Here is a 60948-nt window from a genome sequence, read left to right as displayed (position 1 = left end):
TTTGTATTATTTTGGTAAAATAATTTACATTTTGCAGATTCTGCAAGGTGTATGTAAACTTTTGACCTCAACTGTAAGTTGAGCCAGCTGTTAATTTGAACTGGAATAGATAAGATGAATTGGTTCCAGGGCCAAGATTTTTTTTTTTTTGAGTGATCAACTTAAAATTAAAGTCCCTATAATTTAGCATACTTCCAGTTGTCGTAACTCACAAAAATGTGTTGCAAATTTAATAATTATTTTAAAACAATTAACTTACTATTCCTGACATTTCAATTGTATTAAAAACTTGAGTTGTCAGTACTAGACAATTTGTTATAAGACAAATTTGAATGTTTAATTTAGAATTTTCAACATTTAACATGTTGGTGACAACCATGAAAACATCAGTTTGATACAGCAGCTTGCTCAATCACTGAGCTGATGAGAATAGCAATACAATCTCTCCCTGTATAAAACAACTGACAAATGTTGCACAACTGTAGAGAGCAGCGACTAGAAGTGATAGGAAAGACTGGAACTCGGACAAAAGCAAAATCTCTTGCATATCTTTGCAATAGTGCAATTATTGAAAACCCCAGGAACTGTCAAATTGCTGCACCAGCTTTACATCTCTTGCCTGTTTACGAAAGATATATTTGGATACAGGAATAGACATGTCATCGTTTCTATATTCATCAGCACATCAAGATTATCAAACATAGTATTCAAATAAGGCCATGAAGAGATGAAATATACAAAGGTTTAACTTTAGTTGAAACCTAAACAAACCAAAGTAACTTTAGATAAGCTACATACGGTCAAGCAGTTCAGTGCAGCTTTTAATACATAAAACAAGATCACATAACTAAAGACATCAAAACTACCTAGATTTATTACAAAACAGACATTTGGGAAAAATCTTCTTCACATTTGTTGTTGCTGTCTGTTTATAACAGCACAGCTGGCCAGTATTACTTATAATAGGTTGAAAATCAAATGTAATCATTTTTACATTAGCTAAAACATAATTACTGTGAGCTGATGAGATGATGGTGACAGATGGAGGCCAAAGTCAAGGTAATATATTTTCTTTTGATTAATTTCTGTCCAATTGAATGGAGGGGTTTCTGCAGTAGCATTACAGTAGACAACTTGAGAATACAACAGTTTGTTAAACTCCCATGTCTCTGTAAATGCTGTCACACATAGTTCTCTGGGTGAAAGGCCAAGGTCAGTGTAACTGGTACAAAAATACAGAAAACGCACACGAAAGTCTCTAGAGACCTTCGAAAACAGACGCACACTCTCTGAACAGTTTTTTTCAGATCATAATCACGATTGAGGTGGTCAGGTATGGCTTTTAGTTCAGCGTTGACCTTCAGGTCATTTCCGTTGATGGCAGAAGTGAAGACCAGAAGCGGTCCTTTGCAAAAAATTGCCAGTCACACTCACGTTGGATCTTGTCCCATTTCCTTCCTGTCATTTGCTCTTCAGTTTGCTCAGTAGAAGCGTTTGCGGCGGTTCTCTTTATAGTGATTAAATAGAAAGAGAATAACTATAATCACTACAACCAGCACAACGACGGAAACGATGAAGACAAAGAAGGTGGTGAGAATGCTCCTTCCTTCATCCTCCACATGAACTGTAAAAGAAAGAAAACATTTGTAAGATACAAAGAGTTATACTTCTCTGAAAATAACTTAAGGAAGTTGCAATCATCTTTTTATTAATACCATTAGAGTCCATTCGGTAGTCTACACTAGGCAATGTGATCTCCTGCTGGTTCTCTTCCTCTTCAGGACTCCGTTCCACTGTAAGCTCGTACAGCTTGAAGGAGATCAGGTCATGGTTATCTAGAAACGAATCATGCAAAAAAATATTTAAAACAATAATAATAAATACTAAATAATAAATTACACAAAATGCCGGTAAATCCTATTATAAAATACACCTAAATAATGCAAGCCAATATGCAATCACTTCCAGGAAATATAAAAAAATATTTTACTTTTATTTTATTTAGCGCTAAATATTAGTGCTGTCAAACAATTAATCGCATCCAAAACAAAAGTTTTTGTTCACATAATATGTATGTGTGTATACTGTGTATATTTGTTATATTTAAATATGTACATGTACATATTTTAGGGCAGCAAAATGATTAATCGCGATTACTCTCATTCAAAATAAAAGTTTATGTTTACATACTATATGTGTGTGTACTTTGTATATTTATTATGTATATATAAATACACACATACATATACATATACACACACACACACATATATATATATATATATATATATATATATATATATGTTTTTTTAAATTTATTTGTATGTACATATTTATATACTAGGGTTGTCACGATACCATAAAAATGACTAACGATACTATACCAGGTGAAGTATCATGATACCAAGTAGTATCACGATACCATGCAGTATTCTGTTAATTTAAAATTAAATTCTACAAAATTAATTAAAATTTCATAAATAAAAAGATGTAAATGAAAACAGAAAGGATTTTTCTCTGAATACTTCATTAATGTGAATCAAAGACTCGCTATTGTTATCCATGAAATTATGTCAAAAATCTTAGCACTGCACAGAGGCTGCATGAAGCGACATTTTAATGTGGTTTTTATACATTTAGACTGTATTTATAATTGCATAAATAATGTTATGAGATTAATGTTTTAAATAAAAAACTCTGAATATAGAAGTATGTTAGAAAAGAATGTAATATGATAGGAAACTTAAAACCGCCAGCAGGTGGCAGCAAGTGTTCATGATTAAATCACTGAGTCATTCAAACGATTCTTTCAAAACAGCTGAATCCTTCAGGAGCGAATCAAATGACTGTTTTTATGAATGGCTACGCCTTAGGGTATCAGTGATTTGCCCAAGCCAATGCGGATTTGTATTCGAACACAGAAACGGAACAAAAACAGCACTCTTAACTCTTGCTTGTGTCATATTGCTCAACTGTCAGGAGCATTTTTTCCATAGAATTAATGCTCATTAAACATTAACTAATTTATAAAATCTGTTTGTATATTGAATATGATTTTAATAATAATAATAATAATAATAATAATAATAATATATATATATATATATATATATATATATATATATATATTTTTTTTTTTTTTTTTTTTTTTATTTTTTTAAACATTTACCAGTTTAAGGGCTCCACAGATTCTCAATTGTTGAAAATTACAGATGGAAATAATTAAAACAAAGACTATTAAACCTATAACTGCTTAGTATATGTAGTGCTGTCAAATGATTTATCCAAAATAAAACGTTTTTGTTTACATAATATATGTGTGTACTGTGTATATTTATTATGTATATATGAATATACACATATGCATGTATATATTTAAGAAAAAGTGTTATTTATTAAAAATATTTCTATATAAGAAATGGATATATTATATGGATATAAATATATTAGGGCTGCAAAACGATTAATCACGATTAATCCCTTAAACTGGTAAATGTTTTAAAAAAATATATATTATTATTATTATTAAAATCATGTTCAATATACAAATAGATTTTATAAATTAGTTCATGTTTTTTAGTTAGTGTAGCATTAATTCTATGGAAATGTTAGGATTTGCCCAAAATGTGTATGACGCATGATGCAGTTTGCATAGGATCTGAGTATCTGCTGGCCTTAAATAGAGTGAGTGAAATGCTTCACTGGTCCAAACCTGATAAATCACCAGTAGCTGATGAGACACCAAAGTAGTAACCTTGCGGCAACCTCACTCCAGGTACATCCAGACAGTCCTTCCACTCTTGTTTCCCCTCGACATCTGTCATCACCTGAAAGACAGAACAGCAAATAAAGGTGCATACATAACTAAATGCTGCTTACCAACAACCGTCATCACAAGATCAAGTGAATTTAACCTCTCGCTTGTCTTGAGCATCAGCATAACAGTATGAAAGACTGAACTGATGCATCTGTGTATGTATGTACGCGTGTATATTTATCTTTGGCCAAACAAAGAAACACAGAATGTTAAGAATGTGTCTTACTGTGAGTCTGTTCTTCATGTATCTGATCAAAAGGAACGTGTCGTATTCAACGTTGCGAATGTTAGCAGTACAGCCACCGAGATCAGTAGACCTTCCGTCACGGTCATGATCATATGCAACACTCCCATTCCCGACCATTGCAGAGACAAAGGGAAATGTTCTCTGAAAGAGACAAAAATTAAACCGGTTAGATAATTATGATGTTTTTTAAAGGAGAAGTTCACATCCAGAATAAAAATTTCCTGATAATTCACCCATTACATCCAAGATGTTGAAGTCTTTCTTCAGCTGCAAAAAATGTAAGGTTTTTGAGGAAAACATTCCAGGATTTTTCTCCATATAATGGACTTCAATAAGCTGAAGGTCCAAATTAGGACGCATTGCATAATCACGCTGGAAAAGTCATGCGTGGTTAAGGTAGGTAAGGTAGGGCAAAAACTCCATCTCATTTTCTCCTCCAACATTGTTGTTTTACCTTTTTTTTGTAAAGGCACATTCGCTTTGTAAAGACTGGGTCGGTACTTCCGCCTACGTCACACATGCATGACTGTAATGTGTAAGGTTGAGCTAGTGCAAGATGAGCATTTGTGGTTAAAAAGTATACAAATTTGTATTTTTTCTTAGAAAATGACTGAACATTTCAACCCGTTGGCCACCACTGAAGTCCACTATATGGACCTGGAATGTTTCCTCTAAAACCTTAATTTCTTTTCGACTGAAGAAAGTAAGACATGAACGTCTTGGATGACATGTGGGTGAGTGAATTATCAGGAAATTTTATTCTGGAAGAGAACTTCTCCTTTAACGGGTGAAAAAAATATATAAATAAGAGCGGTGATATACCTCATGCTGTTTATCATCATTAGGATAAGTGTCTACAAAAACACCCAGACCTGTAAAAAAGTTTGTGTTTCCAAACACTTGACCTAGAGGAAAACACACACAAAAAAACACATTCATAGTCTTAACATGGATAATCAATATTTTGAAGATTTGCAATATTGATGATCTCTTACCATTTTGCATTCGCTCTTTGGTAAGCCATATTGCAAGGCCGTCCCCATTCAGGTTTTTCTTGCCCTCACCATGGATCTTAAATTGTACTCGGAGCTCCCAGTCCCTGAGGTAACAGGGCTATATACACAAACAAACTGATGAGCAAGCCTGACTATTACACATTTTCTCAAGAACCTCTTTGTTTAATAGCTTTGTTTAATAAGTGGTGTTTCAGGTTTTCTTGTCATTCAAACTCACAATTCGACTCCATACAGCTCCTTGTCGGCTCTGCAAGTCTGGTGTCAGCCGTATGTGTTCAGGCATGATCATGGTGTTGCCCATAAACTCCCAGTGTGAGGAGCTGGAGGAGCCCAGTCCTGTGTTCATACATAAAGTTTTTACAGTAAATGTAAATGCATGTTTATTATGAGAGGCTGTTTGAGACATATTTCAAGCTTTATTCTCACACATACAACAAAGCATTCACACACACTATCAACCACTACTATACTGCTGCTCACACACTAGCAAAAAATTCACACGCGCTATCAAACTCATTCACACACGTGCTACCAAACTCTCTCGCACACTATCAAACTCATTTACACATGCGCTATCATTATTACCATTATTTGTTTTAGATTTTTAGCATTATTCATTATCTAGCTATTTATCAATATTTTACTTAAGGGTCTAGGCTGTGTACATGTATAACTTAAATCCTGGCCAAATTAAACATTCCCGTGTCTATGATATACAGTAAAAATTTAATTGTCCATCCTCGGTATACCATCAGCCGGTTTGTATTACAGTATTTGCACTTACCATCACTTGTCCAAAACTGAGTATAATGTCTAAAAGAAAAGTTATGACTGCTGCGTATTTACACTTGACTGAAAACTGGTGTCTAGTGGGTAGCACAGGTTCACTATTCAAGATTTAAATCCATACAGCAAAATAAAACAGGCTTGGTGCAGATTAACATTTCTGAAATAAATATTTCCGTGAAACACGTTAGGTTACCAAAAAAGAAAAAGAAGAAAGACAAAAAAAATCAGAAAATGGAACCGAAATCTCCTTTTTCTGAACAAACGGGAAAAAACGAATAAAGGAGCCGATTTCTCATTTCTTCTTATTTCATTTCAAATGGAAAAACAACTTATCAAAACATACTGTGCGAGAGAGAGTTTGATAGCACGTACGTGAATGAGTTTGTTAGTGTGGGGAAGAGTGTGAATAATTTTGGTAGTTTGCGAAAGAGTTTGATAGTGCATGTGAAAGCTTTGCTGGTGTGTGAGAGACCGTATAGTAGTGTATGGGAGAGAGTTTAATAGTGTGCTTGAAAGCTTTGACAGTGTGTGAGAGACGTTATAGTAGTGTATGAGAGAAAGTTTGACTGATAGTGTGTGTGAATAAAATTTGAAATATGTCTTAAAAGGCCTCTCATATTTTATATTTGTCTGTCTATCTATATACATACATACATATGTAACATATATATATATAGATATAGATAGATATAGATAGATATATAGAAAGATATATATAGATATACGAAGAGTTCAGATGCAAAAGCCTTCTTTAAACTTAGCATTTCTTTCTGGCTACTTTTTATAGGTTTCTATGTAAGTAAGTACTAGTACTTCTGATTGGGCTGAGGCTGGAATTTAGTGAGTTTAAAGGAAAAGTATTCGATGGATGTATAATATGTGTCACTCAGTATCATTATCTAATTTTTGACCGAGATGGCTTTTAGCCGGTTTTGCATCTGAATTCTTTATCTATATATATATATATTTGTGTGTGGGTGTAAACACATAGCAAACATGTCCATTTATTTATCTCCCTCAAGCTGTATTAGTAAACGCAATGAATAGTTCATGATAAAAGTTGCTATAAATACCGTCTTCATGTTGCTTTAAAAAAGCATATGAACCGGAATACCTATAACTGTCCTGTACTTCCGCCCTGTGTGCTTGTGACTAAATCAGTGCAGTTGCGAAATAAAACTACCACTCTTACGAGAGCAAAAGAAGGGCAACAAACAATACGAAAACAAATAATGGACACAGGTGTCGTCCTAACAATAAACCTGTGGTCTGACTTAAGTATTTTCTTCCTAACTAGTTGACTTGAAAACAGGTGTCACTTTTGGCAGGGCACCGGTTTAACGTCACTGAGGGAACAGGAATGGACGCTTACCTTGGTATGGCTTACTCAGCGAATACTCTCGCTTGAGAAATTCATAAGTGTTATCTTCATATGAGTTTTCTCCAGAACTCCTACTCACAAAAGCGAGTATTAAAACTAATAACGCAGATAGTTTAATTTTGTTTGCCAGACTGCACGATAAATTCATTACTGTTGTGTAAATAGTACCGTTCAACTTCATCACGCTGGTCGCCATTTTTCCTCGCTCACTTCAAAATGCCCGCCCCTTATCGCTATTCGTCCATTTTCATTCGTGCGCTGCAGTAAGTGGCTTACAATATTGCCAATCATCTTTTCGACCAATCACTGTCTTACATGCGTTACGTTTGGTAAGTATGTGTGCCAATAAAGTAAGTGCATCCAGAGGAAAAAAATGAATAAATAAGCTAAAGGGTTATTAAAAATATTATGTTAAATCAGAGTTCTGAATCTAAGCTTAAATCCAAAGGTTTATATTTAATTTACCTATCTATACTACTATGCAAATCGTCATACCCAAAGGCTCTGTCATTATAGGCCAAGTTGTTTGTTCAGCAGATAAGCAAATATTTGTCATTCAAATAAGCTGAATTTTTAAGCTCACACTTTGTACTTCAAAAAGTGCTTCACACTAATGTTGATTTTTTATAGATATTACATAAGGTGATGATAATATGATCAATTATGATACAATTTTTTACATTTTTAACCTAGTTTTTAAATCAAATGTCAAAATAATCAGCATTTTAAACATGAACCCATAATTTAATTTCTTTACATAAGATTTGTTGAGCAGAAACAACAATATGAATGTATTCACTGCTTTCAGCAGATAGTCTGATTAAGGTTGATGAATGAATATTAATATTTGTTAAATACATCACCAATCCATGAAAGACGTAGAAATATAATGTTCTTGTGGAGGAATTTCGGTTGTGAACAGGCCATGTCTGTTTATATTAGTTAATAAATTACTCAATAAGCAATTGATTAAATGTGCTGTTCTTGCTAAGGAAGTAAACTAGCACACTCACTGCTACAGTCAGATACAGTTATCCTGATGTTCGATATAGTTGAAGTCAAAAGTTTACATACACCTTGCAGAAATTATTTAGTCAGGGGTGTAAACTTTTGAACAGAATGAGGATGTGTACATTTTTCTTGTCCTTCTTATTTTTTGCCTACTTACATGTTTCCCAGGAGAAAGAAAAACTAAAATTAAAAGTTAAATTTACCCTGATCTTCAAATTCAAAAATCGTTTTTTCATTCTGAAGCATCAGTGAGCATTTGAACCTTCTGTAATAGTTGCATATGAGACCCTCAGTTGTCCTCAGTGTGAAAAGATGCATCTTCTCAAAATCATACAGTCATTGTTGGAAAGGGTTCAAATACACAAAAATGCTGAAAAAAGAAAGAAAAATTATGTGGGATTTGACAAACAAGGGACTCATGAACAACTATCACTAAACAACAAAACACAGCTGTGGATTATTCAGGAAACAACACAGTATTAAGAATTAAGTGTATGTAAAGTTTTGAACAGGGTCATTTTTAATAAATAATATTTTATTTGATTTTCTCTTGTGGACTATATGTAAATGTATTTTATGTGAAATGTCTTATTCAGGTCTTCTTCTTCAGGTCCCTCTTATTTTGGTAAAATAATTAACATTTTGCAGATTCTGCAAGGTGTATGTAAACTTTTGACCTCAACTGTAATGTTTGATTATTATGAAATAGTTACAATCTATCTTGTAGAGAGGCGTTTGACATTTCCAAATTGTCTGTAGTTTAATTTACTCTCCACTAGAGACCACTAGAGGACTGGAATTGTTTTCACCTCTCGTATTTTGAGTTACTGAGTGTTATTTAACTCAGCTTTAATTTTTTGTTACATACTCTGCACACAAATCCTCGCTACTTAAGTGGATTTCTTATACGCAAATCCTTCCGGTGTCGCAGATTTAAAACAGCAGTGCGTAACTAAAAGGAGGGATGCTGATTTAAAGTACTGGTGGCAGCAGCATGTGAGGTGGTACAGGCAAATTTAATACAACTGCATTTACCCTAGAAATTTCTCTGACCTTCAGCTGTTTCAGAATATGGTGTCTGGCCCATTATGGTGGGTGTTCATGAAGTTATTAGGTTTCCTTGTTGAGTCCAACCAGTAACTGTATACAGTGGCAGGTCGCACTGTGCTAGCAGACAGCATGCTGGACTAAAGTGTGGCTTTGAGTTTGATGGGCTCTTTAGACTATAATCAGAGTGAAACATGTTCACGCCTAAGCTGTCACACCTAATCAGGCAAGACAGAAAATACCATTTATACCAGCTCAGGTTACTGCAATGAGTCGCCCTCTCTGCATTTCCCACACACTCTGTTTTCCTCTATCAGGTTTATGAAGGCTTGATTACCAACACTGTAATGAGTACAACCCAGTTATGCATGTAAAAATAGTCTTGGGAAAGCTTGTTACTAAAGATCTGATTCAGTCATCAGCAGTCAGTAAAAATGAAATAAAATAATAAAATGAAAACTAAGAAACTATGAAAATACAGTGAATTATTTAAGTTTTGTTTATATGTAAGTTCTGCTTTTCATGTAGCTTGATTGCATTTATTCCTGGCATGTTTTCCTCTCAAATCATTTTGTGAAGAAAACCAATGTTCTGATATATGTACAGTTGAAGTCAAAAGTTTACATACAGCTTGCAGAATCTGCAAAATGTTAATTATTTTACCAAAATTCATCATACGAAATGCATGGAATTTTTGTATTTAGTACTGACCTGAATAAGATTTTTCACATTAAAGACATTTACATATAGTCCATGAGAGAAAATAATAGTTGAATTTATAAAAATAACCCTGTTCAAAAGTTTATATATGCTTGATTCTTAATACTGTGTTGTTACCTGAATGATTCACAGCTGTGATAGCTGTTCATGAGTCCCTTGTTTGTTCTGAACAGTTAAACTGCCTGCTGTTCTTCAGAAACATCCTACAGGTCCCACAAATTCTTTGGTTTTTCAGCATTTTTGTGTATTTGAACCCTTTCCAACAATGACTGTATGAGTTTGAGGTCCATCTTTTCACACTGAGGACAACTGAGGCACTCATATGCAACTATTACAGAAGGGTCAAATGCTTACTAATGCTCCAGAAGGAAACACGATGCATTAAGAGCAAAGGGTGTAAACGTTTGAACAGAATAAAGATGTGTGTATGTTTGTTATTTTGTCTAAATATCTTTTTTTTTTCATTTAGTACTGCCCTTCAAAAGCTACAGAAGATACTTACGTGTTTCCCAGAAGACAAAGTAAGTAAAATTTACCCTCATTTTCATATTCAAAAAGTTTTTACCCCCTAGCTCTTAATGCATGAAAAAAAAAAATCTGGATAATTCAGGTAACAACACAGTATTAAGTATCAAGTTTATGTAAACATTTTTACAGGTCATTTTTATAAATTCAACTATTATTTTCTTTTGTGGACTATATGTAAATGTCTTGTATGTGAAATATCTTGTTCAGGTCAGTACTAAATAAAAAATAACATGCATTTTGTATGATCCCATTTATTTTGGTAAACAATGAACATTTTGCAGATTCTGCAAGGTGCATGTAAACTTTTGACTTCAACTGTACATTAGGACCAAAAATTCCCTGAAGTCAAAATGAGCATTTTGGCATCTCAATTCAGAGTATGTTCACATTCTCTCTTACACTACCACTGGATGGACATCTGCAACAAAGACACAAAATGCCTTTGGAATCAACAAATTCAGTCAGTCTATTTCTACAAACAGTTATATTGATTTTGACACATTCATGTGATGTTTTCCTAGAAGAGAAGTAAAACAATTGTTTGTAAGTAATGCAGATAGGGGTAGTAAAGGCAACTTAATTCACCAGTAAATAAATGTTCATACACATAAATTTCACCCTTAAAAACTTTTTGTTGTTGCTCGGTAAGTACACCATTGCCTGCAGCTGCTGCACTGGCCCTCATTCAGTGTAATCTATATTTGTGAGGTCAATATCACCTGCTGTTTTTATACTCCATCACCAATTACTCAGAATCCGTAATCCTGAATTTGAAACAGATCATTTCACATCAGGCTGCACCTGTTCATTCAGCACTGGGTTCGTTGAACACGTTATAACAGCGCGGAGTGTTTTAATACTTAACAAGGACATCTACGTTTTATAAATGGTAAGTCTTTTGGATATATTTTTCTATACCTATGCTGACATTTAGTTCACCTGTGAATAATTTGATCTTATACAAGCCTTAATTCTCTTTCTAGCGTGTGTCACAGCAATATCTGCCGTTTTTATATCTCAGTGCAGACATTAAAAACACCTTCAGACATAAATGTTGACGCTGTTTGAATCAGAAGACGTAATTAGAGGCAGGAAAGAAATCTGCTTGAGAAATGATGGGCCTCTTTGTGCTGAATTGTCCTCAGTGCGTCTTCCATAGATGTGTTTGTGCTGACAAAAGAAAACGGAAGGAAGGAGTACATTTCCTTAATTAAATAGCAGCGCTCCAAACCCATCCTCATCAGAACGTCTCTCTCAATCAATAATTCACACCAATGGCGATTCCTTAAGTGTCTATTAGACTGTGAAAATGCATGTTTTATTTATTTCATTTTGGCATTTTAACAGTACATAAATAATTCATTGTTATAGCTCTTGTTTTATTCTATGTAAATAATATAAAATAGTATTTTAAATAATATTTTGTTCTAATGAATAGTATATATATATATATATATATATATATTTTAATTTAATTATAAATTAAATTATAAATATGATTATATTATATATTATAATTCTGTAGTGTATTAAATAATTTTATATTTAAAAAAAAAAAAATCAATAAAACACTTTCTCTGGTTAATTTGTTAACCTAAGGAATATTAGTATAATATCTCAGCACTATAGTTAACACTTATTTCCTGAATCATCAGGCCTTTATTCACTCCAAATCTGATGTCTTCTCCCAGAGGAAGCCTCCACTCGCCCATTATCTGTCTGCCGATTTTTACTGTTGACTTTGATCAATATGCCTCATTAACATTAAAGCAAGCCTGTCGTTTGCTCATTTTATTTATTTATTCCATCATACCGATGAATGTTGTGCTGACTGTCCTTTGGCTGTCTGGCTCTTCGGCTTTTTTCAGGTTAGAAACTTGTTTAAAATAACTTTTTAATGTTTTTTAGAAAGATGTTTCTTATGCTTATCAAATTTGCATTTATTACATAATTAATACAACAATACAGTAAACAAGTATTCTCTCAGTTTTAAAACAAGCATTGTATTTTAATATATTTAAAAATGTAATTTATTTCTGTGATGAACTTGAATTTACAGCAGTTATTACTCTAGTCTTCAGTGTCACATAATCCTTCAGAAATCATTCTAATATGCTGATATGGTGCTCAAGAAAAATGTATTATTATCAGTGTTGAAAAGAGTTGTGCATGATACATAGACAGCTTATTGTCACTTTAGATGTATATTTGACAGTCACGCTTCCAAGAATGCATTTGTTTTTAACACAAAAAACATTTCAGTGATTGTAAAAGTGACACATCAAGTGTGTTCATTTTAGAGCTTTACAAATAGTTTCCACAAATTTCTATGGAGAGCCACTTCAAATAGAAAACTGTTTCACTCTCAGAGTCAACAATGGGTCTAGTGAAGAAAAGCCACTGCTGAGCAGGGACTGAAAGTAGAATAAACAAGATGTTGGGAGACAATTGTAGGTTTGATGACAGATTCACAGGCAGACATGATAAATTCCAAACATTTCTCAAGCTCTTAGATCCTGCTGTGGTCTGAGTCAGACATGAAAACCTTCGTGCATGTGGTTCTGAACACCACAATACAGAAGATACACAAACACACTCAAGCATGCAATGATCATCACAAGACAAAAAGATGTTTTTATCAATAGTCATAGCATTCAGTTAAAAAAGGCTTCTCTGTAGTTTTAAAAATATATTTTTACAATATCATTCAGAACATAAATAATTTGTAAAACAACTACATATACTTAGCAATAGCTGAACAGGTGATTGTTCACTGTACAAATCTGACTTTTTTTTTTTAACATTTTTAAATAAAACAACTGCTGTACTGAAATATGTACGATGGTTTAGCTTCTTCTTTTCTGCCTTTTGATTTCACAATGTACTTTGTCCTGACCCATACACTTTGGCAAATAAACACACCAAAGCCCTTGCAAAGCTTGAATAAACATACTTTTATTGGCTTTATTGCATTGCAAAATCAATCCAGGCATTTTAATATAAAGGGAGTAAATCACTTGCCTGAAGCAAACTGAAACAGAAAAATACAAGAGGCAAAGGAGAAGGGAATCAATTTTCACACATTAGAACTATTATCTTATTAGGAAATGGATGACAGAAGCCTGAAGGTCTTTCCATAGTATGACATGAAGCAATCTCCTTTGATTGCACAAAATGAGTGCTATATATCCATAATCTTAAAACATGTCTTAATGCATTCAGTCTTAACAGTACACTCAACTTGTTGAATTATTGGGTATAACAAAATCTGAAATTATATATTTAAATAAAATATGTGACCCTGGACCACAAAAACAGTCTTAAGCAGCATGGGTATATTTGTAGCAATAGGCAAAAATACATGGGTCAAAATTCATTAGGATATTAAGTGAATTGTTTTGTAAATTCCATACCATAAATATATCAAAACTTAATTTTTGATTAGTAATATGCATTGCTAAGAACTTCATTTGGACAATTTTAAAGGTGATTTTCTCAATATTTTGATTTTATTGCACCCTCAGATTCCAGATTTTCAAATGGTTGGATCTCGGCTAAATATTGTCTTATTCTAATAAACAATACATCAATGGAAAGCTTATTTATGCAGCTTTTCAGATCAAAAAATTGACCCTTATGACTTGGTTTTGTAGTCCAGGGTCACATATATTAAAAACATTTATTTTTAAATATATCCAAATAATATAAACAGATATTTTAAATATATATATTACAATATATTAAAAAATGATCTCACATGTACATTTGCTTAGAAAAAGATTTTCCATGCAGGAAGGATTTTGTAAGTATCTTGCTGAAGGAACAGATGGAAAATATCAGTAATGCCGATTTATATTTAACCTCCCTGACAAAAGAGCCTTTACAAAGAGATTTCCTTCAAGGAAATATCCAATAAAAAAGTAGGAATGTGCTTTCATTCAGATGCAGTGCTAGCACTCTTCTTCAGATTGTCCATCCGAGAACTAGTAAAATCATAAAGTGAAAGCTGACTTAACTTTACCTTTGGTATACTGTTAAAAAAAACAAAAAACAAAACATCATACTGCTTACTGCAACAGTCTTCAGGACTTAATGCTTACTTTTTGAGCTTTTTGAGCACTAGTCTGGTTATTCTTTGTAATCTAGAAACATTCGACTTCTTCAGATCAGGTGCCGAATGACCCCCCCAAAGTAAACAAATGTTTACATCTAATTTAATTTACCGAAAAGCTTCCTTTATTTACCCCTTCCCTCTGTGTTCATTACCCAGATTCATGTTTAATACTCTAAGGACTACTACAGCTTTTAATCACAGGTTTACTGAGCCTGGCAGACCTTTCCTAATCTACCAGAGTAGGTTTTCACTGCTCAAAAACATCAATACTGTCTTTTTGGCACAGGCGTTCATGGGATTAGTTGTGTTTCAGTGAGCCGGATCCCCTGAGCCTCACACAACGGACCCTAAAGAGCAAATTCGAAGCCAGTTTTCCCCAAAGAGAAAGTCCAAAACGTTTACCTTTTTAAATCATACTTCAACAATGATCCCAGATCAGCTACAGAGTATTTAATCTTTTTGATTTCACTTCAGTTTGATTTATAGTCATTGCACACAGTGCCTATTCCTAAAAGCCACCTTGGAACGGGTGGTCAGCAAAGTGCTTAATTTGCATACATCAAATAGATAAACAAAAATATAGATAAAAGATTTCACTGCTATAGCAGTTATATATTCGCACTTAATATGAAGCAGATGATAGTTGCCGTATATCTGAGCAAAGCCGGTATTGGAACGGTTTCAATGGTTCTTGAAGACCAACCTTCATCTGAATTGAAGTACATTCAACCCTGCCAGTTATCATTGACCTCCTGACACCGATCAATGTTTGAAAAGAAAGTTGTATTTGATTCCCAAAGTGCAGATGTGGCAATGAAATTTCTTTCTTTCTTTATCAGGTACAAGCACATAAGATGTTTTTCTCATCGCTTCAAACAATGAGCCAAACAATTGTTCATACAGTATGTTTCTATGAAGCATTTCTCTCAGAAATAACCTTCAGAATTTATTGTTGAGTCTTTTTTTTTTTTTTTTCAAAAATACGGATCATAAAATAATAGTAAAATAAAAAAATAAAATAATAATAATAAAAAAAAAAAAAAAAACGTTTACCTGGGCTCTGCTGGCTCTCATTTATTTTGAATCATTTCTTTTATTCTTTAGAGCGGGAATAAGAACTTGAACCATCAAAGATCGATGTAACAATAATATGTCCAATTGTTTAAGAATATCATGAGATCACAGTATAAAAAATGAAGCAGAAGGACAAACATTTAGCTCTTTCAATCGCAAGTATCCTTTAAGAAGATTAGCAGTTAAACTGAATGTACTGAGAATGATTCTCAAAGGCTCAAACCATTGATCATAATGTTTTATAATGTTTCATTTAGTCATAAATTAGTTATCTTCAAATATGTGTTCTCATAAGACCCTTTCACACAGCAATCGTGGTAAATTCTGGCTTTTTACCAGTAAGAGAACATTCACCCATCAGCACCAAAATGCCAGTAAACTCTGTGATGTCAGTCATCGGAAAAGATCTTTAAAGGCTGCACTGTTGTCTTCATTTGCCCACATGAGAAAGCGCGTTAATTTCATTATCTGTCCAATTTAACACTGACAATCCGCAACACTGACAAATGGAAAAGAAGGCTAGGTCTCACGTTAAAAAAGCTGCCAGACGCAAGAGAAAAAGAGACCAAATGCAGTGGTAAAAGATGTCTGTCTAGTGCATACACTACCAGTCAAAAGTTTTTGAACAGTAAGATTTTTAATGTTTTTAAAGAAGTCTCTTTTGCTCACCAAGTACAACTAAAACATTTTTAAAAAATTACTATTTAAAATAACTGTTTTCTATTTTAATATATTTTAAAATGTAATTTATTCCTGTGATTTCAAAGCTACATTTTTAGTATCATTACTCCAGTCACATGATCCTTCAGAAATCATTCTAATATTCTGATTTTTCAGAATTTTTCTCTTTTGAAAAAAACTTATTTTGTTGAAAACAGCAGAGTAGATTTTTTTTTCAGTTTTCTTTAATGAATAGAAAGTTCAAAAGAACAGCATTTATCTGAAACAGAAAACTTTTGTAACATTATAAATGTCTTTATCATCAATTTTGATTAATTGAAAGCATCTTTGCTAAATAAAAGTATTTAAAAAATGTGTGTATAATGTTACAAGACTTTTTTTTTTTCAAATAAATGCTGATAATTGGATCTTTCTATTCATTAAAGAATCCTAAAAATGTACTCATTTTTTAAATATTGATAACAATACAAAGTGTTTCTTGAACAGCGAATCAGCATATTAGAATGATTTTTGAAGGATCATGTGACACTGAAGACTGGAGTTATGATGCTGAAAATGTAGCTTTGATCACAGGAATAAACTACACTTTAAAAGATATTCAAATAGAAAGCAGATATTTTAAATAGTAAAAATATTTCAAAATATTACTGTTTTTGCTGTATTTTGGATCAAATAAATGCAGACCTGGTGAGCAGAAGAGACTTCTTTAAAAAACATAAAAAATCTCACTGTTCAAAAACTTTTGACTGGTAGTGTATTTACATAGAAAAAAAAAGCAGCTGAGCTTTGTTTACAACTACAATATGTAATCATGTCATTTCCATCAGAACACTATGATTGGCCAATTTGAACCAAAGTTCATTCGTCAGCGCATTCCACATGTTCCCACTGGTAATCAGTCATTCAATCGCCTACTAAATATATATTTTTTTATTTGTTTACTTTTACACTACCGCTCAAAAGTAGTGCTCACTAAGGCTACCTTTGATTACAAAAAAGCTAAACACTAAAAACAATAATATTGTGAAATTAAAGGATAAGTCCACTTTTCAAAAGATTCACATATAATGTACTCACCCCCTTGTCATCCAAGATGTTCATGTCTTTCTTTCTTCAGTCGTAAAGAAATTATTTTTTTTGAGGAAAACATTTTAGCATTTTTCTCCATATAATGTACTAATATGATCCCAGCCAAAAAGAAGGGTCTTATCGCGAAACAATCGGTTATTTTCAAAAATAATATAATTTATATACTTTTTAATGTCAAACACTTGTCTTGTCTTACTCTGCCTGGACTGTTTTTTTCCGGTTCATGACAGTTAGGGTATGTCGAAAAACTCCCATCTCATGTTCTCTCTCAACTTCAAAATCTTCCTATATTGTTGTTTTACCTTTTTTGTTAAGGGTGTTTTTTTTATCTGCATGTTCACTTTTCAAAGACTGTGTCGGTACTTCTGCAGCGATGTAGGACGATTTTGAAATAAGTTGAGGGAGAAAATACAATCAGAGTTTTTCGACATACCCTAACTCTGTTGAGCCAGAATACACAGAGTTCAGGGAGAGCAAGACAAGATGAGCATTTGAGATTAAAAAGTATTTAAATTGTATGTTTTTTAATAAAAAATAACCAATCGTTTCGCTAGATAAGACCCTTCTTCCTTGGCTGGACTCACTCACAACTGCATTTGGGATCGTTTGAAGCCACATTTTTCCTCAAAAAACATAATTTCCTTACGACTGAAGAAAGAAAGCCACAAAAATCTTGGATGACAAGGGGGTGAGTACATTATATGTGAATCTTTGTTTTGGAAGTGGACTCAGCCATTACTCCAGTCTTCAGCGTCAGATTGTCCTTCTATGCTGATTTGCTGTTCAATAAACATTTCTATTGTTTTCATTGTTGAAAATATATATTTCCCCAGCATTTTTAATGAATTAAAAGTTCGAAATAACATTTCTTTTATAATAGTATTTAATATATCTATGATTTCAGGAGGTGTTCTTCATTAGAACATAAACTGAATCACACTAATGACTGCAGACTCACTGGTCAATCAGTCATTTACTTTCAGTCCCCTCAGCGCTCATTCATCTGCTGCTGGATCTGCTCCCAGAAAACCTGTCTGAAGTGATGTGCTGATTTCTACCATTTACTTAATCTTGAACGTAGATCATTAAAAAAAATCCTGCCTGTCCTGTTTTTGTTTCTGAGCAGAACCATTTATTTGATAGCATGACGTGCTCTGAACCTCTGCTCGGTTTCAATGTCTCGCGCTCCTCACACCTTCTCAGTGCCACTGTTTAACTACATTCCTCCCACCTCCACAGTCCAAACATGTCCAGTCACACTAGTCTGTTAGCGGCCGACTATTCATCACAGGCCCTCTAAATAAACAGCTGAGGTGTTTGAGAAATAGCCACATTGAGGCCACTCATTGCTCATTCACTGGAGAAAAATAACCCCAATTACTAACATTAAGTAATTGCTTCTCTTATTAATTGCTTTCCTCTTGGATATATTCACAAATCAGAATCCCTTCACCTTCACGTCTGTAAATTGTTCGCCTTCAAGTTCAAGATAAATTACGCTATACTTCTTTTTACTTTTGTAATGCTTTATTGAAATCCTTCTATCCAAGGTTGCCTCTTCAGCATAGATTTGTGAGCTCCTACAAACATGGAAGAAAATTAAATAGACTGCTCATGCTGTCAAACTTTTTTTTTTTCATTTTAAAAGAAAACAAAACTATAAATGCAACATATAACGTTACATACAAAACATCCTGTGTCAAAATTTAGCATCCAACCAGCCACACCTCAATGGTCAGTACCGGCTGGTAGTGGAGCAGTTTAAAGCAGCTATTTATCCTCGGTGTTAAGTTACACACATTGCCTGTTAGTGTTCTCACAAATATCAGACTGGTATCGGCGCTCTCTCTCCCTCCCATAGCTCTTTGCCCGCTGCCTCTTTGAAGTAGGGATGATTGACAGCCAGGGTTGCTCCTTGTCCAATAAAGATTGGGTCATCAGTAGTGGATGGCTGCAGATGGCATATCTCTCATAATCCGGTGTGTGGATCTTTCTCTGTTCTCTCAGCCACCATGGCAGCGCAGCTGAACACAGGACATAAAGCTGTCATAGAACAGCGTCATCATAAATTCACAGATTTACCCATTACTGGAGCAGGGCGTGAAATACTTTACATGCTTTAGAATGTAGGCAATGTTTGAAATAAAGCTGTATCTGTGAGGGGAGTTTTCACCACCCTTATACTGATATAGATGAAGTGTTTAAATCAAACTCATTAAAAGTGACAGGAAAGATATTGATGTTTAAAAAAATCTGTTTCAAATCAATGCGGTTCTGTCCTTTTAAACTTTAAAATAATAATAATGGTTTCCACAAAAATATTAAGCACCACAACTGTTTTCAATATTGGTAATAAAAAGATTTTTTTTTTTGCAGAAAATCTGCATATTAGAATGATTTCCGAAGGATCATGCAATGAAAATCGAAGTAATAGCTGCTGAAAATACAGCTTTGCCTCACATGAACAAATTACTTTTTAAAATATATAGAAAATGGTTTGTTGTTTTTCCTCTAATAAATGAAGCCTTTGTAAGCATAAAAACAAAAAAATTGATCATGGTTTCCATTAAAATATTAAGCACTGAAAATATTGAAAATATACATTATATATATATTGCCATCACTGAAATAAATTACATTTTAAAATATATTACAATAGAAAATTGTTTTTTTAAATTGTAATAATATTTCAAAATATGTCTATTTATACTATATGTTTCCAGTAATAAATGCAGCCTTGAAAACCATAAAAGATGTTTTCCACAAAAATATTAAGCACTGTTTTCAATTATTTTTAGTGGAATATCTGCATATTACAATGATTTCTGAAGGATCATGCAGTAAAGATTGAAGTAATGGCTGCTGAAAATGCAGATTTGCCATAACATGAATAAATTGCTTATTTTAAATTGTAATAATATTTCACAATATATCAATTTTTACTGCATGTTTCCTCTAATAAATGCAGCCTTTGTGAGCACTAAAGACATCTTTTAAAAACATAAAAAATTGAATAAATTGATCAAAAGTGGCAGTAAAGACATTAATGTTAAAAAATCTATTTTCATATGAATGCTGTTCTGTCTTTTATTCATAAAAAAAAGAAAAAAAAAAAGAATGAAAAAAGTCATGGTTTCCAATAAAATATTAAGCACTGCTTTCAACATTGATAATATATAATATATATATATATATATATATATATATATATATATATATATATTAACCTTTTATTTTAAATTGTAATAATATTTCAATATATGCCTATTTTTACTGTGTTTCCTCTAATAATTGCAACATTGATGAGCATAAGAGATGTCTTTCCAAAACATTAAAAATGATTAAATTAATCAAAAGTGGCAGTAAAAATATTGATATGAAAATATATTTCAAATAAATGAGGTTCTGTTCTTTTGAAAATATTTAAAAAATATATATCATGGTTGCCACTACTGTTTTAAACTTTGATTTTTTAGCAGAAAATCTGCATGTTAGAATGATTTATGAAGGATCATGCACTGAAGACTGAAGTAATGGAATATATTTTTAACAGCCAGTCTTCAGTGTATTTTGTCTCTAATAAATGCAGCCTTGGTGAGAATAGAAGGCTTATTTCAAAAACATTTTTAAAAATGAAACTTTTGGATCGTACTAGGCTAATTTTTATTTAAGATAAATATAGGAAAATAGAAAATATAGAAAATAAAAAAAATGGTGAGCTACATGGCTACATTTTTTTCTCACTCTCTCTGAGATAAGAAACAGAACCTGCATTTAAATAAAGATGTTTGGCAGGACATGTAACCCAGTACTGATACTGAAGCAATGTGCTGTCAGGCATTTTACACTATACTATACACTAATACAAAAACAACACAAAAGTGACGCCTCCCGCTAAGAAAAAACTCTTTCTAACGTTCTGATGCCTTGAGCAGAAACAGAAATAGATCCTCATTTAAAGCCTTGCAATGGAGCGTCAATAGGACTTTCCCATTACATGGACTGTCAAGTTGGCGCCGTGATAGCTTGGCCACATCCTTCAAACAAAACATCAAAGCTTGATTTCTAAGTGACTGGTACAAGTGGTTTAGCTTTCAACACATGATTGTAGACATTAAGAATAATGGTTTGTGTTGAATACAAAGTGGCACAACTGAAAGTTTCAAGAGGCTTGTGTCCTGTTGGTCTCACTCAGTCCACTGTGGTGTTTTTGAGCCGTCATGGAATGTGCAGCCAAACTCTTCTGCAATAAAAATGTGTAACTGAATACACTCACTAATCCAGCCAGGACAATCAAAAGCATACATCAGATGAATACTCAGTCATTTCCCACTCATGTCACAGCATGATATTACGGGATGGAGTCTGGGAGCAAGATAAGACGGGACTTATTTAAGGGCACCCACTTAAAATTGTCTATGAGAATTGATGAGTGAGGGAAATAGTTTCCCATGTTGGATTGTATATTGTGGATGTGCTGTTTGGTGCTTTTGTATCAAGCATCTAGATTAGAGATGTAAGATTGATTATGGGAGGTCGTGTGGGAGGTGAGTGGGAGGGGTAATTTAATGTGACAGTCCTAAAAAGAGCATCGGTTAGGCCGATGATTTTTATATGTACTGCTATTTTTTCTACAGACAGAATACTGCCATTAGTACATGATCACTTTCAATATACACTACCAGTCAAATGTTTTTGAACAGTAAGACTTTTGAGATGTTTTTTAAAGAATTCTCTTCTCATCAAGCCTGCACTCATTTAATCCAAAGTACAGAAAAAACAGTAAAATTTTGAAATATTTTTACTATTTAAAATTACTGTTTTCTATTTCAATATATTTTAAAATGTAATTTATTCCTGTGATCAAAGCAAAATTTTCAGCATCATTACTCAAGTCTTCACTGTCACACGATCCTACAGAAATCATTCTAATATGCTGATTTGCTGTTCAAGAAACATTTTTTTTATTATTATTATCAATATTTAAAAAATTAGTACATTTTTTCAGGATTATTTGATGAATAGAAAGATCCAAAGATAAAAATAAATGCTTTTTGAGCAGCAAATCAGAATATAAGAATGATTTCAGAAGAGTCATGTGACTGGAGTAATGATGCTTAAAATTCAGCTTTGAAATCACAGGAATAAATTGCATTTCGAAATATTTTCAAATAGAAAACAGTTATTTTAAAAAATATCTAAAAATAACATTTTACTGTTTTTGCTGTACTTCGGATCAAATAAAAGCAGAAGAGACTTCTTTAAAAAAAAAAAACATTAAAAATCTTACTGTTCAAAAACTTTTGACTGGTAGTGCACTTTATTAGAATAATGTCAGTGAATATTTCTAAAAGCATGTTTATTTCCAAATGTCAATTTCTCAAAATTTGTCACAATGGGACCTGCCATTTAACAACCTGTTTTATAATTTTCAGAAAAATGTAAACAGTGAAACAGTTAGGAAACAAAATAACAAACCATGAATCATGAAACAAAGCAAAAATGTAAATGGTAACATTACACTGCAATTAAATAACTTGTAACAAATACATTTTATACATGTAATTTTTTGGCTAAAGCCTGGGAAATATAAAACAAATTTCGTTTAGATGTCAGAATTAAAAACCGTTTTGAATACACAAAATTAATCTGTGTAATTAGAGTTTTGACGCACAGCCTTATAGTTAGTGACAGCTAGCCCCGATCTGCCCTGCTTTCTTTACTTAATTCACAAGCATTACCAGCACTAGACAGCTGATGCTCCATTTGTATCAAATCACTTTGTTGCAGTTGATTCTTTATAAAATCGATTTACCACGCCCTTATGAAGCACAATTGGTTTGGATGTGTCTACGGAGCCAATCAGAAACCCCTGACTGACCCGTCCCGACAACAAACCACCACGCTGTGTGGAGATCCGGCATAAGGTCCCAAGGGTTCATCATCTGTGCACACGAGACCCCATAAAACAACCTTTACGGTCTCTGCAGTTGGGTTTTTCACTCAACAGGACCAAGCCATGAAAGCATGAGAATGGATGACTCACTCAACACCGCGAGATTCATTTTGACAAACTGTCTACAATTTCTGATATACATGATTCCATATAAGGAGTGAATGCTGAAGAAAGGAGTTTTAACCTGCACTGTGAGGATTAGGTTATGATGACGTTATGAAATAACCCCACAAAGCAGCGCAAGTTGCGAGAATGGCGTATCACCACTTTATACCGGCCAGTCCCACTGACCTCACTATTAGTTCGATGCTTGGACAGCAGTCCCAGTTTTGTCCTGTTGGATACGGGAAACAACAGTTCGCGAACGTGCTCCATAACTCCATTCGTTTGGCACTCAAAGAAGCCGCGTCTGCTGAGCACCTCTCAGCGGAGACGAGAGACCCCGGACTGGCACCTGAGGATGACCCCGTGGTTCACCTGGAAGGCAGGGAACTGTGGGGGCAGTTTCACAGGAGCGGCACGGAGATGGTCATAACTAAGTCTGGAAGGTAAGAAGATGATTTAACACGACCATTTCTTTTTTAGAATTTGCATCGACGGCATACTGTTCATGCTATTTATTTCTCTAAGTGTTACTATGTATTTTGACTTGAACACTGTAGTGAAATGTGTTTTGTTTCTTTGAGGCGCATGTTTCCAGCATTCAAAGTGCGCTGCAGCGGCTTGGACAGGAAAGCGAGGTACATCCTTCTGATGGATATAGTCGCTGCTGATGACTACAGGTACAAGTTTAACAACTCTCGGTGGATGGTAGCTGGAAAGGCCGATCCAGAAATGCCTAAACGAATGTACATCCACCCCGACAGTCCTGCTACCGGAGAGCAATGGATGTCCAAAGCTGTGACCTTTCATAAGCTCAAACTGACGAACAATATATCTGACAAGCATGGATTTGTGAGTATTTAATGTCGTAGATGCGATTCATTCCTCAAAATAATTTTCTTTTTGTCAAGGAAGTGACAAGCGCAACGCAACATTCAACAAGTTGCCTAGAGCGAGCAGCTCGGTTTCTTTTTTTGTTTAATTCTGTGCTAAAAGCAATTTTCAGATTTTTTAAAAAAAGTTTTTCTTTAAGAAAAAAATAATGAATTATGCAAAATTATTTGATTTTGCTTTGCAGACCATATTAAACTCCATGCACAAATATCAGCCGAGGTTTCATATCGTTCGAGCCAACGACGTCCTCAAACTTCCTTACAGCACATTCAAAACCTACGTGTTTCCTGAAACAGAATTTATTGCTGTGACGGCATACCAAAACGAAAAGGTAACAGTTATAAATGTTTTATCGGTAAGCCAAAGTACGTATTAGCCTACTAAAGTTGTGAACAGTTTTCACAACACTTAAAAATTTGGTAAATTCATTAACATGTTAACTATGCCTTTACAGATAACTCAGCTGAAAATCGATAACAACCCATTTGCGAAAGGATTCAGAGATACCGGAAATGGGAGACGAGAGAAAAGGTATTTTTTTCTTTCAGATTTATGCCTATACTGTCCTATTTAAATTTAACTTTCCTTTATTCCACTTTTTTTTGCTCAGAAGTTCTGAATCAGAACTAATTATATTATCAGCATACTGAAGTGAAAAGTTGAACTGAACAATAGATATTAATTTCAGTTTGCATTAATGACTACAGTACTCCAGCTGCAAAAACACAAACGTGTGTAAAACCTGATGATCATATTCTCCAACATGATTTGAGAATGATTCAAAGAGCGCTTAGCAACTCTGACGTTTAGAAAAAAATGAGTTTACATGATATATAACAATATCACAAATGTACTTATCATTTGATTAGTGCAAAATTCTTCTTATTTACGTCATGTTTCTTTGTCTTCTTATTTATATCATGCTTTTTTGTTTAAGATTTTTTTTTTTATATTTCCAGGTTTAAATTCGATTTTAAAATCTCAGGTTTTCAGTATGGTCTTTTGAGCAGGAATGTCTGAAAATAATCGTTTTAATATTCGCTGACATGTATTTTTCGATTATTAGGAAACAGATGTTGCACCAGAGGTGTGATGTGGCACCGAAAAAAGCCAATGTGTTTACAGACGACTCTTTTGACCAAAGTTCATCAAATCGTTTAATTCAAGAAACGAATGTCGTTACATCAACTTCAACAGGTGTTCGGTTGGGATTTATACTAAATAAATATTTATACTGTATAATAATTTATAATAAATATCAAACTGTTGATTATTGTTAACAATTTTATATTTCCAGTATGTATACTTTTCATACTGACATATTTATTTTACAGATATGAATGAGAGTGACACCGATGAATATGGAGATGAGAAGGAAATCAATGAAGATGGAAAGCATTCATTTTCTCAAGATGAGCAAAATCCCACAGAAATCTCAACAACGGTGCAAGAGTCCAAGGACGATTCAAGAGACGAGACGCAAGGAGAAGGGAACATAAGGGTCAGCAGCAAAGAAAAGCATGGTGAAGAGGGTACTGAACATTTATCCTTGGATAAAAAACATGCTGAACAACACAAGTTTGCAGATGATGTGACTGATGTTTCTCAGAACGGTTTGTTCACTCGGCACTATTACATCCCCACGCCAGGCCTATTTAATTCTCTGTGTGTGCCGCCACATGTCTTGTCAAACTTATGCCAGTTTAATTATGTTAGAACACTTCCGCTTTTGGCATCTGAAACAACTGGTCCTTGGTTATCTAGGAGGTCAAATGAAGGGGAGGGTCAAGGTTACACCACTTCAGTCTCATCCTCAGAACAAAGACTTATTGGGATGCCTGATTTTCAGCAGCACAGAACAACATCTCAGGTAGGTTGATAATTTAAGGTGTAAGCGTATTTGGTTGAATAATGCTAAAAATAAAATAAAATACAAAAATATATAATAATGTATTAAAATATAAAAGACATAAAACATTGTAAACAAACTATGTTGTGTGGTTTTATTGCCTTTAACTTGCATGCAATCATTTAAACAAAACAAAACAACAACAACAAAAAATAATAATGATTTAATGTGATTTTCACAGGGTGTGCTTACCTCAGCACATGGAAGTGTCTCATCTTATCCACAGAGTTACATGACAACATCTGCTGCCACCTCTTCTGCTGTATCATACCAGGTTCAAGGCCCCCCTATTTTCAATGTTAGCTACCGATCCCGATACAGACCCTATCCTGTGCCACTGTGGGTGCATGGCCGAAAAGTGCCACAAACCTCAGTATTTATACCATATGGTGAAACTGATACAAATGAGCATGCTGGTATTACAAGTCCTGGATCAACTGAGCATAGATTAAAACTGAATGAGGATCAAAACACACCGTGCCGGGATCTCTAGAGATGTCTGCGCATGAACAACAAGAAGTTCAGCTATAATGATATGCATTATGGTATGTCTCAAGTCTACGTATCTACTGAAGATCTGGATTCAAAATTAATATATAGTATTTATTCTTTAGTCTTTATCTGCTGTGTGAATGTTAGAATAATGCGTAAAATACATGAAGTTGCAGAGCAACCATTAAATAAATTTCATACCATTTTTCTGTGTTTTTCTCCTTGTTTTATTTACCATTGAAAGTAGTAATGTGACTATACTGTACTGTGCACTTAAGCATATTTTAGGCTACCTGTATATGTAGATATATCTAACAGTCCCAGCAACATTGTTTCAGTTAACCTATAAATAAATTATTCTTTTTCTTACTATTATTATAACATATTCATATATTCATAACATATTTTAGTTTATACCTCAAATTAGGCTCATATTAATTTATATATATATATATATATATTTTTTTTACATTAAATACTTGTATTTGACGTGTAAGAACAAATACCTCAAACCTTTTTTCATGCAGCCAATATCTGCACCTTTATGATGCTCACACCTTTATGATCACCACAAGGGGTCACCCATGACCGTATGATGGAACCAGATCTGCTAGCTACTGAAAAATATTTGAAACTTTCACATATGTGACCCTGGACCACAAACCCAGTCTTAAGTAGCACGGATATATTTGTAGCAATAACCAAAAATACATTGTATAGGTCAAAATAATCGATTTTCTTTTATGCCAAAAATCATTAGGATATTAAGTAAAGATCATGTTCCATGAAGAAATTTTGTTAGTTTCCTACCGTAAATATATCAAAACTTAATTTTTGATTAGTAATATGCTAAGAACTTAATTTAGACAACTTTAAAGGCGATTTTCTCAATATTTAGATTTTGTTGCACCAGATTCCAGATTTTCAAATAGTTGTTTCTCGACCAAATATTGTCTTATCCTAACAGGTGGAAAGCTTATTTATTCAGCTTTCAGATGATGTATAAATCGCAAAATTAAAAAAACGGACCCTTTTGACTGGTTTTGTGGTCCAGGATCACATTATATAGGCCTATATATATATATGTGTGTTTTTTTTATTCGAATATTGCATATTAAGATACATTACATTTCAACTCTAAATAAGATATATAATTTCGACCACCCCAACTGTATAATACCTAAGTGTGCCCATTAATCCATAAAATATATTAGAATCGACAAAATTGCCTATAACGTAATGTTAGTATCGAGCCAAAACTGTGGTAAACGATCTCAAACGAATTATCTCATGTATGGGTTTAATCCCACAAATGTTTACTTATTGTTATACCGAAATACTATTTATTTATAGCATATTAACGTATTTCTTGATATGAATAGCACTGAAAATAAATATGAAATGACGTAACGCTACACAAAATAACGTCATCATAATGCGCCGCCTGTGTTGTCTGCTGTACATCTCAGTTTTAGCTTGTTTACTTGTAGCAGAATAATATGGTACATTCTCGGCTACAGTACGGTACATGAGTCGTATATTATGAAATAAAACCGCCAGTAATATGTCGACAGGCATTTACAGATGTAACTGGCAAAATCACAGCTGAGTAGCCGCTGTCGCGTTCATTAGCTGGAAGATTATTTAGCCGTTCAGCTCAACTGCTGTTCAGAAATCATGCCGCAGATTTCAGTCAACTATATTTTATTATGCGGACAGTTCTTGCTGCTCTTCACAGTGCTGCTTTTACAGTGTCTAGAAGGGATACACTCGCAAAACTCAACCGAGCCACCCGGAAACACAGTAACGACCAGCAAAACACTTATGACCAGCCAACAACCAGAAGAAAATATGACGGAGACTATTATACCTACTGAAACATCAAATCACACAGATCAGTATGAGTACAGCCCTCCATCACCTGTCGTCCTCTGTCGATACCTGTAAGTAAACATCTCATCTTTATTCAGCACGCGGCCTGTTTCGTGTAAACAACACTGGTGTGCAATTTATGGCTTACTGGTATAGTTATGTGATGATAATTCGTGTTCTTCTCTCTTTTAGACCAGAGGAATTCATATTCTGTCAAGATCCAGTCGATCACGGAGGAAATGTCTCTGCCTTTCAGGAACTGGGCTATGGATGTGTAAAGGCAAGAACATGTTTTGGAAAGATATGTTGCATTAATAAACGGTTTTTATATATGTATAGCCAAAATAAAAACTTAAAAGTTACATTTTTTCGTAGTTTGGCGGTCAGGTATACAAAGACGTGAACCATACCCAGGTGTTATGCATGGCACTGGATGGCATAGAGTGCGCTGGACCACGGGAGTTTCTCAGAGGCAGTGAGCCATGCATTAAGTAAGTGAAACACAATACAGTGTAGAAATAAAGTAAATATTTAAAGATATAGAATTAGACAGAGGCTGCTTACACATTAAATTGCGTTAATGCTATTTGCACTAAGTGTAACTAGTGTTAGACAGATGCAAGTCATATTTTGGTGCAAATAGTGGCAGATACTATTTGTAGCTCAGTGTTGCAGTACATTATAAAACAGTAGGTTTGAGGTTTATTTTAAGTTTGACCCATAACCGTATTGAACCTGCTGATCAATAAAGGTGTCCTCGAAGGTCCGGGTCTTAAATCAATGTGCCTCATCAACTTGAGGACATTAAATCCAATTTCAATTATAGGGCTATTAAGTACACATCAGGCACTTTATTTACACTTTTCAATTATTTTCTTTAGTTTTATTTAAAATAAACTCCTCTCCTGATAATGACATCTGAGATTTTCACATTTGGCAAAAAATAAATCCACTATCTACTCTCTAAATTGCTTATTTTTTAAGTTTGTCTGGTTCAGTCAGGACCGATGGTGGGCAGAGTTGGTGTATTTTGCCAACAAAATGGGCTCTTTGCACTGTGTAAATACACTACCAGTCAAAAGATTTTTAGTGTTTTTTTTAAGAAATCTCTTGTGCTCACCAAGCTAGCATTAATATGACCCGGAATACAGCAAAATCAGTAATAATGTGAAATATGTTTACTATTAAAAATAACGACTTTCTATTTGAATATATTTTAAAATGTAATTTATTCCTGTGATCAAAACTAAATTTTTCTGTATAATTACTCCAGCCTTCAGTGTCACATGATCCTTCAGAAATCATTCTAATATGCTGATTTGCTGTTTTTTTAAAAAGATTTATTATTATTATTGTTATTATTATCAATATTTAAAACAGTTGAGTACATTTTTCAGGATTCTTTGATGAATAGAAGATCCAAAGATTAGCATCTATCTGATATAAAAAGCTTTTGCAACATTATACACTATACCGTTTAAAAGCCAGTATAATTTTTGAGCAAGGATGCTTTAAATTGATCAAAAGTAATGACAAAGATATTTAATGTTACAAAAGATTTCTATTTCAGATAAATGCTGTTCTTTTCAACTTTTTACTTTTTTATTCACCAAAGAAATCTGAAAAAAGCAGTTTTTTCTCAGCTGTTTTCAACAACAACAACAATAATAACAATACATTTTTGAGCAGCAAATCAGAATATATGAATGATTTTTGAAGGATCATGTGACTGGAGTAATGATGCTAAAAATTCAGCTTTGAAATCACAGGAATAAATTACATTTGAAAATATATTCAAATATAAAACAGTTATTTCAAATAGTAAATGATTTAAATATTACTGTTTTTGCTGTACTTTGGATCAAATAAATGCAGGCTTGGTGAGCAGATGAAAATTCTTTAAAAAACAAAAAATCTTACTGTTCAAAAACGTTTGTCTGAAAGTGGAATTCATGTAATTTTTAAAAAGTAATTGAATTATATAATGAATATACCTATTTCTAGTTATCAGCAGACATAAAATATTTCATAAGGTAGTTATTTTTCTTGTGTGGAGTAAAATTTGATTGCTATCCATAGAAATGTTCCCAAAACTGGCTTACAAAATGGTCTGAACATTCATGAGTGAACTGGTCTTAGAAATCCTTATTCAGTATTCACAATTGTCTAGAAAGGTCATAGAAAATTAAATTATCAAGAATGTTGGAACCCTGCTGACATTACTAACACCAGATGGCAGCCAGTTACACAAAGTATTTCCTGATATTTGACCTCTTCTTCATAAGGAAGGTTTAAATCATTTTTAATTTTGTTACCACAAGAGGGCAGTGAAGTACTTTGAATTCCATTCTGCTGTATAACATCTTCAGTAAATAGAGCTGTATCAATTCCCAACCTTTATTTCAGAACTTGCATAGCTTACACATGGAGCAGTTTTCTTCTTATTTTTCAACTATAACAGCTTTTTAAGGCATTGGAAATGTTTTCCTCTCTAATTTATTAAGATACACAGGACACTACTTCATCACCACCCTACTGTACTCATTTTTCCTGGGATGTTTTGGCGTCGATCGGTTCTGTCTCGGACACACTGGGACTGCGGTGGGAAAGCTGCTTACCCTGGGCGGTCTTGGCATCTGGTGGTTTGTGGACCTCATTCTCCTGATAACAGGAGGCCTGACCCCCAGCGACAGCAGCAACTGGTGCACTTTCTACTGATTTAAAGTGGCTGTATTCACCTTTTCATGCACACAAGTTATATTTAATACACTGTATGCATGTGGGCTTACATGGGCTTTTTTTGCCATTTATGATTTGTAAAATACTGTTCTTCTGCCTTGTTTCTTTTGTAAAGTGTTTATGTGAAGCAGTGTTGTAAATAAATGTCATCTTCAAAGAGTAAAACGTAATTGATATATTAATATTTATGATCGACAAACAACATAAAGTCGTCTAGGAAATGAATCTTTCTGAACATGCTCCCCATTACGAAATGATGTTTAAAATCAAATCAAGTTGCCGGATTGCAGACTGTGCCAAAACAGCTGCAGAGATGTTACAGATCTTGTTTTAGACTGAATACCTACAAAGAGCTGTCAACGGACAGATGTTATGAAACAGCTTGCAATTAAAAATACATACAATAATAGATTCTATTATACATGCGTCCCTTGGCAGAATTCCCATGGCTTTTATCACACCATTCAAAACATAATTTTGTGAAAGACTGTAAGAAGTTTTCTTTTTATTAATTTCCCTTTTATGTTTCCGTGCCTTGTAAGTTATGGAAGTGATTTATTTACTGATGAACTGTTGATCTGCTGAAAAAAACAAGGCACTTTGGAATATGTTGCAACACATCCAAGAGCATTGCTTTAAAACATGTGGCTAGAATTTAATAGGCAATTACTCAGTGGGTACAAAGACTTGTTTGACTGGTGCATGCCATTAAAAATGATCCTATGTTCAAAAACAATTGAGAGCAGCAGGTAGTAAGTGTGTATGTTGATGTGTGATGGATTACAGCCTGACAGATCATCCGCTTTAATATTTTCATTCAGTACAAGTCTCTTTCATTCAAAACACAATGCTTGTTTCTTCAGCACCAAATCAACATATTAGAATGATTTCTGAAGAATCATGTGACACTGAAGATTGGAGTAATGATGCTGAAAATTCAGCTTTGCATCACAGGAATATCTTACATTTTAAAGTGTAATATTATTTCACAATATTACTGTTTTTACTGTATTTTTGATCAAATAAATGTGTCTGAGCATAAAGGACTTAAGTATTTAACCAAAATAAGAGGGATCATACAAAATGCATGTTATTTTTAAAAATATATATATATAATGGTTGAATTTAAAATGGCCCTGTCCAAAAGTTTACATACACTTAATACTGTGTTGTTATCTGAATGATCCACAGCTGTTTTTTTTTTTTGTTTTGTGATAGTTGTTCATGAGTCCCTTGTTTGTCCTGAACAGTTAAATTGCCTGCTGTTCTTCAGAAAAATCCTTCAGGTCCCACAGATTCTTTTGTTTTTTCAGCATGTTTGTGTATTTGAATCCTTTCCAGCAATGACTATATCACTTTGAGATCCATCTTTTCACTTTGAGGACAACTGAGGGACTCATATGCAACTATTACAGAAGTTTCAAATGATCACTGATGCTCCAGAAGAAAAAAAACGATGCATTAAGAGCCAGGGGTGTAAACTTTTGATCCAAATGAAAATGGGTAAATTTTTCTAATTTTGCCTAAGTATCACATTTTTTTCATTTAGTACTGCTCTTCAGAAACTACAGAAGATATTTACATGTTTCCCAGAAGACAAAATAAGTTAAATTTATCCTGGCTCTTAATGCATTGTATTTCCTTCTGAAGCATCAGTGAGTGTTTGAACCTTCTTTAATAGTTGCATATGAGTCATTGTTGGAAAATCCTGAAAAACCAAAAAATTTGTATGACCTGAAAGATTTTTCTGAAGAACAGCGGGCAGTTTAATTGTTCAGGATGTACAAGGGACTCATGAACATCTATCACTAAACAAAACAAACAAACAAAAAACACACACACACACACACACACACACACAGCTGTGGATCATTCAGGTAACAAAAAAGTATTAAGAATCAACTGTATGTAAAATTTTGAAAAGAGTCATTTTTATAAATTCAACTATTATTTTTTTTCTTGCGGACTATCTGTAAACGTCTTTTATGTGAATGGATAATATATTTTTTGGAGTTATGTGGACAAATAGCATCGGAAAGCTTTATAAGTCCACTTCGTCAGGAACCACTGTTAGTGTGATTTCTTCATTGGCACGTTGCACCACCAGTGAAAGAACTTCGTTTGACTGCACAGCCTGACTCACGTCCTCTGTAGAACTCACTGGTTGTCTGTTAATGCTGATTATCACATCTTGGTTGAGCAAGCCAGCGCTACAAAACAAATTGCAATATGTGAAATGCTTGTGATATTCTTTGTTATTCTACACAGTACATCTTGTATTGTGAGTGTTAATTGCAACAGCTAACCGATCAGGCTTTGGATCTTAACTGTCCCATTGATTTAGAAAAAAAAACACAATAGAGAGTCCAGGGCGTTTGTCCTTCAATTATTTGTAGTTTGTTCAAGTGGACAATGCACTTGAGTGAATCAAAATTCACTCAAAACTGAAAATTCTGTCAGCATTTAAAGATTGTCGGTGACCAAAAACTTCTGGTTCCCAGTGACTACCAATGTATTTTGTGCATAAAAAAATACAATAATTTAATGGGAACCAAACTTTCTGGTTACCAACATTCTTCATAATATCTTTTATTATCTTTCACAGAAAGAAACTCATGCAGGTTTGGAATGATATTGTAACTGATGACAAAATTAGGTTTCTAATGCCTTATTCACCTTATTTTTCCCATAAGAGTGGGCATGGCCATTTGTAAATTTTATGGGTCTGGCTTCCGGTCTCATTCGCGGCCAGCTATTTTTAGCTGTACAAAACAGCTTGTTCTGCTGCTTGATATTGCAAATTGGTGTGTCCTTTTACTGCACGTTGTTATTCTTGTTATTTCCCTAAAGCGGCTAATGACCCTAATGTCTCGCCCATAGGCTTACGTCTGCATTTAAGAATAAGGTGGATACAAAAACAAAATACCACAGGAGGACTGTCATCATAGGACAGATGTGCTACAAGAAAAATGTTTTCATTGCGCAAATATGTGGTATATAATGAGGATATATATCTTGATCTAACTGAAGGTTATGATGGTATGAAAGGAGCCTCTGGGTCTGGATGAGTGAAGAAAGATGTGTGGTTGGGGTTAATCGGGAGGAGTAAGAGGTGGTGTAGGCAAATCCCTTTACCTGAAGGCAGCCGTCCCTGGAATAACCTCATATACGTACACCCCTGAGCTCACATCTGGGAAGTTGCTCTCCTTCTCTTTGAGCTCCCTAATCAAACTAAAAACAAACATGATAATTAAAAAATATATTTATATTTAAATACATTTTTATATCTTGACAAAAGCATATTTGAAAAGAAGAGTCAAACTTACGCAGCTGAAAGTTGAAGCATTCGCACTCCCATATATCTCTTTTTAGTCAGCATTCTTCCTGAAATGTGAAAAAAAGCTACTTCATTAAATTACGTTTAAAACAACTGAACAGCTCAGAAGAAGTTTGCAAACCTTTTCTTTGTCTGTCATAAGAGTCCGCGAGGAACTGGCGTATGCGGTCGGAGGGAATGGCAAATGATATTCCTGGTGTGACCTTCAACGTGTTAATGCCAATGACATCCCCATCCTTGAAACCGCAAACAGGGAGCATAATATTGAAATGCACTGTACTAAATGAACAGCTACCTTGAGACACTCAAAGGACTTTGGTCACTGGGTTTGCTGATTTAATTGGACAGTAATAGGGAAGTAAAACGAAAGATGTTTGCATGTACATAGTTTATTAAAAATAAATAAATACATACCATTAGGCCAAATCAGCTCTAAATACAGCTTTTTGCTTACACTGTTGCATTGTTTGATTCCAGTTTTATGGTGCATCTGTGCAAGGCTTTTTACATATTTTCAAGATTCCATTGTGCACTATAAATGGAAATATTTTTATTGCAAAGCCTGATGCATGCTTGAGCCTGAGGCTCCTTCAAGGACACATGTTGTGTTTTCCTTTACAAAGATCAATAGAATAATATAAACCACTGCAGGTAATTTGCCCAGGGTATACTAAATTTCCAGATGGAAGCAGACGTAGAAACAGTATACGCTGCACAGTAAGGAACCATGAATACCAAAATTGAATGTTGCACATAAAAAACAAGAGTTATCACCTTGGGCGAAGTTTTCCGGAAGCAAATAGAGATAAACAAATCACTAGAAGCAGCTGAGAGTGAGAATTATGTTCAAAATATACTTAATGCTAAATAAGAGACAGGAGAATAAATGGTTCTTACCAAGTTTACAAGAGGTCCTCCTGAGTTTCCGTACTGTGAAAGAAAACATTGATATTATGTTCATGTACATGGATACACAGCTAAATTGTCTAGATTGATAATAGTGTCTTTATGTAGAGTGGTTACGTTTATAATGGCATCTGTTTGAATATACTCCATATCAGAGTTCTGCAGGCCAAGTTCATGACCTCCTCGGTGGGTAGTGCTGATGATACCGGTGGTCACTGTGTTCTGAAGGGAAAATGGGCTTCCCACGGCTACTACAAACTCTCCTGGCCTCAGGTCTGAAGAACGACCAAGTAAAAGCACAGGCAGGGGAGCCTGTATAAAAGAGAGAGACATACTATATTTCATTAATTTCCGTAAAACACATTTTGCCAGCTTGCCAGCAAATGTGACCTACTCCATTGTTTTATAAAGGCTGTTTATATAATTATTGTTTATATATAATATATATATTATAATATAATTAATTCTACTTTAAACCCATGTCTATATATAATAACTTGAATGGTGACACTCATAAAATCTTGAAGAAAGAGTTCCAATGTTTTCACTTTTTTGACAGAATTAGGAAATTTCAGCCAGTTTTTGTTAACTAAAAAGGATTAAAAATATTATAATATTACAGAAATATTTTTAAAAAATATATAATATTATGTGGCCTTGGCAACTAATTTAAAACAAATTTAAGCTGAAGTACTAAAATGACTAAAACTGAAATTAAATTGAAATGTAAAAAAACTAGCAAAATGGCAAAATCACATAATAAAATTACTAAAACTTAAATGAAAATGAAAATGTGATATATATATATATATATATATATATATATATATATATATATATATATATATATATATATATATATATATATATATATATATATATATATATATATATATATATATATATATATATATATATATATATATATATATATATATATATATATATATATATATATATATAAGTAATATTAATATCATATAATTTTGAATAGATATAATTTGTAATATATAATAAACATTTGTAAAAATAGTTATATCAAACATCTGTAATACTGCATATATTTAACAATATAGGCCTGTTTATGATTGTAGCGATATGCTAAAATTGCTAAAATGTCTTAAATTAACCTATTAACTCTCCTGAGGTAAATGTAACGTCATCTGACATGTTTCTTCATAAGTTGCTTGACGTCTTTCCGTAATTGAAACTCTGACTGAGCGATTACATGAGAGCCCTTCTGAAAGAAAAAAAAACCAGATAAAACCAGCCTAAGCTGGTTGGCTGGTCTTAGCTGGTTTAAGCTGGAAGTAGCTGGTTTTAGCTTGTCTCCCAGCCTGACCAACTAAGACCAGCCTGACCAGCTAAGGAAGTGGCTAAAATCCCTCTAAAACCAGCCTGCTGACCAGCTAAGACCAGGCTGGATGACTAACTAAAACCAGCCAACCAGCTTAGGCTGGTTTTAGCTGTTTTTTCAGCAGGGAGAAGATACATTTCAGTATGTTGGCTAAGTTGAATGGTTTCTTTTAACATTTAAAACACCTTCTGATGTTCATTCATCACTTTTTAGGCTGTAATAGGGTTGCCAGGTTTTCACAACAAAACCCGCTCAATTGCTAAACTGTAAAATACACTTTTTTGTTGGGGTTTCCCTGGTAAATTCACATTCCAGGGGCTAAATATAACGTTTTGGTGTTGCTTCAATGTGGACTTGGCAACAGTGGGATGTAAGTAGTTGCAAAGCTGTTGTTTGAAGTGATGTGATTACAGCAATCTGTCACGCCATATTAAAAAAAGTCAAAACGACTTTTATCATTTGGATTCCTTAATATCATGTACATAATTTGTTAGCGGGCACCTTTTTTTAGTCAAACTTTTACACTGACCAAAATTATAAACGCAACACTTTCGTTTTTGCCCCAATTTTTCATGAGCTGAACTCAAAGATCTAAGACTTTTTCTATGTATACAAAAGGCCTATGTCTCTCAAATATTGCTCACAAATCTGTCTAAATCTGTGTTAGTGAGCACTTCTCCTTTGCCGAGATAATCCATCCACCTCACAGGTGTGGCATATCAAGATGCTGATTAGATAGCATGATTACTGCACAGGTGTGCCTTAGGCTGGCCACAATAAAAGGCCACTCTAAAATGTGCAGTTTTATCACACAGCACAATGCCACAAGTTTTCAGGGAGCGTGCAATTGGCATGCTGACTGCAGGAATGTCCACTAGAGCTGTTGCCCGTGAATTGAATGTTCATTTCTCTACCATAAGCCATCTCCAAAAGCGTTTTTTAGAGAATTTGGCAGTACATCAAACCAGCCTCACAACCACAGACCTCCACATCCAGCATCTTCACCTCCAAGATCGTCTGAGACCAGCCAACAGCTGCTGCAACAATCAGTTTGCATATCCAATAAATTTCAGCACAAACTGTCAGAAACCATCTCAGGGAAGCTCATCTTCATGCTCGTTGTCCTCATCGGGGTCTCGACCTGACTGCAGTTCGTCGACGTAACCGACTTGAGTGGGCAAAGGCTCACATTCGATGGCATCTGGTACTTTGGAGAGGTGTTCTCTTCACAGATGAATCCCGGCTTTCACTGTACATCGCAAATGGCAGACAGCATGTATGGCGTCGTGTGGGTGAGCGGTTTACTGATGTCAACATTGTGGATCGAGTGGCCCATGGTGGCAGTGGGCTTATGGTATGGGCAGGCGTATGTTACACAGGTGCATTTTATTGATGGCATTTTGAATGCACAGAGATACCGTGACAAGATCCTGAGGCCCATTGTTGTGCCATTCATCCATGGCCATCACCTCGTGTTGCAGCATGATAATGCACAGCCCCATGTTGCAAGGATCCGTACACAATTCCTGGAAGCTGAAAACATCCCAGTTCTTGCATGGCCAGCATACTCACCGTACATGTCACCCATTGAGCATGTGTGGGATGCTCTGGATCTGCGTATACGACAGTGTGTTTCAGTTCCTGCCAATATCCAGCAACTTCGCACACCCACTGAAGAGGAGTGGACCAACATTCCACAGGCCACAATCAACAACCTGATCAATTCTATGTGAAGGAGATGTGTTGCACTGCGTGAGGCAAATGGTGGTCACACCAGATACTGACTGGTTTTCAGACCTCCCGGACCCCCCCAATACAGTAAAACTGCACATTTTAGAGTGGCCTTTTATTGTGGCCAGCCTAAGGCACACCTGTGCAGTAATCATGCTGTCTAATCAGCATCTTGATATGTGACACCTGTGAGGTGGATGGATTATCTCGGCAAAGGAAAAGTGCTCACTAACACAGATTTAGACAGATTTGTGAACAATATTTAGAGATAAATAGGCCTTTTGTGTACATAGAAAAGGTCTTAGATCTTTGAGTTCAGCTCATGAAAAATAGGGGGCAAAAACAAAAGTGTTGCGTTTATAATTTTGGTCAGTGTAATACTCATGGTTTTCCACAAACATCTCATCCTGATCTCCGACTCAAAATCATACAACTGCGACAATCTTTTTTCAGAGAAAAACAACTGGACTGTCTTTTGTGCTGTCACCTTTTTAGAACAGTCTAATAAGTTTTCTTGAAATGTTTGAAGCCAGCAGCCTGTCTGAGCCTGAGCCTGCCCCTGCCTGCCTGTACTCTGTAGGGTGCATTTTTATGACTTCAGGCTGATGCACCAGGCTTGATTACTGGGGCTTCTGGAGCAGGACGCCTTTACACTCTGTCCCAACCTTGACTCCGCAGGCTACTGCTGGGGGTCTGAGCACAGCAAAATAACAGATTGCCATCTGCCTCCCCAAGCACTTTTCTTCCACTTTTCTCCTCCTTTCTGAAACCACAGGCAGCCATACACAGTCTGGGACTGAATTAGAGTGATTACCAATCATTGTGGTACATGCTGTTGCTACGGTCTGGGTTATGGTGAGATGTTCTTGGTGTTGGCAGAGAATGCTGTTGATCAAAGCTAGACTTCACAGTTTTAAGAGTTAGGTGGTTCAAAATCAGTCTGATAGGAGATTGTTTTTTTTAACTGGGTGGGCTGTTTTGTATTTCTGTCAGGAGGTATTTCAGGCCTTTGTGCTGGACCTGTTTACGAAGTCAGACTGTCAGTGGCAAATAGACATGTTATCTCGCATGGTCACAAGCGCACAGCGAAAATAGGCGGAAAGTTGGAATTTGTAAGGCCAAGACGAATTTTCTCCTGAGAAAATCAGAAAACAAATTAACCATGTCAAGAAGCAGAATCTAATTTTTGGTGGCACAAGCCCTTGCTGACTCCAGAAACATCTGCTGGACTGCCTCACCAAGATTAATTTACTTCGAGCAGCTGTGCTGCTAGTCGCTGATGATAAACCAGTGGACCTGAGCTGTAAATTGCAGAAACAACATTTTTACCAAGCAACAAAAGGTATTTTGACCACTTTCTGGAGGCTAGCTTTTGTTACTGGTGTTAGATTTTGCTGCTGAACAATCATTTGGGTGGCTCGCCAATGTACTAGATTTCTCTAACGCATAAATAAGTAAGCTTGACCAAAGATGTGGTGTAGCAGATCTTCAGCAGTGATGTTACCATGTCTTCCTTCAAACAATCTTAACCCAAGGTGCTGTCTGTGAGACCAGACCTTTACAGCTGCTAACAAATGCAACACAAACAATACAATAAAATCCCATAGACAGCCAATGATACTGAAGACCTAATAGGCCTCTCCCATGGAAATCCCATTGACCTGATGCTGATCTTTTACAGACACAGTTTCAGTTGACTGCATTTGAGGCACAGTCACAATGGAATTACATCTCACTAAAGATAACAAACGTACACGTATCTTTCATTGGTTAACTAATTTATCCATATCACTGACCAGATGTTGGACATTTTGTCCTACTTACCTCTGAGTCAATCTTAATGAGAGCAATGTCTAATTTTTGGTCCACGTCTTTGATTGTGGCATCGTAGAGCATGCCGTTTTTCAGCTCCACTTTGATATGTTGCTTATTGGACAGTACATGTGCATTGGTGACGATCCACCCATCTTCTGACACTATAAACCCTGAACCACTGGACACAGGGACGTCTTGGTTGGAAAATGGTAGTCTGGAAGGAAGAACATTAGGGAAATAGTCTCTTGGTGTATGAGTTCATAAAAAATAGTTTATTGAGAGATTTCTAGGTTTTGAAGCGCAACACAGGCAAAATCCAACTTCTGTTCTGTACTAAAATAGCACTAAATATTTTTTAAAAGCACTGCTATTCAAACGTGTTTTTTTTTTTTTTTTGGAAAAAAACCTGAAAATTCAACCGTGCCATCACAGGAATACATTACAATAAATCAAAAAAATATTGAAATTGAAAACAGCTATTTTAATTATATTTTTACAATATTACTGTTTTACTGTATTTTTCATTAAATAAATGCAGCCTTGGTGTGCATTAGATACTTAAAACATAAGGACATATCTTACAGACCCCAAACCTATGAGTATATAACATAATTTTAAACATTGCTATGCATGGAAGCCAGTTTCCACCATGAATAAAAAATAAAAAAGTTAATTGCAACTTTTTATCTTACAATTCTGACTTTTTTTCTTGTAATTGCGAGTTTACATCTTGCAATTCTGACTTTTTTTTTCAAAATTCAAAAGTCAGAATTGACAGAATTCTGAGAGCATATCAGTCTTTTTTTCCCCCTCAAAACTGGACTTTATAACTCGCAATTGCGAGTTATACATCAGTTCTGAGAAAAAAGTCATAATTGTGAGAGATAAACTCACAATTGTGAGAAAAAAAGTTTTAAGATACAAATTCACAATTGCAAGTTTTTATACTGCAATTCTGACTTTATTTATCGCAATTGTGTTTATATCTCACAATTCTGAGAAAAAAAGTCTTTATTTCTCAGAATTGCTAGTTTATAATTTGCAATTGTGACTTTTTTCTCAGAATTGTAAGTTTAGTCAAAATTGACAGAATTCTGTCTTTTTTCCCCTCTGGATTTTATAACTCGCAATTGTGAATTTATATCTCACAATTCTAAAAAAAAAAAAGTCAGAACTGTGAGATGTAAACTCACAATTGCAAGAAAAAACAGAATTGCGAGTTTTTATCTTGCAACTCTGACTTTATTTCTCACAATCACGAGTTTATATCACAATTCTGAGAAAAAAGTCAGAATTTTAAGAAAAAGTCAAAATTGCAAGTTTTTATCTTTCAACTTTTATTTTTTTTTCGGAATTGTAAGTTTATATAAAAAAAGTCACAATTACTTTTTTTTTTATTCAGTGGCGGAAACAGGCTTTCATAGCTATGAAATGTAACACAACAACTGTTTATTGTAAATGTTTAGTTAGTGTTTTTCCTCACATAATTATATAATATTTAATTTATGCAAAATGCAATAACAGTTCTCTCGTAACACACAAGAATTCCAATCTGAACAGCATGTGTTTACATACTTATTCTACTCTCATTTTTGAACCTCTGTTTAAACAAGCAAGCAAAAACTATTATATTGTCATAATTTAATCACATATGGAGAGTTCATTCTGTGCCAGCTAAGTATACCAAGCATTATAACCAGCATGTCACTCTGTGCTCAGCATCTAAACAACCAAGACCATCTGTCCTTACCTACTAAACAGTTCTAGATGGACCACTGCAGGGGCAATCTTATCCACCACATCTGCTATGAAGTTAAACTTGTAGCGCATGCTACTTGGATTCCGAGAGCCTATGAGAACAAAGGGAACAGACAAAAGCGGCACAAATTACATTAGAAAGTAATACTTGCCTGTTTTTAAATAGAGACCTAGCCAAAAACATCTGCACGAAACAGAACTTGACAACTTTGCAAGACTAAAATCTAAAATGCATTACCAATGTCACAGTGTAGCTCTTCAGCATGTTGCACATCAACAATAGTAACATGTGGGCAGAAGCTATGAGTAAACCAAACAGCCCTGTGGAGTTACTTTCTTCACCTTGCTACCTGAAGGCACTGGGGAAAACTTGTCACACAGTCTCTGCATAAATTGATGTTACATGCTTATCTCCAAGTCTGTGGCAGCTGACAGCAGCCGTGCTCCTCTGAGAGAAAGTCAGGGTCCCGACATTACATGTACAGGTTTCCCTGGGGTGAACCACAACAGGTAAACACAAAAAATATTTCTATGACAAATCATGATGGACCAAAGATGCAGTACCATACAGACCTGTCCTAATAAATTTAGACGTCATTGTTTAAATCATCTTCTTTCTTACTTTTTTGCCATAGAAACCTATACCGAATCAGCTGATGCTACATATATGCAAATTTGCACTGGATGTGGACACAAAGTACCAGATAAAGTTATGCAATCCACATAGCATGTTAGAACTTGAAGAAATCATTGTTCCCTTGACTATTTTTGCATGCTGAGTCCACTTTCAGAGCTGAATTGCTTGTGACATTGTGTTTTCCAGCCCTTTGGGGACCCCTGAATTTGGCAAGGCATAGCTGACAGAACATGCCACATGGTTTTCATAGATGGATCATATATCCCAAGGCATAACTGTCAAAACAGAATAAATTTGAACCTCTTGGCCAGAAGCCAGAGAACATTTGTATGCACGAAAGAAGGGTTTACACCTGCATATAGATATTTTCAATCAATAGTTGCATTATATGTGACCCTGGACCACATAACCAGTCTTTAGTCGCACAGGTTTATTTGTAGCAATAGCCAATAATACACTGTATAGGTCTAAATTATTGATTTTTCTTTTATGCCAAAAATCATTAGGATATTAAGTAAAGATCATGTTCCATGAAGATATTTTGTAAATTTCCTACAATAAATATATCAAAACATAATTTTTGATTAATAATATGCATTGCTAAGAACTTGGTTTGGACACCTCGGTCAAATATTGTCCTATCCTAACAAACCAAACATTAATGAAATTAATAAAGCTTACTTATTTGGCTTTTAGATGTATAAATCTCAATTTTTAAAAATACTGACTCTTATGACTGGTTTTGTTGTCCAGGGTCACATATGTTTTTTTTTTTCTAATAATGTGTAATTATAATGTGTGTAAGATAAAATTACATTTTTACAGTCAAAGTTGTTTTTTCCATACAGTGAAAATTAAAAGTGACCATGGCTATCAAGCAAGAGTTTCAAGGCACGATTTTCAGGGAATAACTTAAATTTAAGCTTCTTCTTTTACAGCTATCATATTGAATACAGTGCATGAGTCAAGTCCCCATCCACATTTACTGTCTAGAAGAAAACATCTCAGAGATTCTCCATGAAGGAATAAAAGTCATATGGTTTTAGATGACATGAGGGTGAGTAAATGAGAGCAGAAATTTTGTTTTTGGGTGAACAATCCCTTTAAAAAGCAGGCTTTATTCTATATACTTCTTGCCTTGTCACTGTTCTCATATCAGCTGGAATGATTCTGGTGTCAGTAGGATTGTGGGATTGTGTAGAACTCAAACATTGATCATTGCCGCTAGCACCACCTTCATATAGAAAACAATAAAAATGGTTTCTCAGTGCAGGGCTATTTGTACAAACACTGTAAGGGGACCATTTGACACAAACATTTGTGTGTCAAATCATATCTCAGGCTGTGAGAATGAGAAAAGAACACAATATGATGACTTACATTAGTGCTACAAATGTAGAACTGGCGGAAATCACCCCACAGGTATTATGGCACGATAAAAAGAAGGCATTTAAAAATGTCAATAACAATCTTGGACTAATACAGTAATATTTTTGTTAGCTATAGCAATATCATTCCAAGGTTTCAGTTCATTTACAATCAACATGTTACAGCGATACTGATGCTCAAAAGGTGCTCCATGATTTGGCTTGTAACAACAAATGACAAAGACAGGGTTGACAACTCCTCTGCTTTTACAATATGCAAAACTGCTGAATGCCAGCACTGACGTGCTGAAAGGAATGCTATCAACGTTCCCTTGACATTGAAATAGATTTGAAACGCTGCACATCTTTTACTGCAGAGGTGTGTGGCTTAAAGTCATAAATCTATTATCACATAAATGCCTCTTCTTACTTTTTTATAAGGGAATTGGGTTGAATTTTGCATGAAGCTGCGAAGTCAAGCTGTACTCACTCATATCTAATATGATATGCCCCTTCAATGACTTTTTGATTTTCACCTCAGTATTGCTAAAGCAACTGTAGTATTTCAATGATATCTGTGCTAAACATGAGATATGCGAAATATGCAAAAATCTGGTTAAAATAGGACACTCCTGTAAAGCAGCAACCTAAAATATTCCTGTGTTGTGAAGATTTGTGACTTAAAAACTTTCCACCAGGATGGAAAGAACTGGCTTTTGTTAAATAAAATGCTGAGAATTTAAATTAGAAACTGAGATCAAAGTTAATTAATGTGCAATCAACCCTGCTGAAAAAAAAACCCCAAAACAATAGAAACCATCACAGAATTTGTAATGGTTTTACTGGTTATAATGGAAATTGTACTGGTTTTAATAAATTGTAATGGCCCCTGTTGGTCTCTACAGGTAATTGGTCACCTTCTATTGGTGGCTTATTAAAACCTAAATCATAATGGAATGTCCCAAAACACATTTTTAATAGTTTTAATAGTTAATAGCTGATGGTTTGTAATGTTTGGTATTTGTAGAGGAAACCATTAGAATTTCTGTGATGGTTTTTTTTTTTTTTTTTTTTTTTTTCATCAGGGAAAATAAACACGATGATGACGACATAATTACTGCATAACAGAAATCACTTGAATACATGATTATGCAAATACATTAGTACTGTATTATTGGTATAAAATATATAAATATACGTTACTTATCGTAAACAGGTTTACACTGTAGCCTACATATAATTTTCTTTTAAAAAGAAAATTATTTTAAAACTAATTCGGCAAAAACGTTATGTGTATGAGTTGTTTTACAAACATTATTCTGTCAGTTCGTCAAATTACATTTGCTACACTTTAAATAGCCTACAATTTTGTCGTACGCTACAAGGGAAAAAAAAAAACAGCTACACCATTTAGATAGTGATACACTTCTGTCAAGTTGGAGCCAAATGAGTTGGTGTGATGTGTTATGAACACCAAAACAAACAGTTTTTTCCTCACCGGTCTCGCAGGGGCCTCTCTGGATGAAAATGACAGCAGGTATGCCGCTCATCTCAGCCCGTCTGTTCTCAGCTTTCAGTCGACAGATACTGGGGTAAGTTCTCCCATCGCTGCCGCACGCTGGCTCATGGGAGTCGCACACACACGTGCCGCGCGCGCTGGTGCGATATTCACAGGTCATCCCCTGACCGCAGACTTCATGCTCGCGCTCGCCACAACACTCCCCCTCTCCCGCCGCACACACCGCGCAGCAGTCACATCTGTCCTTCACCACGCCGAAATAACAGGACTCTAGAGCGGATGAGCAGCGGGACAGGTCGCACACATTCGGGCATATAGTTTCTCTCGTCCGTAGGTCACGCGCCTGCAACACAGAGGCCATGAGAACACAGGCCAGCAGTCTCCACATGATAACCAATACTCTCATGAATCAATGTTCAGTAAGTACGAATGGAATTCGAGATTTTAGTAAACTTCGCTTTGACAAAATCAACAGATGTCCCCTTGCTCAACTCCGCGGTGAAAATGTTCAAGTTTAAAAAAACGAATTGCATATTGCTTAACTGTCATATATAATGATGCTCAAGTTGTGGCTCGTTGTACGTACACCTCTTTATGAACAGACAACGTGCTGGAACGCAGCTCTTCTGCGTTTGGGTACAGTTTGGGGTCTTCAGGAGAGGAATTAAGGGAGGAGCTCAAAGTTCACCTCACTCTGTGCCTGTTAGTCCAACAACTAATAGCAGATCATCACAATGAAGCCATAATGATAAATGCAATCTATTAATGTTCTTAAGAAAAATCCATCTATCTATCTATCTATCTATGTATCTATCTATCTATCTATCTATCTATCTATCTATCTATCTATCTATCTATCTATCTATCTCCACACAAGCTGCATTTAATCAGTCAATACAGTAAAATAGTAAAATTGATTTTAATTATTATTACAGTTATTACTCACGTATTGTATACTTGTATAATATCCAATACGTTTCTAGTAATTGTGCAGTTAATTCTCATTTGTCCTCTTCCCAAATTTGTCACTACCAAAACACTGCAATATATAATTTTGCTTACATCTACATTGTACATATATATTTTTTGCTGTTTTATTAAAATGTTTTCAGAGGTAATTCAATAACAATTACATTTTTAACAGTATTTCAAGTGCAATTTGAAGATTTGTTGCCTATTCTGAATTCGATTTTTCTTTTTAAAAGGCAAAACGTTGATCATACTGATTTCAAAGTAAAGGATTCATTAATTCGAATATACATTGAATCAAAAACTATCATAAAATCTTAGCTGATAATTCAGAATGCTTTATTTTTGACAAAACATCCCATGTAATGCTTTGGTAGCAACCACATCACATTACAAAATTTTAGCATGCATTCTAAAACACTACTAAACATACTAAAATACAGAATATTTGCATAACCGTACTAAATTTTGTTTATTTCCCTCAAATCTGAGGATTATGTGTTCCCTTTTGTCACTAGTGACAAATTTATGGAATAAAACCCAAAAAAATCAGTGATGTCACTACCGAAACTCCACCAAATGTTTCGGTCGTGACTTTTTTGGTAGTGACAATTTTTGATACTTTTGAACCTAGCTCAAAGATGCTAATCAGTACATGGTTACCTAGCACAGTTCTGAACAGTGGTACACATATAAAAACTAAATGTTTGCGAATAACTCCCCAAAAAATGGTGTTCTGTAGTGATGTTCCTTAAAGGGGTCATTGGATGCTAAGTTCACTTTTTCATGTTGTTTGAACATTAATGTGTGTTGGCAGTGTATGTACAAATCTACTCTATAATGATAAAAATCCATGCAGTGGTTTTTAATTAATCTGTAAAAATAATATCCCCTTTTTCAAATCGAGCCATTCTCAGATGCCTGTCGTTGTGGCGTCACACCGACAGAGGCCACTCTCACGATAGTTGATTGACATGAGCATCTTACCTTAGACCAGCTGTCACAGTCTAGTAACTTTCCTTGTTTTGATGCCAGAGCAGGGATGTAAGTTAGACAAGAATATCTCCGATTGAGCGACTGAGGTGTTGTGTTGCTGGATGTAATAATGAACATAGTGGTCGTCATTTACTCCCGACATCTGAGCCGCTGAAGATGCAGTAGATTACGTTTGTTTGTGAATGGAATGCGCCTCACGATCTACATATATCCGTCTATGTTTACACAAATCATTCATGATCCAGCTTCACTTACAGCAGAAGTGTGTATAAGCGTTTTTTTATGAATCTTTGCGATTGCCTTTCCTTATAACGTGGTAGTTAGGAAGTTTAGCGACTAAATGCAGCTAAAGTAAACTGGCTCGTCACTCCACAGAGAGAAAAGAGGGGCGGGGTGAGCAGAGCTCATTTGCATTTAAAGGAACAACCCCTTAGAATGAGATGATTTTTGCAGAGCTGATTTTGACAAGGTAAAAAGGGTGTTGTTTTACAAAACCATTGAGAATTTTTAATCAAAGTATATTAGAGACTTTTCATTAAGACCCTAAAGAATCATATCAACTTGTGGAAAATGAGCATCCGATGACCCCTTTAAATTTTCTGTGATGGCAAAGCTGAATTTTCAGCAGTTATTACTTCAGTTTTCAGTGTCACATGATCCCTCAGAAATCATTCTAACATGCTGATTTGGTGCTCAAGAAACATTTCAATTTTAAATTTTGTTGTGCTGCTTAATATCTAAGTTTTGTGGAAACTCTAATACATTTATTAAAAATGTTTTTATATATTCAGTGTGTTCTTGTTATACACACATACATAAATTGTGCATTTTTTTTAAACAAAAAGTAAGCAAGCAGTGTCTAACTTGAAAAGTGATTGTGTAATACCACCGCATACATGCAAATGATTCAGACATATGGCTGTGCTTGTTTCGTCCTTCTGTGCTATCTGAAAGTTTATTCTTCATGAACACTCTTTGGCAGTATTCCTGAAGAAAAGTTTGGCATGTTCGCTTAACTCCTGCTGACATCTAAACAACTGCACTGTAAATGAGCGCAGAGAGATGTGTCCTACAGCAGCAACAAACTCCTGCCTCTGATCTTGTGTTTACAGCAGCATTTCACTTTGCCTCTCTCTTGCTCTGCCGACAGGGTGTGCGAATTGTGCTGACTCCAGATTTGATGTGGATGTTTTATACTTCAAAAGAATTTTACACATGAATACTGACAGTCTCCAGAGAAAACTCACCAGTAACCTGTCCGTTAATACCTCAGAGATACAGGTATGATCTTACACTATAAAAAATGTAGTGTCACATAGCCTCTTCATTAGGGATGAGCGAGTACAGCATTATCTGTATCTGTATCTGTATCTGTTAACCATATGAATTATCTGTATCTGTATCTGTACTCGGAGTGGGCGGGGCCTAACCCGGAAGTGGGTGGGATTTAACCTGGAAGTGGGTCATGTTGTATTGAAATGGGCGGGGCTTTAACCGGTATGTTATTTTAAGCATGCAATTGATATGGGTTGATCAGAAATTGTTATATTTATTGCTGATTAGAAAACTATTTACATGACAGCATCAGCATTGAGCTTCAGATCAGTGGTTTTGATCATGATAACAAACGAACTATATACAGAATAAGTTTTGCAACAATGAATACAACACATGCGGTTGCAATTACGAAGTAAAATGTAATGAACAAGAGTTTTCATTTCAACATAACTTTCTTTTTTTAACCTTGAGCAGTGTGGTTTTTTTATTTATTTATTTATTTATGTACATAAATAAATTTACATTTATTTATGTACATTATTTAATACAGAAAGAAAGTGTCAGACACTCAGTGCGTGAAGTAAAAAAACTGGTCAGAGCCAGCTGACGGTTTAAAAAAAAAAATAAATTCTCCGACAGGCAGAGACGCGAGTCGCTTTTACCAAGCACCACGTCTGAACAAACCCCACGTTTACCAAAACTCTACTGGTTAAAAAGTAAGTACTACAAACAAACCAAAGTAAAAAACAAAAGTGATGCTGAAGAAACCCTAAACGTTAACGGAAAAAAACCCGCAAACCTGAGTGACTGAGGGAGAGAACAGAGAGAGAGCGCGCTGTTCTTCTCTTCTCTTCTCAGTGTTCTGTGTGTGTGTGTGAGCAGAGCGGGACACAGCAACACAATAAATCTGTATGTGTTAGTGATGCGCGGATGGCGGTTATATCCGCGGGCGCTGCGGACAATCCGCGGGTCGGGTGGGTCGGGTAATAAAAAATTGCATTCTGATTATTTGCGGGTGGTTCGCGGGTGGATGAGAAAAATCAATAATGACGCAAATATTAACTGTATTTTCTAACATATGTTTTAAATACTCGAGTAGGTTAATATGCAGTGGTGTGTATAACCCGCGTATACCCATTTCTTTATCAGTCGGCTCTGCGCACCCACTTCTAAATCCCCTCTGATGCGCATCATTCAGTAGTGTCCTGCATTAGCCAAAATCATGACAGGCCACCATTTGTAACTAAATCGTATGTGAATAAATGCAAATATTCGCTCAAAACACCCAGCAAAGACGGTAAGGACCCTAGCGCCGGCTTCCTTTGAAATATGTTTTATCATTGCACCTGATGCGCCTGATGCGCCCGATGCGCCCGCGCCCGCGCCGTCCGCGCCAGCACCACATTTGCTGCCTGTTCATACGCGAGAGCATGTCAAGAGAGGCACGCCGAGTATTAAAATAAAAATTATTATTGATTACTAATTTGAATCAGTACATTATACCGAAAACAATACGTCACGTCCAGATATCAGTTAACGTTATTCTTTTTAGCGTGGATTTGGCTTAAAAGCACGAGTGATTAAGCTTATAAGTGTTCATCACATTCATCATATCATCATGCAAAACTAAGAATTAGAATAATTGTAAATGACGATCGGGTGCGGGTCGGGTGCGGTTATCTAAATCAGAGAAAAATACAGGTGCGGGTGGGTGGCGGGCGGATCATTTATTTGGAGCTGCGGATTCCGGTGACGTTTAAGCTCATCCGCGCATCTCTAGTATGTGTGTAGGGGAGGGGCCCTGTGACTAGCCTATCACAGAACGCAGACACAGTAAACTACCCAATGAGAATTTTTATTCAATCCGAGCACAGATATTGACTCGTATTACTCGTATGATACTCGTACTCTGCAAAAGTGCTTTATCCGTGCCGGATACTCGTTTCAGCCGAGTATCCGGCTCAACTCTACTCTTCATAGTTCTTCCTGGGTAACATCTAAACCACCTGTTTTTAAGATGTGAGTATTATTTAATAAATAAATCAGCCTGACTACATCGAGTTGAGACTATATTGAGCACCTTTGAGTTGCTGTCAGTGTCAATAATGATGGACTGACTTCAGATACGTTACTTAATCATAAATCTGGCAGCCAGTGGGTTTTTTTTCATCCCTTCAAACTATTATATTCTGTCTTGTACAAATCGACAGCATTTTAAATGTAATACTCATAATTCATAAGCCTTTTAGAAAGACTGCAAATAAGCATTGGGTCAGTTTTCTAACTGGAAGCGTGCCAGTTTTAGAAGTCACTGAAAGAAACTGATTAAAAGAAAGTTTCTTCATGCCTTTGGTGTGGTTTTTTAATTATTAAAGTGCCAGGATGGCCTGTGAACCAGATAAGTTAGCAGGGTGTCTGTGTGTATGCTGATGGCATGTTACAGAGCTATTGCAAATACTCATAGTCAAAAATTGCCCAAACATGTTTTTTATCAGTAATATTAGAAGAATAATGTAAAATACTCTGCTGGGAGTATATTCTGCGATCATTTACTCTTCCTCATGTCGTGTCAAAGCTATATGCATTACTTCACTTACTGTGTATTCTGCTGTACACAAAAATATTTTGAAGAATGATAATAACCAGCCAGTTTTGGTTCCAAATGACTTCCATTGTATTTCTGTTCATTCAGTGGAAGTCAGTGATAACAGAAACTACTACCAGCTTCTTTTGTGTTTCACAGAAGAAAGCAACTCATACAGGTTCAGACATGAAAGTGAGTAAATGATGACAGAATTTTCATTTTTGGATGGACCTTCTCTTAAACTAGCAAAGTCTAGGCTGTTTTTTGTAGCAGGGTAATCATGCAATTTTTTCACTTCATTATTATAATTGATGTTTTGTAGTGGTTTGCTATATCCTATAATAGAATTATGAAAACATGCATGAGAAGCATTAAAATCTCCGTTCACAACTGGCTTGCTTATTGCAAAGTGTTAGACATTGAGAGCATTGAACAAACCTCTTTGTGTTGCCATTGCACCAATAGGGGGCAGTGGTGATCTGTGCTCGCTTTGAGATGAGCGCAGTGGTAATAGAGAGACGCCCTGCGCAGTGTTTAATATCAGCATATACCTACAGTATGGTAATAGCATAGACTGGTGCTCTGCTGTTGATTTTACCTTGTTCTATCACCTTGTTTCAATGGTCCTTAGAGGACCACCCTTACGCCTTAAGCGTCAACATGAACATATAGTTGACCCAATGCCATTATTGCCATACTGATTCCCTAAGGTATCCACATGATGCTTGTTACATAAAATTATAGGAAGGAAGGTTATAGAGATGATATTAGGTGGCTGTGGAATGTGGTGGGAAACAAGGAGAGCACTTCTGTGCACTTTGCATCAGCTGTCAAGAGAGACATGATGGGAAACAAGCTGAGACATGTACTTTACTAACAGTGCTGATTCAATCTATATGTCATACATTCTGATAATCCCAGAGGAAAAAAAATTAGGCGCCTTCCAGATTTTGTTTCGGAAAATTTTGTTATAGAAATTGGGGTTGTTAGTTGTTAGTGACGCGCTTTTGAAGTGAATACAGATGGTTCCATTTATAAGACTTGGTATCTTTGAAGAGATCATTGACAGTATTAGATGCTTGTTTAGTTGTCATGGTTTAATTGAATCATCTTTTTCCTAGCAACAATGATCTGAAGCTGCTTGACAACACTTGAAATGCTGTTGAAAGGACAAGGGCGTCCCACTTTCCCTGTGCAATATCAATAGAACCTGAGAATTAGCCACAAAGGCCAGTCTTTGTAAAGAAACATCGTCCTAAATCCCAAATAGTGCCTTCCTGTGTGATTTAACTAATTATTATTTAGCACCCTTGAAATGAAGGATGACATTCACCTTTAAGGAGATTAATTAAAAACTCCTGAAAATGCAATATTATTATTTTTATAATCTGTAAGGAAGTGCAGCTCTAATTGCCTTGCATTGTTATTGTGTACATGATGAATATGGATGAGGATGTAAGCAGGACTCAAAATTAAGGGTACAAGTTGTAACATCGAACCATCTGCAAGGGGAACACAAATCTGGCATGACAGAATGTTGCTTTGTCATGATTTGCCAGCGTATGTCCCTGCGTGTGATGGATTTGAAAGATATACATCTGTTGTCACACTGTGTTTTTTTTTTTTTTTTCTCAGGCCGACCCTTCAGTAGAGGGTTTCCCAGATCTCAAATTTTGGATAGGATCTTGCAAATGTGTTTAGAATTTGAAGAATGGCCATTTAGATGGTAGCTTAGTCTATAATGTTTCATGATGTCCCAAATTTTCTTATTACGCTCGTAAAATTATATATTTGGGCTGTCAGTCGATTATGAGTTTTAATTTAATTAATTACATGATGTGTCGATTAATTAATTGCAAAATAAATTGACTGTGAAAATACCCACAAAAGATTATTTAAAGCTATTTTTGTGTTAAATGAGAAAATATCAAGCAGACATTCCAAATTCTTTAGAAAGAAAACTTATTTGGTTCAACAAAATTTTGAAGAAAGTTTTAACATTTTAAAAGAAAGGTTTGAAATAACATTAGGGTGAGTAAAAGATGACAAAATTTTATATTTGTGGGGCCAATTTTGTATTAATAATTATTTATTTATTTGTAATGAAATGACACTCTACATAAAAAACTAAATCTGCCAGCAGGTTGTGGTAAATGTTCCTTTGATTCGTTCAAATAGATGATTCATTCAGGAATGAAGGAAATGGCTCTCTTTATAAATGGGTAGTTGAATCATTAGTTCACACGATTCGTTCAAAATTTCGAAACTAAACACCGCTGTGTTGCTCTGAGATGTGCAACAATTTTGCTATGGCTTTAAAGATAAAGTGTTCTCTGCCAAACTGAGCAAAAACACAATATGGTGTTTAAACTATAACACTATCTACGGTTCCTTCTAGAACATTCAAAATCCATGTACCCTTCTATAGAATTTTAAAATGTTAAAAAGTTTCTTCTAAAGGCATAGTTCACCCAAAAATGAAAATTACCCCATAATTTACTCACCCTCAAGCCACCATAGGTGTATATATTCTTTAGACAAATACAGTCAGAGTTATATATATATATATATATATATATATATATATATATAAGATTCTGGCTCTTCCAAATTTTATAATAGCAGTGAATGGGTGTTGATATTTTTAAGTCCAATAAAGTGCATGCATTCATCATAAAAAAGTACTCCACACGACTCTGAGTTAATAAAGGCCTTCTGAAGTGAACTGATGCATTTGTGTAGGAACCATATTTAACACTTCTGTACACGAGAGTGGCGTTCCAGCGGATGACTTGGGGTCTAGGTGAGTGCAGTGACGAACGTGGGGGGTGACAAATGAGAGCGAGGATTTGTAACGAAAAATGTTGGAGGATTCTGATATAAGCCAAGTGGAGAAATTTTCCTTTCCTATAAACAAAACTTGGTTCTCACGAGACTAGCATATTCTCGCCAGACCTTGCGCTACGCCTACGTCCTACATCATCCGCTGGAACGCCACTCTCTTGTGAACGCATGCATGACAGTTAGCAGAAGCTAGAGATTACAGTTTATGAGGTTTTAAATATGGATATTTTCTTACACAAACGCATTGATTCTCTTCAGAAGGCCTTTATTTACCCCCGTGTCCTGTGGAGTACTTTTTATGATGGATGCACTTTATTGGACTTCAAATAAATATAACTCAGATTGTATTCATCTGTAAGAAGAAAATCATATACACCTAGGACGGTTTGAGGGTGAGTAAATCATGGGGTAATTTTCATTTTTGAGGAACCAAATATGGTTCTTTTATGGCATTGCTGCAATCATTTGGAAACTTTAAGAATGTTCTGTTGCACTAAAGGTTCTTTAAGTGGAAAAAGCTTTAAAAATGAAAAAAGTATTAAAAATCAAATTATTATCATTTTTTTTTATTAATGACAATAACCATTTTAAAATGATTTAAAATAAATAATAAAATAAATAAAGTATAAAATAATATCACCCCAGTGCTGTTCTCATAGCAGTATTCGTGTGTTCAAGCATGCACAATTGGCCAGCATAGCAGATGTGTGTGGACAGCTGGGCTCTGGCTCCTGATAGATAAAGAAATGCCCACCCAACTCTCATTTAAAACAATTCATTGTCCATAGTGGGGCGAGAGGGTGACTGTGGGTCATCTCTTTTTGTTCACAGTGTTCTAATAAAGACACTTTTTTTCACTGATGAATATCTTTGCCCTTAGAAACATCTTCCAGCGCATTCATAATTCAGCTTTAACAATTCTGACCTTACAAAGTACTGTGGTTCACCTTCCTTGGAGTGATGAAACAAGACAACAATAGACCTAGAACAGGATGTGTATCATGCTAATGGCTGTGCACACTCGCAGGGATTATATTTGGTTTCAGCTCGGCTGTGCTGATATGCGAACGGCGACAGTCGCTTGCACACATTCATGAATCAGACTGATTGCTGGCATGTCAGTGGAAACAGAGGTGGGGGAGCAAAGATGACACTTTCATAGCGTTGACAGATGGGAAGTGATTTGGAGTTGGTGGCTCACTCAGGATAGGTTAATTAGACTGATAAGCAAAAATGTGTTCGGGTTGGCACAGTGACTCTGATAGTTTAATGCAGCCATCTTACAGTCATCATATGTCTTTCTCTGTGCCTTGGAATATTTGCAGCTTTTTTTTCCCTCTAAAAGTGCTTATGGCATTCAATCAAAGCGTGGGTCTGCTGAATTGGACCATCCAGGCAAGGAATTGCAGATTTTTATAGGCAAAATGTGGATTCTTATTGATGGGTGTTTCTTTAACTTCTGGCACTTTTATGCCCCAGGGGTTGATTAAAATTAACAGATTTTAGATCCAGACTTTCAATCTTAAAATATGAAATTGCATCATAAAATATGAATTATTATGCATTTAAAGATACGACTGATGAGTGAAATAATATACAAAATGAATACAAAATGCATGCCTTTTTATTTAGTACTGTCCTGAGTAAGATATTTTACATAAAATATGTTTACATAGTCCACAAGACAAAAAAAAAAAAAAAATGGTTGGAATTATTAAAATAACCCCCTTCAAAAGTTTGGGAACCTTTGGTTCTTAATACTGTGTGTGGTTACCTAGATGATGTTTTTTTTTTTGTGATGGTTGCTCATGAGTCCCTTGTTTGTTCTGAACTATTAAACTGAGCACTGTTCTGAAGGAAAAACCTCCAGGTCCTGCAGATTCTTCAGTTTTCCAGCATATTTTGCATATTTAAACCCTTTCCAACAGTGACTGTATGATTTTGAGATCCATCTTTTCACACTGAGGACAATTGAGGGACTCAAACACAACTATTAAAAAAGGTTCAAACATTCACTGATTTCCAGAAGGAAACACAATGCATTAAGAGCCAGGGGGTGAAAACTTTTGAACAGGATGAGATGTCCAATTTTAAATATCATTTTTTCCCCATTCAGTACTGCCCTTTGGAAGCAACAGAAGATACTTGCATGTTTCCCGGAAGACAAAATAAGTACAATTTACCTTGATCTTTAAATTCAAAAAGTTTTCACCCCCCGGCTCTTAATGCATTGTGTTTCCTTCTGGAGCATCAGTGACTATTTGAAACTTTTTTAATAGTTGCATATGAGTCCCTCAGTTGTCCTCAGTGTAAAAAGATGGATCTCAAAATCATACAGTCACTGCTGAAAAGAATTCAAATGATCAATTATCAATTTAATTATTAAGAGGCATTTGTAAGAGCTAATTGTGTTATGGTCTCCTTTAACTGTAATTGCATATTGATCTCATTTTTATTCTGTTGAATACATTAATCAGATGTAAATGGCTTTAGTGACTCTGTCATGTCATTGTGTGTTTGGTTTTCTGTGAGATGTGTCTATGATGTTGCACAGTGCACAGAATACTAGTTATTGTCTGGTGTGTTTAGGCTTTAATATTTCATGAAGCGAAGGGTGCAAACGTCCAAAGTATGATCCAGCTCTCTGGTATGCCGTAGATGAATGGAATAAAACTTGAAGAGGAATTTTTCTGACTGTGGTTTTGCTTTGAACATTTTGAATTTTAGTCCACGGGGATTTAAAAAGGCATTTTAACTAGCTCCATGTTTTTGCCCTTTTGTGCATATTCACCTCTGATGTGCTGCATATCTTATACTTTCTGATATTACAGATATAAAAGAACAGTAAAGGAAAGAACAGACAATAATGTGAAAGATTTTGTTGTCTTGTATAAATCACAGAGATTTACATTTTTCTGTGTTCTAAGGCACCTTTTGAAGCTTCTAACAAAATGTAAGATGCTGTTGGAAAAGTTGCTCTCGGATGTGCTTAGAAAAGTTGCTGTTGTCAGTGTTGTTCAGGATGGATGAGGCAAAGACAAAACTAATGGCCACAATAGCATCATATTTAACAAAAAAACAAAACTCTTTGACCAAAGAACCTTTTTGTAACTTTTTGTAACTTCCATAATATAGTCAATTAGAAATTTCACACTGTTCAAAAAGAAAAAAAGAAAAATTTTAAATTTGAGCCACAGGTGGACCTTGTAACAAGAATAACCCCAGACACTAAATTGCTGTAAGGGAAACATGCTGTACAGGCAAACAAGCTCTCAAAAATCACACATGTAGGAAAGTTCTGCGAATAAGAGTGGACAGAAATGTCCCCAAATTCAGTTAAGGAGACTGATTGACAATTATAAGCAATGCCTACAAGATGTTTTCACCAAATTGATAGTGTACTTATTTTTTCCAGGTAATTGCTTTCCTTACCTTTTTGTGAAATGATCGGAAAGAAAAAAAGCAACAAAATATCACAAGCTTTAACAAGCATGCGGGTATCCTAATGTCACACCTGTTCTGTTTTTTCAAAGATGATCACTTTGACATTAACATAACAGTGTAAAAATTCAATTCTAATTATTTTTGCAAATCAAATACACTTTTTTTTGTAAGAGTAAATAAAATGATTCCTATGTGGGTGTCTTTAACATACAACAGTCCAGTATAATTCATAACCGTATCTGTTCAGTTTTGTTTTTTTAAATATTTATGTCCAATATATGGTGGCTTTTGTACTGCCATCCTTACTGTTCTTTTGTTTTACTCCAGCTGTTTCCCAGAATCCCCCACTGAACTCAATCAATAGAACACTGAAAGACAGCTGGCCACTTAAAGGACCCTGACGCATTTACCCTTGACCTTCAATTCTTCTGCTGTTCTTCTCCACTCACTGCACTTGAGGAAGAATTTAACAGCATGCGGTAGTAATAAAGCCCTTATGTTCAAATTAACTCTGTAAAGGTGGAAGGAACTTCAAAAAGAAGGCTCATGTTGTACTGTATGTACAGTATACATTTTTACATTACAGTTTACTTTTTTACCTAATGTTCAATAAACGTTATGCATGTGTGAGCACTAGGCATGCACAGTACTTTTAGATGATCTAGGGCTGCCCTCTAATAAATATTTTTTTGGTTGACTAGTACTCGTTTATTTTAAGAATTAGTCGACTATTAGTCACACATTTATTAATAAACCATATAAATCATAATAATGAGCATTTAATTGCCTACATAGCCTAATAAGCACTCAACGGACACAAAAAAAGCTTGACACAGCGCACCCATATGTGTCAGGGAAAAACAGCAAAGAGACTGTATTAATGTTTTAATAATTTATTGATAAATTTATTGATAAGAGGAAGTCGACGACACTGACTCGTCATCTCCGCAGTAGTGATTTGCCTGTATGCATGTTTCAAATGGATTTATATAATCTGAGAATATTTGTTTTCTATTTGAATTGGTTCACTTAAAAGTAGACATTTCGCTCTTTCTATATAGGCTGTTTTTCATGTCTGTAAGGCAAGTATGCACTGAGTTTCACGTTTAAGTTCACAGAGGCTAAGACGGCAGAAAGCGCATTCTTTCATTATTTTACAAAAGCGCAACATTTCGTTGTTGTTGTGAGTGCACCCAAATAAACATAGTCTTTACAGATTTGAAAGACGCATTACTTCTGTCTGTGTGACCAAAAATGACTTGATTGAGCGTCCATGTAAAGTTGCTACTACTTACACATTTTAGCTGAAAAGCCATATTTGAGGTCGATGAATGATAGGTGAGCATTTGAATGTCCTGCCTGATGTACTATATGACCACATAGACCAGCCGTTAACAATCTGCATGACTTCACCACTTCCTGTGGAATTTTTTTTTTTTTTTTTGCGACTAAGCGACTAATAAAAGTTTGGTCAACCAAGCCTATTCTCGTTGACTAATGGTTAGATGACTATTAGGGGTCGCCGTAAGATTATCTGATGCTTTTTAAAATTAATCTTAAATTTACTAATAAATGAATACGTTAAATATAATTTTTTATTATATATATTTTACACTGCACACACATTATAAAGTTGAGATGTCTAAATTCACTGTATTGTACTATAGGGCTGTTGAATGCTTGAATCTGATTGGCTGATGACTGTTCTAAGTTGTGCAGTTATTTTCAGGGAAACACACGGCGAATGTAGTTCCAGGCAGGTCTTGACCGCAGTAACTGTCCATATCACTTCGCCAAATGATTTAAGTTATTTCAAAGGCCCCTAACAGCTTACAACAACAAAGGAACCAAAACCCACAATGACACTGATCTACCAAATAAATATACTAAGTAACAAGATAAAAATGAGAAATTAGTTCCATGTTTTTGCCACAAAATTACTTTTTCTCCCCCACTGTATCTCCCTTTCACACATACAGTACAGAACTCGCACACTCACAAAGAAACGTGTTGTCAGCGGTAGGGTACAACGGGACTAAAAGCGCCCCGGGGTAAAAGGCGCCTTTGATATTATTTTCACCTAACCACTGGATGGCACAAAAATGTGGCATAGCTCTTTCCAAAACATCCGCTTATTAAGATGCACGTGTATTTGTTTGATCCTTGACACAATCGTGATCTGCAGCGCAAAGCTGATTCTGTGCTAACTTGATCTAATATTTTACATTTTTTAAATATAAACAAATGAGAGTCGCTTAAATAATTAAAGCAACAGTTTTTAAATAACGAAAGAATATGTAAAAGTGTGGTATTTGGGGTTAAAAAGGGGCCCTTGCTGTTGGGGCTAAAGGCGCACAGTAATTAACATGATAATTAATAGAAGGATGATTTCTCCATTTGTTGACATGACATAGTTAGATTCAGATAGTAAATATCATATATTATGTTGGGTGTCCATCTTAGAAATAATCACAATGTTTAGAATGAAACCATCTTATTTAAATGCTATTTAACATGCTATTAATCATATCATATAATAAAACATTATTTGTGAAAATAAGCAGAAAATAGTACAGACTTTGCTAAAGTGATTGTTTTGAACAAGTATTAACTTAAACATTATTTAAAAAAACCCCCATTATTTTAGTTGAAGTATTTGTATCAATACTGTGTGTGTTTTACCTCTTGCTGGTACCCCTTGCCACCTCATACATTTATGAGATTTTTTTAACAAAATAAACAACTTGTATGATTTATTTTCACACAAAATATGTTGCTCCATAAATGTTATGTATTTTTAAATGTTATGCTCCATAAACGTATGTATTTTTCTGCAATTATATTCTTCGGGCACAGTGAAAAGCATATTTTTTTCTTAAGGGGTGCCTTTAGCCCCGTTGTACCCTACTCTGGCGAACTGTTCAGTAA

The 60948-nt window shown here is 35.0% G+C and overlaps 4 protein-coding genes across 8 annotated transcripts; 2 read left to right on the top strand and 2 right to left on the bottom strand.

The window, feature by feature from the left end:
• Positions 1 to 533: 533 nt before the first annotated feature.
• lman2lb (lectin, mannose-binding 2-like b) lies at positions 534 to 7461 on the bottom strand. The gene is made up of 8 exons (XM_051110453.1): positions 7242 to 7461; positions 5298 to 5416; positions 5060 to 5177; positions 4887 to 4969; positions 4044 to 4205; positions 3713 to 3827; positions 1716 to 1835; positions 534 to 1624 (listed from the first exon to the last, which is right to left on the bottom strand). The coding sequence occupies exons 1-8, from the start codon at positions 7444 to 7446 to the stop codon at positions 1482 to 1484; spliced, it is 1065 nt and encodes a 354-aa protein (XP_050966410.1). The 5' UTR covers positions 7447 to 7461; the 3' UTR covers positions 534 to 1481.
• A 3917-nt stretch (positions 7462 to 11378) lies between these two features.
• Positions 11379 to 27043, top strand: tbx3b (T-box transcription factor 3b). 5 transcript variants are annotated; one of them, XM_051110448.1, is made up of 8 exons: positions 11379 to 11445; positions 23305 to 24018; positions 24157 to 24424; positions 24651 to 24797; positions 24921 to 24997; positions 25533 to 25663; positions 25801 to 26336; positions 26557 to 27043. In XM_051110448.1, the coding sequence occupies exons 2-8, from the start codon at positions 23723 to 23725 to the stop codon at positions 26866 to 26868; spliced, it is 1767 nt and encodes a 588-aa protein (XP_050966405.1). In that variant the 5' UTR covers positions 11379 to 11445; positions 23305 to 23722; the 3' UTR covers positions 26869 to 27043. The 5 variants fall into 5 exon arrangements, with proteins under 5 accessions (XP_050966405.1, XP_050966406.1, XP_050966408.1 ...); XM_051110449.1 differs by lacking the exon at positions 11379 to 11445 and adding an exon at positions 12373 to 12424; XM_051110451.1 differs by lacking the exon at positions 11379 to 11445 and having other exon boundaries at positions 23184 to 24018; positions 25801 to 26079; positions 26231 to 26336; positions 26557 to 26722.
• A 1255-nt stretch (positions 27044 to 28298) lies between these two features.
• Positions 28299 to 32398, top strand: tm2d2 (TM2 domain containing 2). The gene is made up of 4 exons (XM_051110456.1): positions 28299 to 28810; positions 28932 to 29019; positions 29115 to 29230; positions 31244 to 32398. The coding sequence occupies exons 1-4, from the start codon at positions 28545 to 28547 to the stop codon at positions 31455 to 31457; spliced, it is 684 nt and encodes a 227-aa protein (XP_050966413.1). The 5' UTR covers positions 28299 to 28544; the 3' UTR covers positions 31458 to 32398.
• A 927-nt stretch (positions 32399 to 33325) lies between these two features.
• htra4 (HtrA serine peptidase 4) lies at positions 33326 to 46478 on the bottom strand. Its single transcript, XM_051110452.1, has 9 exons — positions 45885 to 46478; positions 42375 to 42474; positions 40634 to 40838; positions 35839 to 36033; positions 35713 to 35745; positions 34937 to 35051; positions 34805 to 34862; positions 34614 to 34709; positions 33326 to 33688 (listed from the first exon to the last, which is right to left on the bottom strand). The coding sequence occupies exons 1-9, from the start codon at positions 46309 to 46311 to the stop codon at positions 33520 to 33522; spliced, it is 1398 nt and encodes a 465-aa protein (XP_050966409.1). The 5' UTR covers positions 46312 to 46478; the 3' UTR covers positions 33326 to 33519.
• Between the last annotated feature and the right edge of the window lie 14470 nt (positions 46479 to 60948).

This window comes from Labeo rohita, chromosome 5, assembly GCF_022985175.1.
Source record: "Labeo rohita strain BAU-BD-2019 chromosome 5, IGBB_LRoh.1.0, whole genome shotgun sequence".
Classification (NCBI taxonomy): Eukaryota; Metazoa; Chordata; class Actinopteri; order Cypriniformes; family Cyprinidae; genus Labeo; species Labeo rohita.
The sequence above is the reverse complement of the archived record's forward strand: the minus strand, read 5'-3'. Positions and strand labels throughout refer to the sequence as shown.

What these genes read in the sequence shown, in the direction of transcription:
- tm2d2 (XM_051110456.1), top strand. Translation starts at nt 28,545, where the DNA reads ATGCCGCAGATTTCAGTCAACTATATTTTATTATGCGGACAGTTCTTG. An exon ending in TGGGCTATGGATGTGTAAAG is followed by an intron (nt 29,020 to 29,114) that starts GCAAGAACATGT and finishes ATTTTTTCGTAG; the next exon opens with TTTGGCGGTCAGGTATACAA. An exon ending in GGCAGTGAGCCATGCATTAA is followed by an intron (nt 29,231 to 31,243) that starts GTAAGTGAAACA and finishes TAATTTATTAAG; the next exon opens with ATACACAGGACACTACTTCA.
- tbx3b (XM_051110448.1), top strand. Translation starts at nt 23,723, where the DNA reads ATGGCGTATCACCACTTTATACCGGCCAGTCCCACTGACCTCACTATT. An exon ending in CGGCATACCAAAACGAAAAG is followed by an intron (nt 24,798 to 24,920) that starts GTAACAGTTATA and finishes ATGCCTTTACAG; the next exon opens with ATAACTCAGCTGAAAATCGA. An exon ending in CGTTACATCAACTTCAACAG is followed by an intron (nt 25,664 to 25,800) that starts GTGTTCGGTTGG and finishes TTTATTTTACAG; the next exon opens with ATATGAATGAGAGTGACACC.
- lman2lb (XM_051110453.1), bottom strand. Translation starts at nt 7,446, where the DNA reads ATGGCGACCAGCGTGATGAAGTTGAACGGTACTATTTACACAACAGTA. An exon ending in ATGATGATAAACAGCATGAG is followed by an intron (nt 4,206 to 4,886) that starts GTATATCACCGC and finishes TGTCTCTTTCAG; the next exon opens with AGAACATTTCCCTTTGTCTC. An exon ending in CTACCGAATGGACTCTAATG is followed by an intron (nt 1,625 to 1,715) that starts GTATTAATAAAA and finishes TTTCTTTTACAG; the next exon opens with TTCATGTGGAGGATGAAGGA.
- htra4 (XM_051110452.1), bottom strand. Translation starts at nt 46,311, where the DNA reads ATGAGAGTATTGGTTATCATGTGGAGACTGCTGGCCTGTGTTCTCATG. An exon ending in CATCTAGAACTGTTTAGTAG is followed by an intron (nt 40,839 to 42,374) that starts GTAAGGACAGAT and finishes TCTTCCTTCCAG; the next exon opens with ACTACCATTTTCCAACCAAG. An exon ending in ATGCTTCAACTTTCAGCTGC is followed by an intron (nt 34,710 to 34,804) that starts GTAAGTTTGACT and finishes GTTTGTTTTTAG; the next exon opens with TTTGATTAGGGAGCTCAAAG.